The sequence below is a fragment of the Zea mays genome, chromosome 3 (genome assembly GCF_902167145.1).
Source record: "Zea mays cultivar B73 chromosome 3, Zm-B73-REFERENCE-NAM-5.0, whole genome shotgun sequence".
Classification (NCBI taxonomy): domain Eukaryota; kingdom Viridiplantae; phylum Streptophyta; class Magnoliopsida; order Poales; family Poaceae; genus Zea; species Zea mays.
Window position 1 is genome coordinate 125,428,821 of NC_050098.1, and position 72,089 is coordinate 125,500,909.

At 47.7% G+C, this 72,089-nt stretch overlaps 1 protein-coding gene across 1 annotated transcript; it reads right to left on the bottom strand.

The window, feature by feature from the left end:
* Positions 1-17,780: 17,780 nt before the first annotated feature.
* Positions 17,781-22,661, bottom strand: LOC103652157 (protein DWARF AND LOW-TILLERING). Its single transcript, XM_020550886.1, is given in 7 exon segments — positions 17,781-18,451; positions 18,453-18,615; positions 18,618-19,115; positions 19,118-19,516; positions 19,519-19,669; positions 21,334-21,417; positions 22,656-22,661. Coding segments are annotated over 7 exon segments (1,647 nt in total). The 3' UTR covers positions 17,781-18,105.
* Between the last annotated feature and the right edge of the window lie 49,428 nt (positions 22,662-72,089).

Below are 72,089 nucleotides of genomic sequence, written 5' to 3' on the forward strand. Positions count from 1 at the left end.
TCTGGTTTCTCCGAAGATCAGTTCAAGAGGGCTCTGTACCAGCTTCTCTTTGTCATCGTCAACTTTGACATAAAACCATTCTGACTTCCAGCCGGCCGGCCATTTGCTTCGGTAGCTAATCACAGGAAATTTTGTGGTTTTCCGATAGGCAAAATTATAACAACCAAAATTTTCATGCAACCCATCCTTTCTGGCCTTAGTCTGGTAATGCAGCTCATGTACTCGACAGAAGCTGTCAGCAAGTGGCTCCACTGCCTGGCTTCAGAGAGCCCAGATATAAACGCTAAGCCTGACAATGGCGTTAGGAGTCAGTTGGTGAAAATAAATTCCAAACTTTTGCAGCACATCAGAAATCATTCTATTTAAAGGAAATCTCAACCCAGCTTTTAGAAAACTCTTGAAAATAACTATTTCATCCTTTTCTGGCTTCGGGGTAGTTTCTTCTCCCCCGAAGCGAATCAGCTTCTTCTCATCTTCACTGAAATAGCCCGACTTCACCATTTTGGAAAAATCAGCCTTGGAGATAGTCGACTTTCCGAAGTCCAAATGGCTAGGCTTGCTCGGTACTGCGATATGGTAATCACCGTTAGAATCAGCTTCCTCAATATCTCCTTGTTCCGCTTCGGCAGCAGCTTGTTCTGTTTCGGCAGTGGGGATTCTTTCCGAGGTCACTAATCCGGATCGCTGCATTGCTTCGGAGATAGGAACAGTCTCCGCACCTTCGGCTTCGTCTCCCTCACGCTCAACTCTAGCAGTAGAGCGCACTCTGGCCATTTAATTTTGAATTTCTTGAAAGATCTCTTGGGAATTAAATAACCTTTTCTCCCGAAGCTTTTCTTCTGACGAAGTAGGCACCAAACTGGAGCTTCGTCTGAATGCGAGAGTCAAGCTTCGGCTATGGTTAAAATTTTTGGCAGCAAAACAGTGCAATAGCAATGAATGCTGTGGTAACTTCACACCTACCTGTCTGTTTATATAGTGCTGCAGGTAAGAAGGTGGATCGTCAGGATTTTTACACAAGGCAAACAACTGCTCGCACCCGCTGCGGGGTGGGCCGCAAAGACCAAAATAGTGAACCTGCATGGTGGGACCGCTACGCGCTCGGAAACTGTATCGTTTCTCGACAACAAGCTCAGGGAAGGTGTTTTTCGGACCTTCGGCTTCCTGAAACCTAAGAGACTTTTTTCACGGATCAAGCTCGTTACGAAAAACGATCTAGCACCGCGAAGGGGCTACTGTTGGGACCATGCTTCGTCGCCGAAGGTCCTGCGGGAAGAAACAGCTTCGGCTGAAGCTGTCTGTACGTGATGCCGAAGGGTGCCGTTCATGAAGCTTCGGAATTATAAACCGACTTAAAGATAGAATGACCTTTTAGTCCATAAGAGTTTGAGTCGTTGTTGTAAACTTTTATGAGGGGTATGATTGTAATTGCTCACAGGCTGTGTCCTGTGCCTATAAATAGTGAACAATATTCCTTTACTATTCACACATTCTTGTAATTGCAATCACATCACTCGGAAATTATTCCTTGCCAAGGCAGAGGTATAAATGTACCTAAACATTATATTTGAATATCTTAAGTTTATATAATATGTAAATGATGTTGTTTACTTCTAATTTACTTGTCTTTAATGCTTTATGACTCGTGTTATTTTACATTATCTTTGAGAGTTCAATTACGAAGATATAACCTTCGTAATTGTGTCATTATAACCTTCGTCCGAAGTTCATTAAATCCTTGGGGAAATAATGTTTCAGCGGACGAAGGACATTAATATTTAACATTTTATGTTGCCTTGTTCTTAATTCATAGCATTTGAGAACAAGTCCCCAACAACCCCTCAATCAATTGAGGAGTTCTAATTCTAAATCGCTCTATCCACAGTAATGGCGCAAACTGAGAACACACCGACGTGTTCTGGGTTATCCAGGGCGATCTAGTTCAATTCAAAGGGTCTATGAGTACCAGAGAACTTGAGAGAGGCTAGAACATCAATCAAGGATGCTTGAGCTAACATGTAGAGGGCTGGCCACGACACGGTGGTTCATGGCGTGCGGAAAATCGATTTGGGGAGAGAAAGAAATTGGAGCTCTCTGGTGGCTAATTGGAGGCAGGAGCGGGTGCTTTGGCTTCGTGATGACCCAACAGAGCTGATGGCATGCTTAATTATAGGGCCCGAGGGCGATGGCTCTTGAATTTGGAATGGCGCGCTGGCGGCCGGAGAGAGGGGAGAGCATTGGCGCAAGAGATGCGTGGCTTTCACCGTGGCCAGAACACCGGCGATGACCGGACATGCTAAGGCAAGTCACTACGACGTGGTATTGCGCTAAGGCATGTGGCACCCGATCGGCAGGCGGCCAACTCCGGCGAGGTTATCTGGACCGGCCGTAAGACAAGGGGGTACGACGGCCAGGGCAAAATAGTGTCCCGAGCACATCCCCAACACGATATTTCTTACCCCGAGCAGTTATCTGCACTTCACTGAGCACGAATCGCAACGGCGGCGACGATCACGGCGCGGGATCACCGGTGGCGATACACTGAATCTGGCAACCTTCGTCAGGTCACTGTACCATTAGAACACCATTGAGAGCACCTGACAGAGCTTATTTGGGGGCGATTTGCTCCAAATTTCATGTAGCAGCTTGGCCATTCATCTGTATCAAAGTTGTAGCTCTATAAACCAGCTACAAATCGACTATAGAGACCTGGCTCATTTACTTACTCCTTCGAGCTTGAATTGAGTCCAAAGTTTAGGAGAACTCACTGTCAGACCAGTATCAGACTATATGGGTGACTGACAGCAATACTTTGAGTCCATTTAACTCCAACTTTTGTACAACACTCATGTCTTATGACTTAAACAAAGTTATACTCCTTTATTAGCGCTACAAATTTGATGTATTGACCCTAGGCAAATTCCTTGTAGATTTAGAAATATAGAGCTCCAAAGTTAGCCCTATTTCACTGAATATAGAGCTCCAAAGGTGAATAGTAATGGGCTGAAACTAGCCCAAGTCGGCCCACACACAAGCGAAAGCACGGCCGCGCGCGCCCGCGGTGTTCACTTTATGTAGAGGACCCTGCTCTTCTAAATAACTCGTAAAGACTCTTGCGCACTATTCCTATGTGTCACTGACGTTTGCAGATAGCCCCTTCCCTTTTCTATTCTTCACACGTCGAGACCCCCGACCATGGACGGCGGAGCAGTGGCTCCGGTGAGCCTATATTGGTCGGAACACACAACGACTAGCACTCAGGTGTGGCTGACACCTAATTTCACCCTTAACGACCATAACCCCTAAATCAATTGAGGATTTCTAACTCTAAATCGCTCTGTCCACGGTGATGGCGCAAACTGAGAACACACCGACGTGTTCTGGGTTATCTAGGGTGATCTAGTTCAATTCAAAGGGTCTATGAGTACTAGAGAACTTGAGAGAGGCTAGAACATCAATCAAGGATGCTTGAGCTAACCTGTAGAGGGTTGGCCACGATGCGGTGGTTCACGGCGTGCGGAAAATCGATTTGAGGAGAGAAAGAAATTGGAGCTCTCTGGTGGCTAATTGGAGGCAGGAGCGGGTGCTTTGGCTTCATGATGACCCAACGGAGCTGATGGCACGCTTAATTTATAGGGCCCGAGGGCGGTGGCTCTTGAATTTGGAATGGCACACTGGCGGTCGGAGAGAGGGGAGAGCACTGGCGCAAGAGATGCGTGGCTTTCACCGTGGCTAGACCACCGACGATGACCGAACATGCTAAGTCAAGTCACTGCGACGTGGTATTGCGCTTAGGAACGTGGCACCCGATCGGTAGGCGGCCAACTCCGGTGAGGTTAGCTAGACCGACCGTAAGGCAAGGGGGTACGACGGTCAGGGCGAAACAGTGTCCTGAGCACATCCCCAACACGATATTTCTTACCCCGAGCAGTTATCTGCACTTCACTGAGCACGAATCGCAACAGCGGCGACGATCACGGCGTGGGATCACCGGCGGCGATACACTGAATCTGGCGATCTTTGTCAGGTCACTGTACCATTAGAACACCATTTAGAGCACCTGACAGAGCTTATTTGGGGGCGATTTGCTCCAAATTTCATGTAGCAGCTTGGCCATTTATCTGTATCAAAGTTGTAGCTCTATAAACCAGCTACAAATCGATTATAGAGACCTAGCTCATTTACTTACTCCTTCGAGCTTAAATCGAGTCTAAAGTTTAGCAGAACTCACTGTCAGACCAGTATCAGACTATATGGGTGACTGACAGCAATACTTTGAGTCCATTTAACTACAACTTTTGTACAACACACATGTCTTATGACTTAAACAAAGTTATACTCCTTTAGTAGCTCTACAAATTTGATGTATTGACCCTGGGCAAATTCCTTGTAGATTTAGAAATATAGAGCTCCAAAGTTAACCCTATTTCACTGAATTTAGACTTAGGCATATGAAATGCATGGGGTGCTTTTTGCAAATAAGTCCAAATCCCACTATTTGACTTGCAAATCCTCAAATATAGAAAACACATGATTTGTGGTATTCTATCACTTTGGTATTTGCACTTGAGTCCAAAAGTGCACAAAATTTACAACTAACCCCCTAGGGTTTTAATTAGGGTTTCTAGGGTTTGTTTTTGGGGTTTTGGGCACATTAGGGTTTTGGTGCCACTAAAGTCCATAAAATGTGATACCTTGTGATCATTTCTCATATTTTTTGAGGTTTTAACTTACTTGAGCTTCACTTTCACCCATAAGCCCTAAGTTAGGGTTAAGCACTCTGCCCTAGGGTTAATCACATATCAAGTCACATCATTACAACTTGTTTGAAATTTTTACCTTATGAATGCACTCTAGGCGATAGGAACGGGGGTGCCCGATCTTCCGTCAGGTGAAGGTAACTATCGATTTGGTGGAGATGTCACACAGACGATCCGGCTTCCAATCAACACGACTAGAACCCCGCAATCGCAGCACCACTTCTCCTCTGGTTATCAACCGTGCGCTGCGCGATTGACCTCTCCACGAGGGCTAATTCCTGCCTGAGAATCGAAGACACAAGCAAGAACAAGAAAGAACACACTCTAGAATATTGCGGATGGATGATTAAGCTCACAAGTTGGGGTCTCAAACCGATCTACGGCGACTGTTCTTGACAAATCTAAACTTAAGCAAAACCCACCTCTAACAAGGATGTGGCGGCTATTAATAAAGACTCTAGGGTTATGCAAACCCTGGACGCGCCCCTAATGGGCTCAACGAAGATACATGGCCCAAAAGCCCAAAAGACGGCGTCGCAGCGCCGGAACAGATTATGAACGTCAACTTGGGCCTCCATCTTGATCCCGACGTCCTAGGTTGTCCTCCCCTTCATTCCTAAGTACAATTAAATCATTAGGTAGCATGCTACTCTCAAATGCACAAGGATAATTACTTAGGAACGAGATCACCTGTAAATTCAATTGTCAAGCGTGTGCGCGAGTAATTGGGTAGTCAACTTGAGGAGTGTTGTTTGTATCCATGGGAGTGATGTCCTCATCACTAGGTGTAACAAACACATGATATGCCAATTCTCATGATGTTATGCTCAAGTTTTAGCAACAGTAACACCAGAGGTGTTACAACTTTTACCTTCGGCTGTCAATAATTTGCTACACCAATTGCACTTAGCTTTCCATTTACCAAATACACTAACTCTAACAAAATCCTCCCATAGTTTAGACTTCAACTTCCTCTTACACCCAACCTGTGCATCATCATCTATTTCAACAAAATCATTCCTTGTCCCTTGGATTGCTGCATCAGATGGAGTGGGATCTCTAGAGCTTTCAGCATCAGCAGGAGCTGCTCCTATGCCACTGTTGGGGACTTGTTCTCAAATGCTTAAGATTAAGAACAAGGCAACATAAAATGTTAAATGTTAATGTCCTTCGTCTATGAAACATTATTCTCTCGAGAATAATGGATCTTGGACGAAGGTTGATAAAAGCATAATTACGAAGCTCAAATCTTCGTAATAAAATTTCAGTAAAAATTATAAAATGACATAAAACGAAAGGTATAAAAGGAATAAATACATCATAGATGAATTACATTGTATTTACTTAATGTATTGAACTATTGAATACAATAATACCTTTGCCTTGGCAAAGAGTTGGATTCCGAGAGATGCGATTGTAATTAATCGAATGCCTGAACAGTAACGGAATACTGTTCACTATTTATAGGCACAGGACGCAGCCTGTGAGGAATTACAAGTATGCCCCTTATAAAAACTTACAACATTGACTCAGACCTTTATGGACTAAAAGGTCATTCTATCTTTAAGTCGGTTTGTAATGCCGAAGCTTTACGAAGAGGAACCTTCGGCTATCTTATACAAACAGCTTCATCCGAGGACCACTTCTTTCTATAAGACCTTCGGCGACGAAGCATAGACCCAACAGTAGCCCCTTTCGCGGTGCTAGATCGTTTTTCGTAACGAGCTTGATCCGTGAAAAAAGTTTCTTAGGCTTCGGAGCGCCGAAGGTCTCAAAAACACCTTCCCTGAGCTCGTTGTCGAGAAACGATTCAATCTCCCTGCGCGTAGCGGCCCCACCTTGCAGAGTTACTGTTCGGTCTCTGCGGTCCACCGTACAGCGAGTGCGAGCGAGTGTCCGCCTGGTGTAAAACTTCTGGCGCTTCACCTTCTTACCTGCGGCACTATATAAACAGACGAGTAGGTGTGAAGTTACCACAGCATTTACTGCTATTTGCACTGTTTTGCTGCCAAAATTTTTAACCGTCGCCGAAGCTTGTTTGTCGGAATCGAACGAAGCTCCATCTTGAAGCCTGCTTCGGAGGAAAAAAGTATTAAAGTTTCACAAGTTCATAGTTAAATGGCCAGAGTCCGTTCTACCGCTAGGGTTGAGCGTGAGGGGGACGAAACTGAAGCTTCGGAGACTGTCCCTATCTCCAAAGCCATGCAACGATCCGGGCTAGTGACTTCGGAAAAGATTCCTATTGATGATGCAGAACAAGCAATCGCTGAAGCAGAAGGAGAAGATGCTGAGGAAACTGACCCCGAAGATGATTATCACCTTGCCACGCCAAGCAAACCCAGCCATTTGGACTTCGGGAAATCTACTGTTTCGAAGGCTGATCTGTCCAAGATGGTAAAGTCAGGCTATTTTACTGAAAATCAAAAGAAGCTATTACGCTTCGGGGGAGAAGAGACTACCCCAAAGCCGGAGAAAGATGAAATTGTTATTTTTAAGAGCTTCCTAAAGGCTGGATTAAGATTCCCCCTTCATGGGATTATTGCAGAGATATTGAAGAATTTCGGAATCTATTTTCACCAGCTAACCCCTAACGCTATCGTTAGGCTTAGTGTTTATATCTGGGCACTCCGAAGCCAGGCGGTGGAACCGTTTGCGGACAGCTTTTGCCGAGTTCACGAACTGCACTATCAGACAAAGGCTAGAAAGGATGGATTACATGACAATTTTGGTTGCTATAATTTTGCTTATCGGAAAACTACGAAGTATCCTGTGATCAGCTACCGAAGCAAATGGGCAGCAGGGTGGAAATCGGAATGGTTCTATGTCAAGGTTGATGACGATAAGGAAAAGCTTGTGCAAAGTCCACTTGCACTAATCTTCGGAGAAACCCGCCCCCAGTGCCACATGTTACCAGAGGGTCCGACTCAAAAAGCAATGTATGAATTCAAAATAATTGCAGAGCATATCAGTACAAGGGACTTGGTCCAGGAGTTTTTGGCTTTCAAGGTTTTTCCTAGTGTAAAAGAGTGGGAAATGCCGAAGCTGAAGGGGGAGAAGAAAAAAGGTGAACTTGTACGTTTACCTTACTACTTCAAATTTAAGAAATACTTTAAAACTCCTTGCCAAGAGTGGCTGGATACGATTGAAGTGATGTGCAATGAGATACTTGGCAATTATTCCAAAAAAGAAGATCAATTGATGACCGCAGCCTTCGGCACCCGTCCGAAACGAAGGCTAAATCGAGTGTTGGACGCCTTGGGTTTCGAATACCCTGACTATGAAAATCTGAACAAAGGTGCCGGAGGCCAAAAAAGGAAAAGGATAACTGAAGCCTTAGACGAAGGTGAAAAAGAGCCAATAAAGAAGAAAATTCCGAAGAAAAGAAAAGCTCCTTCTCCGAAGCGACAAATACCCGAAGCAGAAGAAACCCCCGCATCACCTTCTGCTGCTATCGTTGAGGAAATTCTGAAGGTAATGACTGAATCCTTACCTGCGAAGCTAAGTCCACTGGGCCCTCAACTGACAAAGTTTTTTCAGAAGGACAAGGAGCCCGAAAAATCAAAGAAGATAATCAAAGCAAAGAAACAAAGAATTATCACTGTGACAGAGGTAATTGACAAGACGCCGCCAAGAGCTTCAGCCCAGAAAACACCGGCGGCTGCAGAGGGGACAGATATTGAAATTGCACCTTCGGAGGCCGCAGCTGCCGAAGCTGCCTCAGCTGAAGATTTGAACCTGGAGAGCACAATTGAACATATTGATCAAATACTGCTAGACATGGCTGCAGAAGAAGCTACCACTGCTGCCGAAGAGGCCGTGACCGCAGCGTCGAAAAAAGGAAAAGAAATTGCTGATGAAACCTCAGAAAACGAAGCCTTCGTGTTCCAGAACTTAGTTGGAGAACATCTATCAAAAGCTGAAATAGAAGAACTTAGAGAATATGCCAAATCCTGTGGATACAAACCTGGGGCACTCCTCTTCGGAGGCGTTGATGATGAGAAATTAGAGTGTATTCGAGATCAAACAGGGGCCAAAATTATCAGTACTCTGTCCAAGAGTATTGGATTCCCGAAGCTAGAAACAGACATCAGCCGCTACCGACGACAACATGTCGTTGGTAGTTTATTTTACTCCAACTTCAAGGTGAATAACTTGTCCCTTAACTTTTATTGTTTCTAATAATAAAAACATGTCTGACGAAGGTTGTGTTCGTGTAGAGTATGCTATTGAGCAAAGCCTTGCAAATGCAGCAAGATTTTGAAGATAAAAAGCACGAAGTTATAATTGAAAATTTGGAAAGCAAAATAAAGGAACAATCAGATGCTTTCGAGAAAAAGAACTTTGAGCTCCAGGCAACCGAAGGTTTATTGGCGGAAGCTGAAGCAAAAATAACAGAACTGAACACGAAGCTTCTCCGCCAGTCTGAGCAGTTCGAACGAGAAAAACAAGATTTTATTGTAAAACTTGAAGCCGAAGCTCAACAAAATTCAGATTTGAGAAAACTACTGACAAGTCTTCAAGAAAAATGCTTGGAATTTAGCAACAAATGCATTCAGCGATTAAGAAAGATTTTTTACTCAGTTGGAGCCAGCAGTGAAAAATTCACCCCCTTAGCTGAAGATCTACCGAAAACCTTCGAACATATTGAGGGGGAGATTGACGAGCTCGACGAAGTCATAGCTGGGCAAGGTGACTTCTGTGCCTGGGTGGCTTCTCGAGGGACTGCTGCAGCCTTCCTGAAGGCTGGCTGTGATCATGGGAAGATTGTCAATAGGCCAAATTTCACTTTATCACCATCAATCCTGGATGACATCCCTGATCTCGCCCGAAGTATCTCGAATCGATTTGTAAAAATGATATGGACAAAAGGTGGTCGAGAGAAGGCTAGAGACGAAGCTCGTAGCCACCTTGATCCAGTAAGAAACCATACCTTGTGCTTACCTTTTCCTGTAAACTTGATTTTGACTTCCAACGACCTTATTCATGTAGGATGACGAAGCCGAAGCTGATGATCAAAAATAACGCCGAAGCCGAAGCTCCTTGGAGATTTAGATAGTAGACTGTAGACAATACTTGAAAAACTTTTGAGATAACTTTTGTAAATGTAGCCAAAACTTGTCTTTAATGAATTCTGTTCGTACCTTGTTATATATCCTTATCCTTCCATTGATGTATGGGAAATGCTTTGATGTGGACGAAATTTTCTTTTGAGCCGAAGGCGAAAAAACACCTTCCCTTCTTTTCGTACGCAGCGAAGCATAGAAAACAACATTTTCCTTTCTTCTTTGTGCACGAAGCTCTTTTTTCCCTTTCTTTTTTCTCTTTTTGCCGAAGCAACCATTTATGTGATGAAGATGATTATCCTACATATGCCTAGATGAATGTTTATGAATGCAAATGCTATGATGTAATGTGATGTGCAAATGAATGGCCAAACACGTATCCGAAGCCATATTCATAGCCATTATTTTCTTAAAAACAATCACACCTCAGCTCTGCATTCCCTTAGGAACGACTTTGGAGCTTCTTCGCCTTTACTTTTGGCGGAATCAGCGTTGACTTTTCGCTGTAAGCTCTGCATTCCCTTAGGAACGACTTTGGAGCTTCTTCGCCTTTACTTTTGGCGGAATCAGCGTTGACTTTTCGCTGTGAGCTCTGCATTCCCTTAGGAACGACTTTGGAGCTTCTTCGCCTTTACTTTTTGGCACTCGATGGTGCGCTGTCAGCTTTTACATTTACATTCTTTGGGGGATTTTGCTCTTATAGAACTAAAAAAGGAAATTACATATGCTGGCCCCATTAAAAACCTTTCTCCCCCTTTGGAAAGGAAAAGGGTGCCATGAAAGAAAAAATAAAAAATATGAAAAATTACATCGAATTATACATAATATCGCCGAAGCTCATCCGCATTCCAAGACCTAGGAATGTCATTGCCGTCCATATCTTTCAATCTGTATGAACCGGGTCTTGACGAAGATGCTACTAAGAAAGGCCCGTCCCATTTCAACTGCAATTTGCCCACTGTTTCTGGGTTGGCCACCCTCCGAAGCACCAAGTGCCCTGGCTCAATATTTTTTAGCCGAACCTTTCTATCCCGCCATTTGACTGTTTCAGCTTGATATTTATTGATATTCTCCACGGCTTGCAGTCTAATCCCTTCTAAAGCATCTTTTTCTATAGAATAAGCAGCTTCGGAATCTGATTCTGCCGAAGCTACTATCCTTATTGATCCGGTTTTAGCTTCCTCTGGAGTTATTGCTTCGTCACCGAATAACAACTTGAATGGAGTGAAGCCTGTAGACCTTGATGTTGTCGTGTTGTGGCTCCACACCACTTTGGTTAACTGATCTGGCCATTTTCCTCTGGGTTGATTGAAGATTAGCTTCATTATTCCTGTCATTATAATGTCGTTGGCTCTTTCAACGAGTCCATTTGACTCCGGGTGCCTGACTGATGCAAAATGGATCTTCGTACCAATTTGGTTACAGAAGTCCCTGAAAGCTTCGGAGTCAAACTGTGTCCCATTGTCCACAGTGATGGCCTTTGGCACCCCGAAACGACAAACAATATTCTGCCAGAAAAACTTTTGGACGGTGGCCGAAGTTATTGTGGCTAAAGGCTTCGCCTCAATCCATTTAGAAAAATATTCCACAGCTACTACAACATATCTCAGGTTCCCTTGGGCCGGTGGTAACGGACCTAACAAGTCAATGCCCCACCTCTGCAATGGCCAAGTGGGTTGTATGAGCTGTGTTAAGGACGAAGGTTGTTTTTGATCTCTTGCACATTTCTGACAACCTTCGCACTTTTGAACCAATTCTGCTGCATCCGAAGCTGCCTTCGGCCAATAAAACCCTTGGCGGAAAATTTTTCCAAGTAACGGCCTAGATCCGATGTGAGATCCACACAGGCCTGCATGTATTTCTTTCATTAACTCTATACCTTCGGTTCTGGATAAACATTTGAGCAGCGGAGCACAAACTCCATGTTTGTACAACTCCCCTTCTATCATGACATATGGACGAGCTCTTGCCTCTATCCTCTTGTTATAAGCTTCGTCATCTGAAAGGAATTTACCCTGAAGGTAAGAGATGATCTCGGTTCTCCAATCTTCGCTAAAAACAGGAGATATATTAAGAACTGCTCTCTCAAGAAGTTCCACCGAAGGTGCTTTTATTGTTTCGAAGAACACATCCGAAGGTAAAGGCAGCCCCTGTGCTGCTGACTTAGCTAGCAGATCAGCATGCTCATTTTGTCCTCGAGGGATATTTTTGACAGAAAACCCTTCGAAGGAAGCTTCAACTCTTCGAACCATAACCAAATATTTTTCAAGCTTCGGATCCTTAGCCTTGCAACTCTTGTCAATATGACCCGAAACAACCTGGGAATCAGTTTTAAGTATGGCCCTTCTGATTCCCATTGCTTTTAACTTCCGAAGACCTAGAATCAATGCTTCGTACTCAGCAATGTTATTTGTGCAATTAAAATCAAGCTTTGCCGCATAACAAGTTTTGACTTTGGAAGGTGAAACCAACACAGCAGCCGCTCCTGCTCCGAAGGTTCCCCAAGATCCATCACAAAACACTGTCCAGGCTTCGTTGTCTTTATTCGTTTCCTCCTCCTGAGCCCCTGGCGTCCAATCAGCAATAAAGTCTGCCAGCGCCTGTGACTGAATCGAAGATCTATGAACATATTCAATACAAAATTCATTGAGCTCTGCAGCCCATTTTCCAATCCTTCCAGTAGCTTCTCGGTTCCTCATAATATCCTTCAGAGGTTGTGATGAAGGAACAATTATGTTGTAAGCTTGGAAATAGTGCCGAAGCTTCCTGGAGGCCATCAAGACAGCATACAATACCTTCTCCAACTCTGTATAATTTTTCTTTGACAAACTAAGAACCTCGGATACAAAATATATTGGGGCCTGCCTCTTGACTTGACCATCAAGCTTCTCCTGGACAAGCGCTGCACTTACCGCTGAGTGCGAAGCTGCCACATATAATAACAAAGGAGCCCCTGGCATTGGTGGAGTCAATGTTGTTAGATCTATTAAATACTGTTTTAGCTCTTCAAAAGCCTTCTGCTGGATTGGTCCCCATTGAAAGACTTCGGCTGACTTCAGCACTTCGAAGAATGGTAAGTTTCTCTCTGCTGATCTGGATATGAATCTATTGAGAGATGCCAATCTTCCTATCAATCTTTGAGCCCCCTTCTTTGTAGTTGGTGGCTCCATCCGAAGTATAGCTTCAATTTTACTTGGATTAGCTTCAATTCCCTTTGTTGAAACCAAGCATCCAAGAAATTTCCCCTTCTTCACCCCGAAGACGCATTTTTCTGGATTTAATTTTAAGCCAGCTTGCCTGAAACTGGCGAAGGTCTCCTGCAGATCAGCAATATGATTCTCCTGCTTCGTGCTTTTGACAATGATGTCATCAACATAAGTTAGCACATTTCTGCCTATTTGAGATTGGAGAACCTTCGCAGTCATTCGGCTGAAACTTCCTCCAGCGTTTTTGAGCCCCTCAGGCATCCGAAGATAGCAATATGTGCCACTTGGAGTTATAAAGCTAGTCTTCGGCTCATCTTCCTTCTTCATCCAAATTTGATGATAGCCTGAATAACAGTCTAACAGACTCATGAGCTCTGAAGAAGCTGCTGCATCAACTAAAGAGTCTATCCTTGGTAGTGGGAATTCATCCTTCGGACAAGCCTTGTTAAGATCTGTAAAATCGATGCACATTCGCCACCTGCCATTGGCCTTTTTTACCATAACAGTGTTAGCTAGCCATTCTGGGTACTTCACTTCTCTGATAACTCCTGCACTGAGGAGTCTTTTGACTTCGTTGCGAGCACCTTCGGCCTTATCATCTGACATTTTCCGAAGCCTTTGCTTTCTGGGTCTGAAGGATGGATCGACATTGAGCGAGTGCTCAATAACATCCCTATTAACTCCGCATAGATCATTGGCTGACCATGCAAAAACATCTTTGTTATTGAACAAAAACCTTATCAAGGTTTTCTCCTGCTCTTCGGATAATTGAGAGCCTAACAGCACCTTCTGCTCTGCTATGTCCTCACATAAGAGCATAGGCTTCGGCTGATCTGCTGAAGCTGCTTTCTCCCTTCTGAATTTGTACTGTTCACAAGCTTCAGCTCCATCTATGTTATGGATTGCTTTTGAGTCAGTCCAATTGCCTTCGGCCCTTCTTGCAGCTTCCTGACTTCCATGGATAGCAATGGGTCCCTGATCCGAAGGTATCTTCATGCAAAGATAGGCAGGATGAAGGATTGCTTCGAAGGCATTGAGAGTACCACGACCAATAATTGCATTGTAAGGGTATTCCATGTCAACAATGTCAAACACAACTTGCTCAGTTCTAGTGTTGTTGATGAACCCGAAGGTCACTGACATGGTGATCTTGCCCAGTGCTACTATCTGTCTTCCTCCGAAGCCACAGAGAGGATGTGTAGCATCATGAATCTTATCTTCTGGCTCTTGCATTTGTCTGAAGGCCTTAGCAAATATGATGTCAGCTGCACTGCCTGTGTCAACCAAGACATTGTGGACCAGAAATCCTTTGATAACACAAGAGATAACCATGGCATCGTTGTGTGGGTAATCTTTGAGCTGAAGGTCCTCTTGGGAGAAGGTAATAGGAATGTGAGACCATCTTGTCTTGATGAAGGGTCCTTGCACCCCAACATGTTGTACCCTTCTCTGTGCTTCCTTCTTCTGTTTCTTGTTAGCTGGCTCTGAGGAGGAGCCACCTGTGATCGGGAGCACCAGCTTCGGGTCCGAAGCAGCTCCAGCTTGGTCGTTGAACGAAGCCATCAGCTCAAAAAGTGGAAGTGAGTTCACCGGAGGTGGGCGCCAATGTTGGGGACTTGTTCTCAAATGCTTAAGATTAAGAACAAGGCAACATAAAATGTTAAATGTTAATGTCCTTCGTCTATGAAACATTATTCTCTTGAGAATAATGGATCTTGGACGAAGGTTGATAAAAGCATAATTACGAAGCTCAAATCTTCGTAATAAAATTTCAGTAAAAATTATAAAATGACATAAAACGAAAGGTATAAAAGGAATAAATACATCATAGATGAATTACATTGTATTTACTTAATGTATTGAACTATTGAATACAATAATACCTTTGCCTTGGCAAAGAGTTGGATTCCGAGAGATGCGATTGTAATTAATCGAATGCCTGAACAGTAACGGAATATTGTTCACTATTTATAGGCACAGGACGCAGCCTGTGAGGAATTACAAGTATGCCCCTTATAAAAACTTACAACATTGACTCAGACCTTTATGGACTAAAAGGTCATTCTATCTTTAAGTCGGTTTGTAATGCCGAAGCTTTACGAAGAGGAACCTTCGGCTATCTTATACAAACAGCTTCATCCGAGGACCACTTCTTTCTATAAGACCTTCGGCGACGAAGCATAGACCCAACAGCCACAGCGACGACTGCTACTGTCTTGAGGAGTTGACATTGGGCTTCTAACTAAGTGCTGACTACTGAGTACCTGAGGGTCTGAGGGGCAGCGTTGATCTGCTGGTCAGCGTTGATCTGCTGGTCGTTGAGGAAGATGGACCTGTGCAGCTGCCCAATTACACCAGCAGCGCCACCGCTTGGTGCTTGGTCGTGCCGGCGTGTTGCGGAACCCCAGGGGCTAGGGCACGAAAGGATCTGTACGCCGCTATCCGTGGTGAAGCCGTCACCTTGCGTGAGCGGCGCGCGACGCGAGGAATGAGAAGGGGAGTGGGAGCCGACGGCGGTGTCCGGATGTTGGGGTGGGCGGGCGGCCGACGGCGCAGTAGCACACTCGGGCAGGAGCGAGGCAGCGGGCGAGCGGCTCTGCAGCTAGCCGCTGGCGCTGGCGGCTGCCTGTCTGGCTGTTGTAGGGAGTCAGGGTTAGCCGGTTAGGGTTAGGAGAATAGGAATAGGACAACCCAATAGCGAGTCCACTGCCTTTGGGCTTTTTTGCTTTGCTTCATGGGCCAAAAACACAACATGTGAAATTGTGAATTAATATTTCGGGTATCCAGTAGATACCCATGGGTGACAATTTATAAATCATTATGTTAGTAATAGAAGGCAGGTCTCCACACCATAAGATAGTAGTAGAAGGTAGGTCTCCATGCCATAGTACAATTCATAAAATCATACCCAACTCAATTGCATTGCCCCCGCAAAAACCACTCCAAAAACCTATATAAAACTCTTTGTTTCTTCACCCGCCCAGCTCCTAATAAACTGAAATGGAGCATCATGTATGTATATTACCAAAAACAAGATGGAAAATAGCACAAACACATGTTGCTCCAATAACACCCGAAAACAAACCAATGCATGCACGGACTTGACTAACAAACAACGTGCGGTAGTAGACCGGATAATGTCCTAAAATAAATCCTCCAAAACAATTCGACCAAGAATGAAATGCAAAGACAATGCAAGTGGATAAAGGAAAAAGAATGCTAGGAAATTAACAACCTACAACCAACATGGACTTGGTCACCCTGATCGATACAAAAATAATCCTCGACAATGTGTTTGAGCTCGCTCTTGCTTACTGGACAGATCCTTCAGGAGTTGGGTCAAAATACCATTACAGAAGGGTAAAATTTTGTCTTCTAGTGCTCTAGAGAGGTCACCAACAATGCCCACGGTAATGGCACACACCTGATACTCCACAAAGTTCTGAAGACCCATCTCCAAATACTGATAAATTGTGACATGTACTTTGCAAAGTATGGACGAGCTGCATATGTCAATGCACCAATAGCAAGCATAACCTCCTAATGCATTGTGGCATTTTGACATTCAAAAGCTCTCAAAACATATTATAGATGCATCGTCTGATCAGCATATTGTAAGAAAGAGTACTTAGTTGACTCCATCCCTTCCAACTTTTGGATAATGGCCTGGAAGCAACCACAAAGGAGACCACACGGGTAAGCATACATTACCATACATCATACACGGGTAAGCATCGCAAGATTTATAAGGATGCCAATAAATGATGAAATAGGATATCTATCTTATATTGCATAGTGGTTCATCATTAATTTCTCTATACAAACTTCAACTTGTCAACTAAGTCAACAGGTTGCATGCCAAATGCTAGAAACAATGACTTAACTCTCAGAAAGTTGTGGTACGAGTACCAAAATTTTGCTGCAGTATAGGTTGAATCATGTGCATTCTAAGAGCTCAAAAATATATTAGAAATAATTTATTTGCATTGAAGTAATAATCTAAAACAACGATACTATCAACTATCATTGACAACTAAGCTACTTAATTGTGTTTGTCAAATTGGAAGGCCTAGTCGCAATGCAGTAAAAAATTAACTCCAAGGTATCTGCAGTGCGAGCGAGCTTGAGACCTGCAGACCTCAAACTGGTAAACAACTATGTAGTAATCATGTAAGGACTAAAAATAGGAATGCAAGTATGTGCTCTTTCAAACCGAACACATGTTATTCAGGTATATGAGATCAGTGACAAAAAGGAACCTACCTCTTTGGATCCTATTGTGCCTTCAAATAAAAAAGATAAAAGATCATAAAAAGTCCCAATATTGTGCTTTCGTACAAAGTGCCGATGGGGATCACGGTCGGGGGCGGCGGGACGGGGGCACGGCCTCGCCCCTGCGGTCTGCGGACACCTCATGTTACCCATTGGTAGGAGTAGAGAACCTACAAGGTGAGCATATCCACATATAGGATCAGTCAACCAAACCGTAATTCCTTAAAAACGTACCCATATGTGACAAATTGAATGCAAAAGATGAAAAAAATTACCTGGAAGTCGGAGAGAAGGCTATTATCCAAAAATCGCCACAATGTTAGGCTACTTGAGAGCTAGCTGAAACAAAAAACAGGAAAACACAAAATCATGAATCCTGATTTATTTGAAACAACAAACTTGCATGGACAAAGCAGTGGATTGACAACGCAAAACACACATGAGGACCAACGCATAGTGGCAAGCCTACCTTAAAACACTGCACACTGAAAGAGCAGTACAGGATTAGGACGCCTGCCCCAGCGTTGGTGCCATAGCTGAGCAGTGCTACAACAGTGCAAAGAGAGCAGTTATAAGCAAGTCTGAGAGCGTATTAGCAAAAAATTGGAAAACAAATAAGAATGGAGGAGGAACGATACAATTCCGTCACCACCCACCCACACAATTCCTGCAAAAAATCATGGTGTCATTAAGATAATACCAATTAAAATGGTTGTCCCTAAATTGGAATAGGATAATTCACATAACTAATGATTAAAAGGGGCAGCGATGTATCCTTCCAGAAACACAACACATTTGAATGCCTTAAAACCTGAAATGGTCTGGTGCATCCACCGGAGCGTGAGTCCCTCGCCGTCGCCCTACACCTTGCATGCTGTAGTTGCCCGGCGCAAACATCCTCGCGATCATGCACCCCTGCAACGCCTCCCGGTCGCCGATGCCGGTGTTTTGGAACCTGCCTTCCTGCATGCGCCACCGCCACCCGGCGAAGGTCTCGTGCCTCTCGAAGCGGTCTGCGGCCTCGAATGCCACCGCATTGCGGATCTCCCGCGCGAACATCTCCTCCGCCTTGGCCCTCGCAGGGCTGGCATCCGCCAGCCCGGCCGCCTCCACGACGTCGAATGCCGCAACATAGTACCGTAGCGCACGTGAACCGCGCCTCCAATCGTCCGGAGTTGAGAGCGTCCTCATGCTCGCCCAGGAGGAGGATGGTGGCACCCGTGCTGCGCATGAGCTCGAGGAAGTCGGCCACCGCGGCGCCGATCTCATCGCGGTGCAGATGGTGCGCCGCGAGGACGTAGTTCACTGCAACCACTCGATGCGCTTCATGTGGAGCATCCACAGGCGGACGTCCTCGAGGCGGTCCACCACGACATGGAACTCGAACGCGAGCCCGAGCGCGATGGCCATGCGCCCCAGCCGCACACCGGTCTCCTGCAACTCCTGTCTTGACTCGCCGACGCCGGTGATCCGCACGTGCGCCTAAGGAGCCGCACACATGGTGAGGATTTGGAGGAGGCTCGGCCACTGCAGCCCCTGCTTGATGTCGAAGTCGATGACGTGGACGCAGTCGTGGCCGTCGAACGCGCAGAGCACCCGCTCGTTGAGGGTGAAGTGCAGGAAGCGCGGGATCGGGGTGACAACGTTGAGCACCCGCAGCGCCATCGCGTCATCAGCGATGGCAACGGCGCCGTTGGTGATCTCACGCGGCAGGCTAATGTTGAACACCTGGGGTCACATGCACACCACGCGCAGTGTGGGCGCCTCCGCGAAGTAGGCGGCCACGCGGTGCATCGGTGTGGGCCCCGCGGGTAGACCATCTCGCCCAGCCGCGCAAGGTAGTAGTTGGTGGCGTCGTGGTTGTAGGCGGCGACGGAGTTGGTGCAGGCGGTGAGCGCAATGACGGGCTCCATGGCCTCCACCCGCGCCGGGGCGCCGTTCTGCGCGTGGAGCTGCTCCGGCCATAGGACAACCGACGAGCCGCCGTCCGTGCCACCCGACGAGGCCATCGAGTTGGATGGCGACTTGCTGAACTCCTTTTTCTTGGCCACGGCCAGCGATAGGCCCGCGGCGGCGGCAGACATGCCGTGGGGGAAGACTGCGGCGCTTGGCACCAGGAAGGCCTTCTCTTCCTCGGCTTTGTCTCCGTCGTCGGACCCGACCGCTTGAGCTGTCCCTGCAATGGATTGATGGAACCATACCTTATCCCCATCCTGCCCATCCTTGTCCACTTGGCACGAATGACAGGGCCGCCGTACTCCTCGCCCGCGTCCTCCTCATGGGCCCGCTTAACGGCCCTGCTCCTCTCCCACACAGCGCCATTGCCACCGAGCTCCGGCTTGGTTCCCCAGGAAATGGCCCGCGTGATCTAGATCTGATGCGCCAGGAGAGAGCAGGGAAGTGGACGTGATTCGCGGATGGAGAGGATTGCGCCAGGAGAGAGCAGGGAAGCGGACGTGATTCGCGGATGGAGAGGATTGCGCCAGGAGAGAGCAGGAAGCAGACGCGATTCGTGGATGGAGAGGATTGAGCTAGGAGGAAGCGGACGCGATTCGCGGATGGAGAGAGCAGGGAATGGGTGGAGGAAGCGACCAATTTCTCGCGGCTGGGATTGTGGAGACTCCATGGACGCAATTCGCGGATGGAGAGAGCAGGAGGAAGCGGACGCGATTCGCGGTAATGGATTGCGGGGAGCGATCTGGGCGGACGCAACTAGGATTGCGGGGAGAGAGGAGTGCGGAGCGAGGAGAGCCGACGGTGGCAGGCTTCACCAAATGGTGTGGACGCCCACTCTAAGAACATATAGAGTAGTAGAGATTACAGATACAAGCCACAGAGTGGTCAATCAAACTACTCAACTCTGCTCTGCTTCAAATTCATCCTTCCTTAGTTCTGCCCCTTTTTGCAACAAGTACCAAAAAACAAAGAGATGCGCAAGACTCAATAGCCACCAGGGTCACTACCACCATAGGGACCCAGAGGAGGAGGATAGGGAGGATAGGGAGGATACACGACAAAGAATGAGTGAACCATCTCTTCTTCATATGAAGAGCCCTGTGGAGGGTTGTCAGATGAAGGAAAAGTGGGCAAAGATTAAGGACCCTGAAAATAAGGTGGAGGAGGAAGGTGACCATAGCCTGAAGGCCTAGGGTCACCAGGGATAGGTCCTGGAGTAGCGTCAGGAGCAGACTGCAAAAATGAGTAATCAAACTCCTCAGCTTCATCCTTAGGAGTTATGAAGGGCACACCATACTCCTGTTGGTTCCATTCATTGAGAGTCTCGGGGTAGGCAGGAGTTGGAGGAGGAGTAGGGCGCTGAGGCATGGGGTGGCCCATGGAAGCTATGAAGCTTCGCATGTCATCATGAAGCGCCTAGGTTTGGTGTTTGTGCACAGCCTCCTCAACAGCACGACTGCGGCACATGGCGAAGACCCCAGCGATCCCCTTAGCTAGGCGCACAAATAGGCCCTCACCATGACCTCTACCTTGACCCTGACCTCTGCCTCGACCTCCACAGTCCATCGGACACGAGGCAGCAGCAACATGAGAGGAGGTCTCGTCGAGTGAAGGCTGAGGTGGCGGCTCATCTGAAGATGCAAGGCCTCCTGACCCAGCTAGAGCCCGCTTGGACCGTGCTTCTGGGTTACTGGAATAAACCTAGTATAGCACGTAGTGAGAATGTTTCACAGGCTTCTAAAATTTTATCTGAGTGACAACTTTGATCATCTTCATGATAAAGGGCACATGGAGACACCCCTTCAATGGAGACCAAGATGCTCGAAGTATATCCTCCCAGATCATATCAAACACATTGACACGAGCAGTGTTGTTGGGAGTCAGAAGTAAAAGGAGAACATGACTCTGCCCAAGGACGTTCATTTGGTTCCCGCCCTTAGGAAGAATGGTCATCCCAGAAATAGAATTTAGGTACCGATACTACCTGTGCATGTTGGAAGTGATCTATAACTCCCTTTCATTTGAAATATGCACAATTTTCTGCTCTTCCCTCCGAGGCAGACGAATGTCATGAACTCTGAGGTTGCTGTCCTTGATATCTTCATCTGAGAAACCCAAAATATGAGCAAAGCGGTGGTAGCTGACCTTGTGCCAAATCCCCTGGAGAAAGAAGTACATAACTAGGTAATCATACACATCAACTTCCTCATCAACCTTTTTAATCCAGAGAGTGGCATAGAATTGGGCAATGACTCCAGGGATATTGCATGGTCATCATGTTCTTCACTCCTTTCTATTCATACATCCTCAGAGCCCGAGATATGTCTTCATCATTCATCCTCTCACATCTTGCCTAGTCAATCACCCTGTGACGAATAGCTGGGTGCTTCTTGGTAAGGATGACAATGTTATAGAAATCTGCCTGAAATAAGTTCTAGGATCTTGGATCAGGAACCCCAGGATGTCTGGGAGGACAGTAGGATTGGTGAATCTGATCTCCTGAAGAGCATCCACTCCCTTCACGGTGAAGTCAGGCTGGGCATCATGAGGGCCCTAAGTCACAGTGGCTTGGTGCATGCTGAGACCCCCAACAAATGGAGCATTAGAATGAGGAGGATCAATGTCTACATCCTGAGCACCGTCTTCCTCCTAACAGGGAAAACTCCCTCTAGAAGAATCTCCCCAGAAAGAACGAGAGGAGGCCACCTTTTGCCTCCCTCTCTTAGGGGACTAAGAGGGCCTAGAAGGTCCCTCCCCCTCAATCCTGTCAGAACCTCTCTGGCAAAACCTCCCAAGTTATTGGGCCCACATGCACCTGTCCTCATCTCAAAGACCTCAGACGACTATGCATGTGCACCGGATAACTTAACACGATCCGTCCGAGTGTCCCAAGGACCACAGATAAACCACTTATAACCAGGATCACAAGACTAAGTAAACACAATTGACACACCAACATTTGCAGCGGATATTCTTTATTACAAAAAGTTACAAGTTACATTCAGATTACATTATACAAGATCAGAGTGATTATAAAGTAAATCCAAAGTTTTTCACTTTGAATGATGTATAATTTTCATAAGTTTGAAATACATGCTAGCTTAAGTGATCATCCTAAATAAGAAGTATAGAAGAGCTACTTAGACCTATAAGAAGGTCGTGCCCACCGACGCTTAGCACCATCCACAGCAGCACAAATCTAGTACCTGCAACAACATGGGTTTGAAAACCCTGACTACGAAGTGTACTTTCCCAAGTCTAAGGAAAAAGACTCAAGGATATGCTGGCTTTTGGGAATCAAGGTAAAGCTTATCAAGATTCAAAGACTTTATTTGTAGAAAATCTTACTATGAGTGGATCCTTAAGAATTCATTTTACTCATCAGGTTAAGTAATTACCTGCATCTAGATTCCTTTCTATTCTTAGATCGAGCACTTGGCCTATACTAGCCATCTTTTATCATCCCTTCAATTCACTTGTCGCTACGTGTAGGGCAATGACCAAGTCTTCATGTCTGAGAAGTAACGGTGATCCGAATCGATTAATACCCAGCTGGGGATCTCCAACCACACGACATATGTAGCACTTAACCCTTGCATATGCCAACTCGCACCCGGGTTTCTCAAGACTAGAATGGGTTCACGCCAACCGAGAGTACAGATACTCCACCGTCCATCCTCTTTGCCACGGAGGGTACACGCTACTCTCGCCATCTCTCCACTCCCATTGCGTGGTAGCCTTTCTAGTATTGGTCCGACTGAGCAAAGCATACCCATGATGAGGCATGTGGCCAGTTAAAAGGTCCTCGATCATCAAGCCTACATTGGCTTGGTCCTTAATTGACTCATACGGAGACACTACACCGAGACTCCTTTCTCGTGCAAGTCACCCGCCCGGTCTCGTCTTTATGACTTAAAACCCCAAAGTTTGGTATCTAGCAGAGGTACTCTTTTTAGATGTTGAACCCATCACGACCGTGATGGATCCACCATCATCAGTCTTTTCTTTGTAAAAATTCACATCCAATGTGAAGCATCATTTCTTTTCAAAACAAAACATTTTGTTTTTCTAGAGCAAGGCTAAGCATCATAACACTTGTTTAAATAAATGCGGAAGATGACTCAAGTCGACCCCAAGCGCGGGCTACTCCGCATGGAGATGCTGATGAACGAACCTGTCTGATCAAGTGTTAGGACAAGGATGATCGTCAAGTGGACGTCGTCTAACAAACACTAACATAGTGTTACCCAAGCAAGCCCCGGTGCATACAACCCCTTCCTTGTGTTTTTAAATTATTTTTACACACTTAAGTCTAGTGAATGTGCATTAGGTTTATAGGAGTTGCTTGGAAACCCTTGGATGCATTGCCTTCCTTGAAATCCATACCTTTATAGATACTTCTGGTGAAGTATCAAAATTATGATTTACAAAAATGCTTAGCCCTGCTCAGATCTTGTGGATAGAGGTTGTCTTTTGCATTAAGGCCTAGCTCAGGGGTTATCCTGAGGAAAGATGACTTCTACCTGCAAGAATACTTTCATTGAGAGCGTGGTGGGATCTTACTGCAAAGTTCCCTTTGATGCTCTTTTCATCCTAAGGAACACAAACTGTGGCGGAACTGCCCGAATTATTCCAACTTAAGTGCCTAAGTCCCGCCTTAGAGGCTAGACCACACTTAAATGGGAATAACCCGTAAGTCCCTCGGATCTAGTCTGACACGGCCACTGACAGGATCAAGTACCACAATCTCACTCGATGGTGAGTCACAGAGCAAATACAATAAAGCATAAAAACATGCATTAAAGAGTATTAAATTATTACATCATCATCGGAGTTTTGCAAAAGTAGTCATCATTGTTCGAAGTGCAGCGGAATAAAACTAACGGTAAATAAACAGAGAGATGGGGAAGCCTGTCCCATCACTCCTCATGCTCTTCCTCAGCCGAGGTAGGGTCCCACTCGACAGTCCAACCCGGTGGCAAGATGGACGGCCAAGTCACTCCAGCAACCATGTCCTCCAGAGAACCTGTAAAATTATGCCACAAGCAAGGCTGAGTATACTAATACTCAGCTAGACTTACCCGGTGTGAGGAGTCTACTTCTCTACCTCTAGACATGCAGCTGTTTGGTTGTGGGGTTTGGTTGCCAAAAGCACTAGCTGAGTTTCTAAGTCAAGTTTTAACTTTGTCAAATTTAAGTGTGACTCTCTTAAGGCTAAAAGTGTACTATCTACTCATACATGGTATCAAACATTTTTAGCAATCAACCTCTTTTGTCAACTCATCACATTTCCACTTGTTACTCAATGTAGCAGCATGGATCAAGCAGTCTCATTAGCTGCGAGAAGCAGACGATTCGAATCGAGTTTTTATCCTTGCAAGGTAAACCTAAACACACGACATGTAGGGGCACTCTGTCCCCACACACATCAACCGTCCCCATCGATTCCCCGTCAGCAGATCAGGGCTCACCGCCTTGGCGTACAATGCCTCACTGACCCCGACTGCCGTCGTGCAGTGACCGCACTTGTACCCACCATAACCGGAATGGGAGACCACGTCTCAGGTCGCGTGAGGGGTAAAGTCTACTGCCAGGTTCAATCAGGTACTAGGCTTACCGATTTACCATATTTCTCGGCATGTGCTTAGTACGTTCAAACGCTTGACTCACGGTACCACACCTTAATCCTTATTCCAATTTTTATCCTGTGGACAACCAATCCTCATGGATTGTTGCCCACAACCCAACATCAATATGATAAGAAAGTGGATACAGCCAATTCCTGACCTCGCGCGAGTGCTAGAAAAATTACTCGACTTCTACCGAGATCCTAATTAATAAAGCAGCTACTCGACTTAGCATACTAGTATTCATCTCAATGGGATTCCTGAGATCATGCAACTAGGGTTTCAAACAACTCCTACACTTAAGTGCACAATCAATCCTACAATTATTAAGTATATTAAAATAGCATAATTAACAGGTTATGCATAAACCGGGGCTTGCCTTCCAAGGCTGTGGCAGGCAGATCCTCTGGTGCAGGCTCGGGTGCTGGATCCAGGGCTACCTCCTGAGCAGCTCCTTGCTCCGGCACGAGGACGTACTCTCCGTCAGCAAGGTTACAGTCTATCGAAATGCAATGAACATGTATGTCATGATTATGCAGGATTTAATAACATTATGCTAAGAGAAGAAAAACTAAGTTAATGAGTAACTTAGGGTTTCTGGGTCATACGTGGCTTTTAGTGGTTTATGCTTATCACTCTAGGTTTAGGTTTTGTTAGGGCTAGGCATAGTGAATTGGTATTGCCTTTATATATTTCAGTGGACAGGTTATAAAGGGTTTTAGGATGACACTAATTCCTGTTATTCATTTTTCCCTTTCTTTATTTTCTATTTATGGTTTCTAGTGTAGGTTTGAACTACAACAGTGGTTTAACTTTTTCCAAAAATTCTGTAAAAATTACAGTGGGTTGCCATTGGTCATTATAGCCTGTTCTAGGAATTTGAGGTTTAAAATAAAAAGGCTATGCTTTAGACAAAAATAACAAAAGTTGTGTAAAATGGGCCACTTTGCACTACATCTCTTAATTAGGGGTGGGTTCTGTCCTAAGGGTTATTTTTGTTGGCATCTAACAGTAATAATAAGCTTCTGTGCCAAAGATCACATAAAGCTAAGGGATGGTTATTTAGTTATGATTTTCTAAAGTTTAATGCCAAAAAGGCACTTTCTACTACATTGTTATTTGAAAAATGTCAAACAGCAGATTTCATATTTTTCCTAAGTTCTTAATAACAAAACATTAATTATCCCAAGGGTTAGGGTGTTTTCACCTTGGGGTCATTTTTGTAGGTTTTTTCTAAGTTTTCCTTATTTTCCTAAAATAAAAAGGATCCTACTCATTTTATATTAAACCAGGGTATAATAGATTTTTCTAGTGAACTACATTGAATACACTACAGGAAACGCATAAATTTTCGTGGGCCGGGTTATTTTCGTCGGCCGGCCCACGAAAATGCAATGTTATTTTCGTCGGCCGTCGTTACCGACGAAAATGTCGCTATTTTCGTGGGCTAGTGAATATTTTCGTGGGCAGGCCCACGAGAATACGAAACTTATTTTCGTCGGCCTCGGGACCGACGAAAATGTGGTGTATTTTCGTCGGTCTCCGCCAGGCCCACGAAAATACGACCATTATTTTCGTCGGCCTCCAGAGGCCGACGAAAATACGTCATTAACCGACCATTATTTTCGTCGGCCTCCGTGAGGCCGACGAAAATAGTGTCCCTTAATCGTCCATCCCTGACTCAGCACGAAATCTCTTCGCTCGCGCCCCGCCTGCCCTAAATCCCGTCGCGCCGCCGCCGCACTCGCGCCCCACCGCCGCCGCGCTCGTGCCCCGCCTCGCTCCGTCGCGCCCCGCCTCGCCGCGCTCGCTTGCGCCCGTGGCCGTCGCGCGCACGCAAGCCCAGCGACCTTCGTCGTGCCCCGCCGCGCTCCGCCTCGCCATCGCGCGCGCCTGCCGGCCCCGCCTCGCTCCGTCGTGCCCTGCCTCGCCGCGCTCGCTTGCACCCGTGGCCGTCGCGCGCACGCAAGCCCGACGACCTCCGTCGTGACCCGCCGCGCCCCGCCTCGCTGTCGCGCGCACGCAAGCTCGGCGAGCTCCATCGTGCCTCGCCGCGCTCGCGCCGTGCCTCGCCGCGCTCGCGCCCCACCTCGTCGTTCTCTGCTCGGCGAGCTTCGTCGCGTGGGCCCGCCGTTCTCTGGCGCCCCGTAGCCGCCGTTCTCTCACGCAAGCTCGGCGAGCTCCGTCGCACGATCACCGAGCTCCGTCGCGCGCGCCCGCTGTCCGTCCACGCCGCCATCGCGACGATCACCGAGCTCCATCGCGCGCGCCCACCGTCCATCCACGCCGCCCTCGTTCCCCGCGGTGAGCCTCCCTGTCTCCCTACTTCCACGCCTGCAATTTTGTGTTCTGAAATTATGTGTTTGGTCCAAATTCAGAGTTCTATCCATAGAGTTTTGGTTAATGATCATTATGCTACTAGAAGAAAAAGTAACCCAATAACTGGGCGGCAGAGGTCTGAATTTTCAGACTAGAAATAGTAACCAGAAGGAACTGAACTTCAGTGTTGGTGCTCAGTGGAGATTTGGCGACAACTGCTACTTTCTTGTGCCCCTATCCTACATGGTGGCCATGCAATAGAAGTGTGGAACATGTAACCTTGTACTTCTTTGTGAGGTTCCCATTTAACCCAGAAACTCCACCCCTTTTTAGCTGCTTGTCATGGTGAGATATGGCACAAAACTGCACTTCCTATGTCATAGTTGATTCCCTGATCATCTCACCGTGTCACACCATTTAAAGCAGTCGTGCGTGCAGTTCAGACTCAGCTAGCTAGACCTACGCTGCTACTACTGCTACTACACTAGTCACTGTTGTACAGCGTACTACTACTACTACTACTACTACTACTACTACTACTACTACTACTACTACTACTACTACTACTACACGATTGTGGAATAAATTGCAGATCTGGCAGGGTGCAGTGCAGATCCACAGTCGGCAACCTCGCTTTTGCAGAGCGCGCACAATGGTTGTACTGTACAAAAACCCATCTCACCATTCCCACGCACCTAGTTTAAGAATAATTGAGTACCGACGAAAATAAGTCATTAATTTATATTAGTCATCTTGTCGTGTTGTGATTAGTTTAACTGTTGATTGCTTTAATTCAAATTCATATTTGTCTCCGAGATATTTTTTAATGTTTAGAGTTTAGTTTTAATCGTTAACCGTAGCGAACCGTATGCGTCACCCGTTCGGGAACGGCGAACGTCACATTGGCTTGTGAGGTTCGCCGTTCCGGAATTGTCCACGTATTTTGGACAGCCTGAGAGTGTAGGCCGATGCTTGTGATTTATGACATGTGCCTTACGATTGACGCGGAATTTCGGTTGTGTAACCCAGTTGTTCTCCAACGCACCATGTTCAGGCGTGTGCTTGGAGAGCAGCGGGGTTATGCTGCCGAAATTTCGCGGCAATCGTAGGCTACACGTCACAAATCACAAGCATCGGCCTACACTCTTGGGTGGGTTTAGGGCCTTTACCTAATAGGGAGTTCACCTAAGCCACAAACGATCGTTGATTTTCTTTGTCTTTTGTTTAGCCTTTGAAATGGACGGTGATCGGAGGGTGATGTATGACGGGTGGAGAAAGGATGGGGCACATTCGAATGAATGGATGGGTGTAACAAAGGCTTTTATTGAGCATGCTTTCAAAGATGCAACGAGTCGTCTAGTGAAGTGTCCTTGCAATCGCTGCGAGAACAAGTGGCCTCAGAAGATAGAAGAAATGGAGAAACACCTTTGCAAAAGTGGGTTTATGCCGAACTACCTTGTATGGTACTGGCATGGAGAGTCTATTAGACACGTTGACGCGGAGGTGGAACTTGATGACGATCATGATAGGATGGACGACATGTTGCATGATCTTGGTAGGGATGCTGAAATAAACGCTGAGGAGCCGGGGCAGCTTCCACGCGATGCTCAGGAATTCTTCCGGCTACTCGCCGCAGGAGAAGAGAGACTGCACGAGCACACTCAGATGTCAGTTCTTGGGACTCTCACAAGACTAATGGCGATAAAGTTGAAGCACAACATTTCAAACAGTGCTTACAACGACATCGTCCAACTGATGGGCGAGGTTCTCCCGGAGAATCATAAGTTGCCAAAGAATATGTACTTCGCAAAGAAGATGTTGGCTGGTCTTGGGATGACATATGAGAAGATCGACGTGTGTCCCAACAGTTGCATGCTATTCTTTGAGGAGGATGACAAGCTGGACCGTTGTAAGCATTGCGAAGCTTCTAGATATGTCGAGGTGACAAATGATGAGGGTGAATTGGTAGTTACGAAGGTCGCAGCTAAGCAACTTCGTCGGTTGCCCATCATTCCTCGGCTTTCAAGGTTGTTCCTCAACAAGGAAATAGCTCTGCATATGACGTGGCCAAAGAATGGTGTACGTCTCGTCACTGATCCAGACATAATGGTCCATCCGTCGGACGGTGATGCGTGGAAGGCATTTGACGAGTTTGATCCCGAATTTGCAAACGACCCTAGGAGTGTACGGCTTGATCTATCGACGGACGGATTCACACCTTTCAATACCAGTGCAAGCCCTTACTCGTGTTGGCCTGTCTTCATTGTGCCATATAATCTTCCTCCTGAGTTGGTCAATAAAGAAGAGTTCATGTTCCTTGCACTAGTCATCCCAGGCCCCGAGCATCCAGGGCCAAAGCTGAATATGTTTGTTCGCCCTTTAATTGAAGAGCTGAAACAATTGTGGAGAGGTGTGAAGGCTTATGACAGCCATACTGAAAAGGAGTTTACCATGCGCGCTGCTTATTTGTGGTCAGTGCATGATCTGCTGGCGTATGGAGATTGGTCTGGATGGTGTGTTCATGGTCGGTTGTGCTGTCCCATATGTATGAATGATACGGATGCATTCAGATTGAAGCATGGTGGGAAAGTGTCATTCTTTGATGCTCATCGACGTTGGACTCCATTCAAGCATGATTTCAGGAATTCGCTTACTGCATTCAGAAGTGGAGCCAAAATCAGAAATGGGCCACCAAAGAGGCAAACTGCACCGCAGATAATGGCATGGCATGCTTGTCTGAAGCAAGGAGAAAATGATAGGTTTCAAGGCTACGGGGAGGACCACAACTGGACCCATATTTCATCAATATGGGAGCTTCCGTATGCAAAAGCCTTGATCATGCCGCACAACATAGACTTGATGCACCAAGAGCGTAACGTTGCTGAAAGCATCATAAGCACATGTTTCGATGTGACTGATAAAACGAAAGATAATATGAAGGCAAGAAAAGACATGGCTGAAATTTGTAAGAGACCGATGCTCGAGTTGAAAGTAAGCGATAAAGGGCATGAGAGTAGGCCGCGAGCTGATTACTGCCTCAAGCCAGATGAAAGGAAAGAAATATTTAAGTGGTTGAAGAATCTGAAATTTCCAGATCGATATGCGGCAAATCTGAAACGGACAGACAATCTGAAGACCGGTAAATTGATCGGTTTGAAAAGCCATGACTACCATATTATTATGGAGAGGCTGATGCCCGTGATGTTTCGAGGCTATTTTAAGGATGAGCTTTGGAGCATATTTGCAGAGCTGAGTTACTTCTATAGGGAAGTATGCGCAAAGACGGTATCGAAGAGGTTGATGCATAAATTTGAGAAAGAAATTCCAATTCTTATTTGTAAATTTGAAAAGGTTTTCCCGCCAGGATTCTTCAATGTGATGCAACATCTAATTGTGCATTTGCCTTGGGAAGCTTTGGTAGGCGGACCAGTGCAATTCAGGTGGATGTATCCTATAGAAAGGGCATTGAAAAAGCTCAGGGCGTCTGTTCGCAACAAGGCTAGAGTCGAAGGGTGTATTGCGGAGGCTTTTGCCCTTAAGGAGGTATCTCAATTCTCAACCAGGTATTTCGCTCGAGCCAACAATGTGTTTGCTCCTTCAGTGCGACTTCATGTCGAAAATGAATCGCCCCAAAGCACCCTTCAAATTTTTGCGAATCCGGGTAAAGCAGTTGGAAAAGGGAGTGTACGTCACATTGAAGGATCAGATTTGAACACACTAATGCTATATATGTATAGCAATATTGACAGCACACAGGAGGCGTTCGAATAAGTTTTCCGCATAGTTACTTCCATTTTCTCATCTCATAATTTCTATAGTGTGTAATCTCCATGTTTCTAATATGTCCAGCATGTTTGATGAAGAATGTTGGAAATCTACTAGTAAACCTACGACCATCCAATTAGAAAATCTTCGGCGTGATGGGTTGAAAGGTGGACCAAACTTCGTGCAGTGGTTTCGTAATTATGTTAGTAATTGTCGTTCTCTCATTGTCCATACTTAATATTTGAATTTTGGACTTGGAAGATATAATGCATATACTAATTCCTTGTATAGGTTTCCAAAAACTCTGTGCACCCGGACTTGCAGCAAATGGCACATACCTCTGTGTCCGTCCGGAACTATACTCGCTATGATGTAAATGGATATCGCTTCCGAACCGCGAAATTGGAGAAGAGTCGACCATTGGCAGCCACCACCAATAGTGGTGTGTTGGCAAGTTCATATGTTGACGATGACAAAGTAGTGGACTATTACGGTGTTCTTCAAAACATTGTAGAGTTGATTTTCGATGGCCCCAAGGAACTTAAAGTCGTGTTTTTCGAGTGCGACTGGTTTGATGCTCATAGTGGGACTCGTGTCGACAAGTATGGTAATGTCGAGGTGAAGCATAGCTCTAGGATTCCGAGCAGTATGAGCGATGTTGTCCTTGCAAATCAGGCAAAACAGGTGTACTACCTGCCATATCCTCACCCAAGCCTTAGGGCTTGGTGGGTTGCAATCAAAGTCAACCCACAAGTCGTCGCTCCAGAGAGTGCTGACTACGTGAATACGAGCAGGGACAACGATGAGGCTGTTTTTCAACCAGAAGCGGCGTCGAATCAAGACATAGCTCACTGATTCCATGTGACCAATGGAGAAGGCCTTGAAAATCTCTGTTGCAATTCAAGCGACTTAATTGAAGAACCTAGGTCAAAGCGCAAACGACCTGTCGTCGTTAGAAGATCAGTAAGGATCCAACGAAATCAAGAGCGTATGAATAAACAACGAGCCGAAGAAGCATCATCGGATGCAGATGACTTTTGATTAGTATGTTTCTTTTAGTTAATCAATTAAGCTATGTATTCCAATTTCCACATTATTAATTTTCATATTATTTGTTTCATATACTGTGGTTTGACATTAATTTATCTACAGTTGAACATGTTCAAGCATAGGAGATCGAGGAGGAGTGGGGGCAGCGCGGCCAGCGAGGACAGCTCGGGCAGTGGCCTTTTTCAGGGCACCTCACAGAGCCGACAGAGGCAGCAGCAACTTCTCGACTGTCTAGACGAAGTGCAGGGTGAGGAGGGTGAGCAGGAGACTCCTCAGCAGGATGCTCATGTGCAGGGTGAGGAGGGTGAGCAGGATGAGGAGGGTGAGCAGGATGAGGAGGTTGACCCCATGGGGGCAGGCAGCGCGGGCGACGCGTCAGATGGTTCTACGTCCTTCAGGTATTATTATGCATATTAGTTTAATTGATATTAGTTTTTAATCATTTCATCATATTGAATTTACTTGTATACTTAGGTATAAGAAGAGCAATGCGCTTGGTCCGAGACCTGCCGAGAGGAGGCTCATCCGGCCGCATGGAGAATGGTGGGGCTTATTTCTGTTGTGTTAATTTTTTAATGTGAACGTGATTGCACTGGTTTACTTGTTTTATTAATGTTTGTAGGTCATGGGAAGACTTGACTTGGGACGGTACAGGCAGACGTCCCAAGGTGAACGCGGTGTTGGGTAGCCTCTGTCGCTTCTACTACCCTGGCATGGTGGAGCTCAATGGCGAGAGGTTCGCGGCTATGCAGTGGGCTGACTGGGGTCTAAAGGACTATGTCCAGCCAGGGGAGTCAGGGGAAAGCAGTAGCGGAGGGGGAAGTTCGGAAAAAAACGAAGGACTTGTCAGGTGGCTGTGTGGGACGAGTTCTGGGTGAGTTTACTTTCGTATATAAGCAATTCACTGAATTATTGCTTCTCCTAATCTTACTTTAACTTAACTTCTCCATTGATATGTAGGGGAGGTTCCAATTGCCGGATGACATCGAGGACGATCAGGCTCAGTGGGCACGTGTGAAGAGGCACTTTCAGAAGTGCGCTGATAAGGTCATCAAGGATGCCATGTACAATGCTCGCATCGCGGCCGTCAACTACTACTACAAGAAGATAAAGGGGCAGAAAATGAGCAAAGCATTAGGGGCCAATGAGATCTACCTCACAGAGGAGCAGTACCTGGAGAGCGTTGTGGATTGGCTGGCGAAGGACATGGAAGCCTGGAGGTGGTTGGCTAAGAGATGGGCGTCGCCTGAGTGGATTGCAGAGTCCAACAAGCACCGTGTCAACCGTGGCACTGAAGGACCGGGGCATAGGTACGGCGCCGATGGACACCTTGGTACCGCACGCCGCATGGTAAGTATATAAATCAAACTTGTATGTTACATCTATGAAAATTATATGGTTTAACTCTTCTTTTTCATGCAGGAAGCTGAAAGTGGAGTTGCTCCAAGTTTTATGGAGGTTTACGTCCGTGGTCACCGTGGCCCTGATCCGACGAACCCTGATGAGCTATGCAGCGAGGCGGCAAGGGAGAAAATGGTAAACAAGTTTGTATTTACGAATTAAATTGCATGTTTTGTGTCTAACTCCAACTCTAACTTTCTTTGCAGAATGCATATGGGGAGGAAATGACTCAACGCCATGGGCCTGATTTCGACTGGATGCATTCAGACTTAGATGCCTCGGCGTTGTACCACAGTGGTGGGGGTAGAAAGCATGGCAGGTGAGGTGTTTGTGTTTGATTCGACGATTTCATTAACAAGAATGTGTCCACTTAATGGCTCAACTATGTGTATCATGCAGGTTTGCCTTTGGCACCGGCGTTGTGGAATATAACAGGACAATAGGTCAAGGGAAGGCATCGTCTTCGGGAGGGAGTTCTCGCTCCTCCAGGTCTGCTCGAGAGGCTCAGCTGGAGGAGGAGACTCGGGCAGCACAGGAGCAGGCTCGAGCAGCACAGGAGCAGGCTCGAGCAGCGCAGGAGCAGGTTGGACAGCTGACGCAATATATGGCTTCATATTTTCAGGTAATTCGTCTATCTCATCACGTGTCGTCATTGAATTCAAAGTATAATGTTGTGATTCTAACGTTGCATCCATTTGCAGGAAATGACTACTCGACTCGGCCCTGATATGAACTTGCCCGCTTTTCGCCCTCCCCAGGTAACACTATCGAAACACTTCAATTCCATAGCAACTTTTTCTTTATTATCAAAAATGGCTCGCAGGCACAAGGATGGGGACAGTGGCCAGGACAAGCTCCAGTGTCGCAGCCATAGTGGACCGGTGTTGGGTGGACGCAGGCACCTCCAGGCACTTGGACGCCTCCACCACCCCAAGGATCGCAACCAGTCCCGGGATGGGTGCCACCGGTCTCCCAGCCACCGGCGGGCTCTCAGCCATATCAAGCGTGGATGGCACCGCCACCGACGGGGTGGGTGCCACCACCTCTGGGGTGGCCACCACAACAGTACCCGTGGATGCATGCACAACCTCCTCCTCACCATGGATCACAGGTGACGTTCCATGTTTAGTTTTACGCAAATATTGACCAAACACAGCAATGTATATGTATACAGCCTTATTTGAATGATTGATGAATTGCAGGGTTCAGCGTCACATGCTCATGGATCGGAGGGTGGTGTCAACGTCCAAGACTTCCTCGTCCATGGTGCTGGAGGGAGTGGCCACCTTCCTGGTGGCGGAGGAGGGAGTGGCCAAAACTCCCACAGCCCGCCGGAGTGATCAGTGAGGAGTGAGTAGTGAGTAGTTAGTAGCTTATGGACTTATGGACTCTAGACTTATGGACTAGAGTTTTGTGAATTGTGTATTTGAATGGACAATGGACTTTTGGACTTATGGATACTCTAGACTTATTTGAATGGACTATTTATGTATATGTGAATGTGTTTTGTGAATTATGTATTAGGCTTGTGAATCTGTATATGTGAATTGTGATATTGTGTATATTGCTGTGAATTATTAATAGGTGCAGAAAAATCTGTTTGGGGGGGGGGAGCATCAATTTTCGTTGGCCTCGGTGGTGGCCGACGAAAATATGTTCCCAGGCTATTTTCGTCAGCCACCACCTAGGCCGACGAAAATATCCTGGCGTATTTTCGTCGGCCAGCACCGGGCCGACGAAAATAGTCTGGCACTTATTTTCGTCGGCCACCACCTGGCCGACGAAAATAGTAAGTCGACCATTTATTTTCGTCGGTCTACGGGAAGCCGACGAAAATAAGTTATTTTCGTCGGTACCGACGAAAATAGGTGTCTATTTTCGTCGAACTTATTTTCGGCGGCTATTTTCGTCGGCCTGCCGACGAAAATACCCTATTTTCGTCGGTTTAGGCTTATTTTCGTGGGTTTTTGGCCCACGAAAATTTAGGTGTTTCCTGTAGTGATAAGTACTCTAACAAAAATAGGAGTGCCCTCTGGTTCATCATTTTAATCACCTTTTCTATTTTTCTAAATCTTAAGCATATTGTAAAATAAATGGCAAAAACTAACTTAATGGGTTGGACAGAGAAGTTTAGCATTTTTAAACAGGTCAGTAGGTGGACATAAGCTTCTCCAAATTTTTCTAACCTTAGTCAAATAGTGCAACCATTTTTAATCCTATTATTTAGATTTTGGTCAAAACAATAATTAAATCAGAACCCTAAAGTTTTCTGTAGTACATAGGGGTTTTATATTTTTCCTAAGCAGTTTACATTATTTAAAGTCTAACAAAATTGGTTTGACTAAATTTGGATGAATAAAACAGAAGTTATGAATTATTCAAGTTCTGTTCAAAATTTAAATCAGATTTAATAAAGGTTTCCTGGAAAACTACTTTGCGCCGAGGACCCTGGGTTTAATCCAAATCAATCCACTCAAATCTACCCCTGCGCCACTATTCATTTGAGTCACTGACATTTCACAAAACCTCCCAGACTTCTTTCCTTCTCCCCTGCGGTCCTTCCCTAGGTTTAAACAGTACCCGCAAGAAAGAAAAGGGTGGCGTGGCTTACCGGCGGCGAGGGAGGTCCGGCGAGGGGCAGAGTTGGCTCGGGGAGGCTCTGGCGGTCACAGTGATGTACGGCTCGACGGCGGGGATGGCCGGAATCGCTCGGTCCACGTGCGCAGGCGGGTGTCCTCGTTGGCGGCGGGTGTGCCGGCCAAATCACGGCGATCTAGTTCAATCCAATGGCACGGTGAGCTTCACGGGGTGATGTAGAGGCTAGCTGTGCCTTGAATCGAAAAATGGCGCAGTGGCTTACCCGGTCTACGTTCGCCGGCGGTCGGAGGGATTCCGGCGACCGTGGACTGGCCTCTCCGGTGAAGCAGACTTCGATTCCTCGCTCGGGGAGCTTCACCGAGGTGTGCTCAGTCGTCTCCGAGGGTCGGACGAGGATGGGAAAGGCTGGGCTGGCCTGTCTACGGCGGCAGTGGCTCGGGTGGCCGCGGACACGCCGTGCACGGGCAAACGACGGTGAGTTTGAGCTCCGGTGAGGTTGAGTGTGCGCGGAAGGGTATGGTCGACGCTTGAGTGGGCTTCATAGGCGCGGGCGCGGGCCATGGCGTCGACTGGCCTTTGGCGCGACGCGGGGCGCGCGCGGGCGTGCTCTGGCGTGCACAGAGCGCGTCGAACACGTGTAGGTTTTCTTCTGCCCATGTTCCACAGCTCGCCCAAGTCGCAAACGTGCGAATCTTAGCAAAAATCCGGCGCGAGTCTTTTCCTAGCACCTAGGGTTGTCTCTCATCCGTGAGTCACCATGGCAGATATGCCCTAGGTAGGGAGATCTTTGGACGCCAAATCAGGTATGTCTCTCTGCCCACCTCGCGACAAAAACAATGCCAAGGCATGTCAAACGTCAAGGTCTCGGGCTCAACTTTTTCCAGTGGGTGCCCTAGGTGGTATGCCACATTTTTGGTATAGAACTTAGGTGGTTTTGATGCCATCTTCAAGGTGAACACAGTTGATCTTTAGATTAGGTGTAGTTTTTGACTTAGAGAGAATTTGAGAGCTCTAGCTCTTTCTCTACTTAAGGAAGGGATTTGGGGTTTCTCAAGGGGTCTTTTTGCAACATTTCCTTCCCATATTTGCTGGTTATAAAGTTACTTAAAGTTTGGTTAAAGATTAACTCATGATTTGCACATTTGCTTATTCTCCCCCCCCTCTCAACCATGCTTTTGGGAGATAGGATTCAAGAGAGGTCTAGGGTTTACTCTCCTCTTGCCCAAGGTAGTAAGTGCACAAAAGCTTGAGTGATGCTCTTAGGTCATTAACAATCTTGATTAACACATGGTCTCCAAGGTTCTTATGTTCTCCTCAAGTTTCTACCACATGTGATCACAGTCATCAGTGCATAGATGTGCTCTAGCCATGGTAACACCTGAGGTGTTACACAAACAATCCTAAGGATGGAAGTACTTAAATCGGGACTTGGGCTAGGAACAGGTGATGTTCTACCCAGGTTGATTAAGGATTGAATGCGTATGTAGGCGTGCTGATCGAGGACCCTTTAACTGGTCACATGCCTCGTCATGGGTAAGCCTTGCCTCAGGCAGACTAAGGCCAGAATAAGATAACACAGAATGGGCGTGGAGCGGTGGCGAGAGTAGCGTGTACCCTCCGTGGCAAGAGGCTGAACGGTGGTGTATCTGTGCTCTCGGTTCGCGTGAACCTGATCTGGTCTTAAGAACCCTGGTGGCGGGTTGACATATGCAAGGGTTAAGTGCTACATATGTCGTGTGATTGGAGATCCTCAGTTGAGTATAATCGATTCGGATCGTCGTACCTTCGTGGTTATGAAGACTTGGTCACTTCCCTACAACCTAAGTCAGGATGTGAACCTCAAGAATAAAAATGATGTTGTATTGATGAGATGGTGAAATTAGACCAGATGCAAACATATTCTATTAATATTTAATCTGGCGTTAAAACATTGAAAGTAAGGATTCACTTTAGTAAGCTATTTTTGCAAAAGTATCTAAGTTGATTCTTGCTAAAGCCTCTCCTTGATTCCCAATTCCAGCATACCCTTGAGAGTCTTTTCTTTAGTCGGGTAAGTCTTGCTGAGTAATTCCATACTCAGGGTTTATTCCCTATTGTTTTTCAGGTTATAGTCTTGTGCTGCTGTTGATGGTGTTAAGTGTTGGTGGGCTCGGCCTTCTTATATAAGTATACCACGTCTTTATCTTCTTATTGAGGATGGTCACTTGAGCTAGCATATATTTCAAAACTATAAATAATTTATAACAGTTCAAAGTTATTTCTTTGAATCACTTTTGTAATCACTCCGATCATGTACAAAGTAAAATTTTTGTAACTTGTAAAATTTGGTAATAAGATTTCCGCTGCAAACTGTTGGTGTGTGTGATTTGTGTTACTTAATCTTGCGATCTTGGTTGTAAGTGGTTTATCCGGGGTCCTTGGGACACTCGGACAGATCCTGTTAAGTTATCTGGTGCACATGCATAGCCGTCTGAGGTCTTTGAGACAAGGACAGGTGCATGTGGGCCCAATAACTTGGGAGGTTCTGCCACAGCTGGTATCAGAGCAGGATTAAGTATATACGGTCACATACGTATTTTAAAAACAAAGTTTTGGTTTTAGAAAACCTATTTTTAACTAAACACATAGTTTGGTTTTGAAAAACAGATTTGAAAAACTATAATGCTAGCGACATCCTCTATTAAGCCCTAAGTTAAGGACTATCAGGTGGCTTAGTTTAAAACACTAACCCACAACCGGGTGGGTATTGCATACATGTGTATTGTTATTTTTGAGGCCATTCAGTTTTGAATGGATTGACGCTAAGGTAAGGTGAGATGTGAGAGCATGACCGAACAACCGTCGGTCTAGGGAAGTGCTTAATTGTGGCGCTTGATTATATACATGTTCCACATATGTATATATGAAAGCTGCGATGTGGAGTATTTAATTTTCTGGGATTCAGTACCCCATGGATGTGTATGGGTATACAGACATGGGAATACTGAGAAGTGTAATTTACTTGTAACGACGCACCTACGCTCAGGTAAGAAGGTGAGTTACCATAATGAGTTGCCCTATGGTTAAAGTGTGGCAACGACGCCTATGCGTGGCTCGACGCTTAATGATGAGCTGGCCTCCATATAGCAATATATGGAGTATAAACTGTGATAAACTGTTATGTGTGAACTGCATCATTGGAAAATTGGGCTGTGATGGATTTTTCTGCAGGTACACTAACCTCGAAAACATATGTGTAGTTGACGACTAGCAAAATACCATGAGAGTCGTAAGTATGCCACCGATATAGAACGTTATTGCCACAGTATGTTGGCAAAACTCGTGAGGACGAATAAGACGAGCATGCATCCTGATTGTTGCATCATGTTTGTCACCTATACACCCAAAATGCTTCTCTCATCTTTATTCCAGTAACCATTGATTGTAGATAATGTGATGTAATGTAGTATTATGGACTTCAATGAAATAGTTGTCCCCCGTTCTTTAGGTAATCTGTTTAGGTGTTATATGTGTTTGCTCGTGAACTTGATGTGCCAATAGAGAGTTGGGACTTGATTGCCTAAACCGAAAATTAGGTCATGTCCTTATTTAGTAAACCATGACCCAAATTTGAATTCTCCATTTTCACTCCATGACCAAACACATAAAAATAAATGCCTAGATAATTTCTTGCTGGACCTAAAGTGTACTCAGGCTTAAAATAAGAATCTTGAGTCATATTTCCATCTTAGACCATGCCCTTGTTCAATTGACACAAGTTGATGTCTCTTATCTAGTTTACCTGTTCTTAAGGATCGCCATGTTGTTTTATCAACCTAACTTAGAAAAGACATGTCTGATCATTTTCTTGAGTTTGATGCCTTTGGTTTTCTCATGTCTATCGAAGGCATATCAACTTAATCCCTGGCCTTGTAATCTCTGCGATGGGCATAGAAATATGCTTGAGGCTGAATTAACAGTCTCCCATCGTACTCCTTTCATCAAGTTTAGGTTATGGCCATGCCTTGTTCATCTCATCGGGCCATGATCTATTGGCTCTCTACTTGTAACTATTCTTACAGGTGGAGTATCTCCTTGTATATTGACATCCTTGCTCAATCCATTGATATCGCGCGAGATTTCTTATTGGTTATATCTGGTAATGGTGTTATGACTACAACCGGTGGTGCCGTGACGAAACCGAGGGCCTTCTGTGTGTGCGCACAGGCGGTTGTGCTGCTCGGCACGCGCTGGTATCACAGTTAGTAGTTATAATCCATTATGAGGTTATATCGATATGTTATCTCTACACAAATTGTTCTTATCACATGTGATTCATTATTGGTGTGAGTTCGGTGATGGTGTCATGGTTAATGACTTATGGTGCCACAGCGAAACTGAGAGCCTCCTGTGAATGCGCACACATGATTGTGCTACTCGTCGGATGCTGGTATCAAGGTCTCTGGTCATGATCCATTATGGAATCGCACTGATGTGTTACCTTCCGTTGATCTTCCCTTGAAACAATTTCTATGTTGTTTGTCGTGTGATCAAGCAACATATATCATCTTTGTTGGATTAAAAAAAGTATACCCCTTACATGTGTAGTCACTTTTCCCTTGACCTTTATAGTGACTGCACGCATAGAAGTTCCCTTTACATCCTTTGTGTAAAGGTGATGCCTTGGAGCTTTTTAGTGTTGAGAAACAACTGATTAGCTCCCAAAATGGAGATTGACTTCTCCTGCTGCTGAGATGCAGGGATTTGTTCATTCGTCCCCTTATTTACTCCATGTACTTCCGAACCAAGTCATTTCATCTCACATGAAGAAACGGATGAACAACATGACCAAATGGATTTCTACCCAAGTGCATAATCTCCTGTTAGCCAATGTGAACTCTCAACCCTTGGCTTACCAATGGTACTGAGAGGATCTGCTCAATGTCAAAAGTAGTTCAACAAGTTGGTTTTACTAACTTGTAACTGCCCAGTGAACAAAGGTTGAGTTTAGAGATTGTTTTATCGATTTGCCTGAACTCACTTTGGTCTAACCCACTCTAAAGAAAGTATTCACAAAAGTTAAGTTAAAATCGACTAATCACCACCTAATCATCGCTCTAGTCATGCCTTGATTGCCTCACGTGTGCTTTTCTAGCATGTGTGATTAAGTCGAGCCATGAATAGTGCTGGATAAAATGGACTAGTTGCAAAGTCCGCATCTACATGTCCCTTCGATGGTGATTCTTTGAATCTATACCATCTTTCGTGGACTTGAATTCTCGGGTTAGCCACATGTTAATCGCGACAGTATTCGACATCCACACCCGTTCCCTGTGCTATGAACTTACCGTAACCACTTGTTGGTAAACCTCCTTTTGTGTGTTTTACCCAAGAGGTTGCATCTGATTCTGTTTGGGTAAGTTCGCATATCTACCGCTCGCCCAACAGACTCAGATAGTACAGTGTCATTAGAGAAAGCAAACTGCACACATGGAACCTTATGTGTTCCTCTGGCAGACATCGTCTCTATTGGTGGACATCTCTAAATTGGCTTAAGGCAATATATCTTATGTCCACTAGAGAAACAACATCCTAAGACACTCGCCTTTAATTGGAAATGTCTCACGATTATCGCTGATATGAACATGGGTTACATGCTTCTCTACTCTTAAAAGTCTTTCGCTCCGAATCTCGGGACGAGATTCTTTTAAGGGGGGAGGGCTGTAACACCCCAGGTGTTTATATTCCGCTCGACCACGAGTGCGGACTTTAACACGTAATATCAGTGGATAAAACGGATGCTAAATTTTAAACATCTTCGCCTATCGCGATTTTAATACTGCATCTGTTTCATCTGTCGCGAGTTCGACATCATTTTTATCTATCCGGGCTATTCCGAAATTTTCGTGTTGTGCGGAACATAGTCGTTCCGAAAATTAGTGCATCCGATAATTATTTAAAATTCATCGCCGCGCGAATCCGAATTCGGAAGCTCGACCTCCTTTTACGCTTTTTATCTCGGACAGATTAATTTGAACTCGACGACTAAAATACTCGGTGCAAATAATCCGAATCGTGCGTCGTCTGAGTGAAATCGTGCGCGAGGATATAATTCAATTTATTCTTCGGCACACTCTGTAAAATAATAAAATCAACTTTGTTTAGACATCAGATAAATTTTTATCCGAGTTCGACTAAACCAGTGTTGTCTCAGAATAATGTATCCGATATCTAGTCCGTTTCCGTGTTGCCCTGTTGGGCCCATGCTTCGTTGCGCCGAAGGTCTTGCGTGAAGAAGCAGCTTCGGCTGAAATCGTCCCCAGGAAATGGCCGAAGGTTCCTTTTTATAGAGCTTCGGCGTTGCAAACCGACATAAAGATAGAATGACCTTTTTATCCATAGAGGTCTAAGATAATGTTGTAAACTTTTGTAAAGGGCATAATTGTAATTCGTCACAGGCTGCGTCCTGTGTCTATAAATAGATGAACAGTACCCCCGTACTGGGGACACGAACTTGGCAGTTGCTTTTGCGTCACGCTTGTACTTTTTATCTTCTCTCAGGACCGAAGGTACATTTGTAATTTGAAATCATTTCTATTTTTCCATGTTAATAAAATAGAAATGATTCTATGATGGTGCTTATATTATATTTCATGCTTTATATGAATCCTTCGTCATTACTTGTTATGTTTACGAAGGTATGTCTCTTATGACCTTCGTCCGAAACTCATTATTTCCCGAAGGGACATAATGCTTCGAAGGACGAAGGACTTTAACACTTAACATTTTTTATGTTGCCTTGTTCTTAACTCTTAGCATTTGAGAACAAGTCCCCAACATTGGCGCCCACCTCCGGTGAACTCACTTCCACTTTTCTGAGCTGATGGCTTCGTTCAACAATCAAGCTGGAGTTGCTTCGGACCCGAAGCTGGTGCTCCCGATCACAGGTGGCTCGTCCTCAGAGCCAGCTAACAAGAAGCAGAAGAAGGAAGCGCAGAGAAGAGTACAGCATGTTGGGGTGCAAGGACCCTTCATCAAATCAAGATGGTCTCACATTCCTATTACCTTCTCTCAAGAGGACCTTCAGCTCAAAGATTACCCACACAACGATGCCATGGTTATCTCTTGTGTTATCAAAGGATTTTTGGTTCACAATGTCTTGGTCGATACAGGCAGTGCAGCTGACATCATATTTGCTAAAGCCTTCAGACAAATGCAAGAGCCAGAAGATAAGATTCATGATGCTACACATCCTCTTTGTGGCTTCGGAGGAAGACAGATTGTAGCACTGGGCAAGATCACCATGTCAGTAACCTTCGGATTCATCAACAACACTAGAACTGAGCAAGTTGTGTTTGACATTGTTGACATGGAATATCCTTACAATGCAATTATTGGTCGTGGTACTCTTAATGCCTTCGAAGCAATCCTTCATCCTGCCTATCTTTGCATGAAGATACCTTCGGACCAAGGGCCTATTGCTATCCATGGAAGCCAGGAAGCTGCTAGAAGGGCCGAAGGAAGCTGGACCGACTCCAAGGCAATCCATAATATAGATGGAACTGAAGCTTGTGAACAGTACAAATTCAGAAGGGAGAAGGCAGCTTCAGCAGATCAGCCGAAGCCCATGCTATTGTGTGAGGACATAGCAGAGCAGAAGGTGCTGTTGGGCTCGCAATTATCTGAAGACCAGGAGAAAACCTTGATAAGGTTTTTATTCAACAACAAAGATGTTTTTGCATGGTCGGCTAATGATCTCTGTGGAGTAAATCGGGATGTTATTGAACATTCGCTCAATGTTGACCCATCCTTCAGACCCCGAAAGCAGAGGCTTCGGAAAATGTCTGATGACAAGGCCGAAGGGGCTCGCAATGAAGTAAAAAGACTCCTCAGTGCAGGAGTTATCAGAGAAGTGAAGTATCCAGAGTGGCTAGCTAACACTGTTATGGTGAAGAAGGCCAATGGCAAGTGGAGAATGTGTATCGATTTCACAGATCTCAACAAGGCTTGTCCAAAGGACGAATTCCCGTTGCCAAGGATAGACTCTCTAGTCGATGCAGCAGCTTCTTCAGAGCTCATGAGTCTCTTGGACTGTTACTCAGGATATCATCAAATCTGGATGAAAAAGGAAGATGAGCCGAAAACTAGCTTCATAACTCCAAGTGGCACGTATTGCTATCTTCGGATGCCTGAGGGGCTCAAAAACGCTGGAGGAAGTTTCAGCAGAATGACTGCGAAGGTTCTTCAGTCTCAAATAGGCAGAAATGTGTTGACCTATGTTGATGATATTATCGTCAAAAGCACGAAGCAGGAAAATCATATTGTTGATCTGCAGGAGACCTTCGTCAGCTTCAGACAAGCTGGTTTGAAGCTGAATCCAGAGAAATGTGTCTTCGGAGTAAAGAAGGGTAAATTTCTTGGATGCTTGGTTTCAACAAAGGGAATCGAAGCTAATCCAAATAAAATCGAAGCTATACTTCGAATGGAGCCACCAACTACAAGAAAAGGGGCCCAAAGATTGACAGGAAGGCTGGCATCTCTCAACAGATTTATATCCAGATCAGCAGAAAGAAACTTACCATTTTTCGAGGTGCTGAAGTCAGCCGAAGTCTTTCAATGGGGCCCAAGTCAACAAAAAGCCTTCGAAGAATTGAAGCAATACTTGATAGATCTCACAACATTAACTCCGCCAACGCCAGGGGCTCCTCTGTTGTTATATGTGGCAGCTTCGCACTCAGCAGTAAGTGCGGCGCTTGTCCAGGAGAAGCTTTATGGCCAGCTCAAGAAGCAAGTTCCAGTGTATTTTGTATCTGAGGTCCTTAGTGTCTCAAAGAAAAATTATACAGAGCTGGAGAAGGTATTATATGCCGTTTTAATGGCATCCAGGAAGCTTCGGCATTATTTTCAGGCATACAATATCATTGTTCCTTCTTCGCAGCCGTTGAAGGATATAATGAGAAATAGAGAAGCTACTGGACGGATTGGGAAATGGGCTGCAGAGCTCAACGAATTTTACATTGATTATGTGCATAGATCTTCGATCCAGTCTCAAGCATTGGCAGATTTCATTGCCGACTGGACGCCAGGGGCTCAGGATGAAGAAGCAAATAAAGATGCCGAAGTGTGGACAGTGTTTTGTGATGGCTCTTGGGGAATCTTCGGAGCAGGTGCAGCTGCTGTGTTGGTTTCACCATCCAAGGTCAAAACTTGTTATGCAGCAAGACTTGATTTCAGCTGCACGAACAATATTGCTGAGTACGAAGCCCTGCTTCTGGGCCTTCGGAAATTAAAGGCAATGGGAATCAGGAGGGCAATTCTTAAAACTGATTCCCAGGTGGTTTCGGGTCATGTTGACAAAAGTTGCAAGGCTAAAGATCCGAAGCTTGAAAAATATCTAGATACGGTCCGAAGGATCGAAGCATCCTTCGAAGGATTCTCTGTCAAGAATATTCCTCGAGGACAAAATGAGCATGCTGATTTGCTAGCTAAGTCTGCGGCACAGGGGCTGCCGTTACCTTCGGATGTCTTCTTCGAAACAATAAAGGCACCTTCAGTGGAGCTCCTTGAAAGAGCAGTCCTCAACATATCTCCTGTTTACAGCGAAGATTGGAGAACTGAAATAATCTCTTACCTTCAGGGTAAGTTCCTTTCAGATGACGAAGCTTACAATAAAAGAATAGAGGCAAGAGCTCGTCCGTATGTCATGATAGAAGGGGAATTATACAAACATGGAGTTTGCGCTCCGCTGCTCAAGTGCTTATCTAGAGCCGAAGGTATAGAGTTGATGAAAGAGATACATGCAGGCCTGTGTGGATCCCACATCGGATCCAGGCCATTACTTGGGAAAGTCTTCCGCCAAGGGTTTTATTGGCCGAAGGCAGCTTCGGATGCGGCGGAGTTAGTGCAAAAGTGCGAAGGTTGTCAGAAATGTGCAAGAGATCAAAAACAACCTTCGTCTTTGACACAGCTGATACAACCCATCTGGCCATTGCAAAGGTGGGGCCTTGACTTGTTGGGTCCATTACCACCGGCTCAAGGGAATCTAAAATATGTTATAGTGGCTGTGGAGTATTTTTCCAAATGGATTGAGGCGAAGCCATTGGCCACAATAACTTCGGCCACTGTCCAAAAGTTTTTCTGGCAGAATATTGTCTGTCGCTTCGGGGTACCGAAGGCAATCACTGTAGATAATGGAACGCAGTTTGACTCCGAAGCTTTCAGAAATTTCTGTGATCAAATTGGAACGAAGATCCATTTTGCATCAGTCAGGCATCCGGAGTCAAATGGGCTCGTTGAAAGGGCCAACGGCATTATAATGACAGGAATAATGAAGTTAATCTTCAATCAACCCAGGGGAAAGTGGCCAGATCAGTTAATCAAAGTGGTGTGGAGCCACAATACAACAACATCAAGGTCTACAGGCTTTACCCCATTCAAATTATTATTCGGTGACGAAGCAATAACTCCGGAGGAAGCAAAAGCTGGATCAATAAGAGTAGTAGCTTCGGCAGAATCAGGTCCCGAAGATGCTTGCCTTGTGGAAAAGGATGCTTTAGAAGGGATCAGGCTTCAGGCCGTGGAGAATATCAATAAATATCAGGCTGAAACAGTTAAATGGCGAGATAGAAAAGTCCGGCTAAAAAATATTGAGCCGGGACACTTGGTGCTTCGGAGAGTGGCTAACCCAGATACAGTGGGTAAGCTACAGTTGAAATGGGAAGGACCATTCTTAGTAGTATCTTCGTCAAGGCCTGGATCGTACAGATTGAAGGACATGGATGGCAACGAAATTCCAAGGTCTTGGAATGCGGATGAGCTTCGGCGATACTATGTATAACATGATGTAATTTTTTATGTTTTTTCTTTTCTTTTTCATGGCACCCTTTTCCTTTCCGAAGGGGGAGAAAGGTTTTTAATGGGGCCATCATGTGTAATTTCCTTTTTTAGTCTTATAAGAGCAAAATCCCCCAAAAAATGTAAATGTAACAGCTGAGAACGCACCATCGAGTGCAGAAACTGAAAAAGAAAAAAGAGAAGAAGCTCCAAAGACGTCCCTAAGGGGATGCAGAGCTCTCAGCGAAAAGTCAACGCTGATACCGTCTAAGTAAAAGACGAAGAAGCTCCAAAGACGTTCCTAAGGGAATGCAGAGCTTATACCGCCTAAGTAAAAGGCGAAGAAACTCCAAAGACGTTCCTAAGGGAATGCAGAGTTTATACCGTCTAAGTAAAAGACGAGGAAGCTCCAAAGTCGTTCCTAAGGGAATGCAGAGCTGATGTGTGGTTGATTCCAAGGAAATAATGGTTGAGTGTGGCTTCGGTTATATGCTTTGGACATTCATTCGCACATTACATCATAGCATTTGCATTCATAAGCATTCATTCATAGCATTTGTGTTCCTAAGTGGTTGCTTCGGCAAAAGAAAGAAGTGGACTTTTATGTTCCGTTATGTACAAAAAAGAAAAAGCTTCGGCAAGAGGAAGAAGCGGTCTTTTATGTTTCGTCATGTACAAAAAAGAAAAAGCTTCGGCAAGAGGAAGAAGCGGTCTTTTATGTTTCGTCATGTACAAAAAAGAAAAGCTTTGGCAAAAAGAAGAAATGGTCTTTTATGCTTCGATGTGTCCGAAAAGAAGGGAAGGTGTTTTTTTCGCCTTCGGCTCAAAATACTGATTTCGTCCACATCAAAGCGTCTCAATAAAAGGGTAAGAATATATTACAAGGTATGAACAAAGTTCCTTGAGAATAGATTAATTGTATTTACAAAAAGTTGTTACAAATTCTCCTGAGTTTTTTCTAGTCTACTCCTATTAATCTTCGTCAGGTTTCTGCTTCGGCGGCATATCCTTTAAGTATCACCTTTAGCTTCGTCATCCTACATGAATCAAGGTATCCCGAGTAAAAATCAAGTGTGAAGGAGAAGGTAAGTACAAAGTATGATTTCTTACTGGTTCAAGATGACTTCGAGCTTCGTCCCCAGCCTTCTCTCGCCCGCCTTTTGTCCATATCATTTTTATGAATCTATTTGAGATGCTCCGGGCGAGGTCAGGAATGTCGTCGAGAATTGATGGAGACAGGGCGAAGTTGGGCCTGTTGACAATCTTTCCATGCTCGCAGCCAGCCTTCAGGAATGCTGCAGCAGTACCCCGAGAAGCTACCCAGGCACAGAAGTCACCGTGCCCAGCTATAACTTCGTCAAGTTCTTCAATTTCAGCTTCGATATGATCGAAGGCTTTTGGTAAATCTTCATCCGAAGGGGTAAATTTCCCGCTGCTGGCTCCAACTGAGTAAAAGATCTTCTTTAGTTGTTGGATGCAATTGTTGCTAAAATTCAAACATTTATCCTGAAGGCTTGTTAATGATTTCTTCAAATTTGAGTTGGCTTGGACTTCGGCTTCAAGTTTAGAATTAAGCTCTAGCTTTTCTTGTTCAAACTGTTTTGATTGACCGATAAGCTTCGAATTCAATTCTGATATTTTAGCTTCGGTCTCTGCCAGCAAGCCTTCGGTTGATTGAAGTTCGAAGTCTTTCTTTTCAATGATGACTGATTGTTCTTTTATTTTGCTCTCCAAATTTCCAATTATAGCTTCGTGTTTTTCGTCCTCTAAATCCTGCTGCATCTTCAGAGCTTTGCTCAGTAGCATGCTCTGCACAAAAACAGTTTTCGTTAGTAACATTTTCATTATCCAAAGCAATAAGGAACAGAGAAAAGATTGTTTACCTTGAAATTGGAATAAAATAAGCTGCCGACGATATGCTGTCGTCGGTAGCGGCTGATATCTATCTCTAGCTTCGGAAAACCGATACTCTTTGACAGAGTACCGATGACCTTAGCTCCGGTTTGGTCTCGAATGCAGCCTAATTTTTCATCGTCCACACCTCCGAATAGAAGAGCTCCTGGCCTGTATCCGCAAGATTTGGCATAGTCTTTTAGCTCTTCTATTTCGTCCTCCGAAAGTTTTTGCCCAATTAAATTTTGAAATGTGTAGGCTTCGTCGTCCGAAGCGACTTCGGCTATTTCTTTCCCCTTCTCAGGCACTGCGGCCATGACTTTTTTAGCAGCAGCGGCAGCTTCTTCTGCAGCCATGTCTTCTAAAATTTTGTCGATATTCTCAATGGTAGTCTCTAAGTTCACATCTTCGGCTGTAGCGGCTTCGGTAGCCGCGACCTCCGAAGGTGCGACTTCGACGTTTGTTGTGTCTTCAGCAGCTGCTGTTTTCTGAATTGATGCTCTCGGTGGCGTCTTGTCAATAACTTCTGTTACGGCAATAATTCTTTGCCTTTTTGCTTTGGTTATCTTCGTTTTTTCCGGCTCCGCCACCTTTTGAAAAAGCTTCGTCAGTCGAGGCCCTAATGGACTTAGCTTCGTGGGCATGGGTTCAGTCATTACCTTTAGAATTTCCTCCACGTCGCTAGTAGAAGGTGGTGTGGGGGTCCCCTCTTCTTCGGATAGTTTTCGCTTTGGAGTTGATATTTTTCTCTTGACAATTTTCTTCTTTTTTGGTGGTTGTTCTTCATCCTTGTTTAAAGCTTCGGCCTCTCTTTTTCTTCTCTGGCCCTCAGCATCCTTGTTCAGCTGCGCATAGTCAGGATATTCGAAGCCCAGTGCATCAAGCACTCGGTTCAGCCTTCGCTTCGGACGGGTACCGAAGGCTGCTGTCATCAGTTGATCTTCTTTTTTCGAATAATTTCCAAGAATTTCATTACACATCACCTCAACTGTGTCCAGCCACTCTTGGCAGGGCTTCTTAAAATATTTCTTGAATTTGAAGTGGTAAGGAAGCCGGACAAGATCCCCTTCCTTCTTCTCCCCCTTTAACTTTGGCATTTCCCATTTTTTCAGAGTAGGGAAGACTTTGAATGCTAAGAATTCTTGAACCAGATCCCTGGTACCAATATGCTCTGCAATGATTCTGAATTCATCCATTGCCCGTTGAGTTTGACCCTCTGGTGTCATGTTGCAGTGGGGTCGGGTTTCTCCGAAAGTTAGCTCGAGTGGACTTTGCACAAGCTTCTCCTTGTCCTCATCAACCTTGACATAGAACCATTCTGATTTCCAGCCTGCCGGCCATTTGCTTCGGTAGCTGATTACAGGAAACTTTGCGGTTTTCCGGTAGGCAAAATTGTAGCAACCGAAGTTTTCATGAAGCCCATCTTTTCTGGCCTTTGTTTGATAATGCAATTCATGAACTCGACAGAAACTGTCAGCAAAAGGCTCCACTGCTTGGCTTCGGAGGGCCCAAATATAAACGCTAAGCCTAACGATAGCGTTAGGAGTTAACTGATGAAGGTAGATGCCAAACCTCTTCAATATCTCCGCAACAATCTCGTGAACAGGGAATCTTAGCCCAGCCTTTAAAAAGCTTTTGAAGATGACAACCTCGTCCTTCTCTGGCTTCGGGGTGGTCTCTTCTCCCCCGAAGCGAAGTAGCTTCTTCTGATCTTCACTGAAAAAACCTGCTTTCACCATCTTGGCGAGATCAACCTTTGAAACAGTCGATTTTCCGAAGTCTAGGTGGCTGGGTTTGCTGGGCATGGCAATACGGTAGTCATCTTCGGAGTCGGTTTCTTCAATGTTCCCTTCTCCTTCGGCAGCTGTCGGGTTTGCTTCGGCAGCAGGCATTTCTTCCGCAGTCACCAGTCCGGAGCGCTGCATCGCTTCGGAGATGGGCACAGTCTCCGAAGCTCCAGTTTCGTCCCCCTCACGCTCAACCCTAGCTGTAGAGCGAACTCTGGCCATTTAATTATGAACTTGTGAAACTTTAATACTTTTTTCTCCGAAGCAGGCTTCAAGATGGAGCTTCGTTCAAACCTGACAAACAAGCTTCGGTGATGGTTAAAAATTTTGGCAGCAAAACAGTGCAAATAGCAGTAAATGCTGTGGTAACTTCACACCTACTCGTCTGTTTATATAGTGCTGCAGGTAAGAAGGCGAAGCGGCAGGGTTTTTACACCAGGCGGGCAGTAACTTGTACTCGCTGCGCAGTGGACCGCAAAGACCAAACAGTGACTCTGCAAGGTGGGACCGACACGATCTCGGGAAATGGATCGTTTCTCGGCAACGAGCTCAGGGAAGGTGTTTTTTGGACCTTCGGCTTCCCGAAGCTTGAGAGGATTTTTTCACGGTTCAAGCTCGTTACGAAAAACGATCTAGCGCCGCGAAAGGGGCTACTGTTGGGCCCATGCTTCGTTGCGCCGAAGGTCTTGCGTGAAGAAGCAGCTTCGGCTGAAATCGTCCCCAGGAAATGGCCGAAGGTTCCTTTTTATAGAGCTTCGGCGTTGCAAACCGACATAAAGATAGAATGACCTTTTTATCCATAGAGGTCTAAGATAATGTTGTAAACTTTTGTAAAGGGCATAATTGTAATTCGTCACAGGCTGCGTCCTGTGTCTATAAATAGATGAACAGTACCCCCGTACTGGGGACACGAACTTGGCAGTTGCTTTTGCGTCACGCTTGTACTTTTTATCTTCTCTCAGGACCGAAGGTACATTTGTAATTTGAAATCATTTCTATTTTTCCATGTTAATAAAATAGAAATGATTCTATGATGGTGCTTATATTATATTTCATGCTTTATATGAATCCTTCGTCATTACTTGTTATGTTTACGAAGGTATGTCTCTTATGACCTTCGTCCGAAACTCATTATTTCCCGAAGGGACATAATGCTTCGAAGGACGAAGGACTTTAACACTTAACACTTTTTATGTTGCCTTGTTCTTAACTCTTAGCATTTGAGAACAAGTCCCCAACATGCCCGAAACAGTCACGAAAATTATCTAAACGAGAGTCACACCGAACCGTCTAAACTGTTATTCTTCTGACTTTTGTTTCGTGATTCGGAAAACTAAAATGTATCCGTATTGTGTATTGAACCACTATACATCACTAAAATCGGGATTCAAAAATATCTCTGATTCTCGGTAAAAAAAAAGAAAGAAAAGAAAATCAAAAAATATCTACTGTTCCTATCCCCAGCCGCTCAGTCGGCCCCTACCCCTTGATTTTTCCATCGCTCGTTCCTATCCCCCATGCGGCAGCCGTAAAGCTTATCCTTTCGTTGATTTTTTTTCATCAGCCGCTCAAGCACTGGGATAAAATCCTGCACGTCGCGCGCTCCTCTCTGCTCGGTTCATCCTGTGTCGCTCAGCCCTGCCATCTCCATGGCCGAGTCCTGTTCGGTCGCCCAGCCCGCAGCTTGCTCTCCTTCCTCCCATGGCGGTCCCCAGCTTCCTCTGCCGGCCGTCGTCGGGCTCTCTGCCCACGCACCCGCGCCTTCCCTGCTCACCGTGGCCGAGTTCTTCCATCAGCCGAGCTTCTCCTGAACCGCGCCCCAGTTCCTGCTCGCCGGCGCCGAGGCCCCTGCTCCCTCTGCCCGTCTTCCTGCACGCGTCCGCCCAGCTCGGTCTCCCTGGCGCTCGACACCTAGTCGCCCAGCCCAGCCGTGCTCCCTCCAGTTCTCAACGCCGCGCGCCCAAGTTCCTGCGTGTTCCTCCCTGCTTAGCTCTCCTGTGCGTGCGTGCCCTGGCGTCCGTGCCGTGGAGCTGTGTCCTGCGCACTCCTCTGCGTCGAGTCTCTGCTCGCCCTCAGTTCCCATGGCTGTCGCGCTCTGCGTCTCCAGCGCTCGCTCGGCGCTCCCTGCTAGCCGCAAGCTCCGGCCACCTGCTTCTCTCCGCTGCTCGTCGCGCCCTGTTTTCCCTGCGTCGCGCGCGAGTTCGGCGCTCATCTCCCTGTTTATCCATGGCGCACGCCTGACTCCCGGTTCTCGGTGCCCTGTCAGGCCGTCCTGGATTTCGCGAGCTCCTTTCGGTTGCCGTCGCTCGCCGTCGTCTCTTCGTGCTGGCAGACTAGTTTGCCGTGATCGGGCGTAGTTCCCTGCTCGGCCGGGATAGTCGCGCCGTCGATTCCGCTTGAGCCCCTTCGCGTTCGTCGATGCCCCCTGGCTCGACTCTTCCAAGTTCGCGTCCTGCTTGTCTTTGCGTCGCGCGCGTAGCGTTCCGTTGTTCCTGTGCGTGCTGTCACGAAGCTCCCTGTTCAGTTCTCCTTCGTCGCGTGTCGTGCGCGCAAAACTACTCGCAGTCGACATCGAGTCCGTAACGCGCGCGGGACACGATGAAATGCTGCGTGTGCTTGTGTCCGCGCCATAGAATTCGTCCGACCGCGAAATTGCTTTACTCCTCGCGTCGTCGCTCGCCAAGTCCTTTCTCAGTTCGCGCCATAAAATTCACTTGGACACGATCTCGTCGTCGTTCCGCGTGTCGTCAAGAAATCTCAAGAATCGGGTGAAGACGGAGTAAGCAGCGCGATATTCCCCAAGCGCTCGACAAATTGCCTGGATCGGAAAATCGCTACCGATCTCGCGGATTCGTGTCAGCTGTGGAAACGGTAAGCTGATAAATTATTCAGAATAGTTCGACCGGTGAATAAATTAATGTGCTAGTGCGATGCTCATTTAGGTGCTCAATAAATTGCGCAAGTCACGAAACTCTCGTCGACTTCGCAGTTCTTGTGATTATTGAGCCAGGTTCAGTTATAGTGAGCCATTTCGCTATTCCGGTCAATTAGTTGAATTAGTGTCCCGAGTAGAATTTTAGTAGACATGTGTGCTGATGAAATATTTTAATCACTTATAAAGATGTAGTACAGTTTATAAAACGAGGGATAATTTTAGAATTTAATTAATTAGCTGATGAGTTGAGTAGGCTAATTGTGTTTCATGTGTATAATTTGTTGCTCGTGATGTTTGCGTTAGGTTCGTTTAACTTAGAGAAGTGTATTTATAGCGTGTAGTCGTATATTAATAACTAGTGTTTCCGTGTAAGATTGTACAACGCCTCGCCACTAGGTGTTTAATACACTATCGTATAACACTATTTAGATTTATGATATTCATGTCTATATGCATTCATATGCATAATGCATTTCATTCAGGTGCGATAATTAATCACGTGATGCGGAAGATGACTCAAGTCGACCCCAAGCGCGGGCTACTCCGTATGGAGATGCTGATGAACGAACCTGCCTGATCAAGTGTTAGGACAAGGATGATCGTCAAGTGGAAGTCGTCTAACAAACACTAACATAGTGTTACCCAGGCAAGCCCCGGTGCATGCAACCCCTTCCTTGTGTTTTTAAATTATTTTTACACACTTAAGTCTAGTGAATGTGCATTAGGTTTATAGGAGTTGCTTGGAAACCCTTGGATGCATTGCCTTCCTTGAAATCCATACCTTTATAGATACTTCTGGTGAAGTATCAAAATTATGATTTACAAAAATGCTTAGCCCTGCTCAGATCTTGTGGATAGAGGTTGTCTTTTGCATTAAGGCCTAGCTCAGGGGTTATCCCGAGGAAAGATGACTTCTACCTGCAAGAATACTTTCATTGAGAGTGTGGTGTGATCTTACTGCAAAGTTCCCTTTGATGCTCTTTTCATCCTAAGGAACACAAACAATCCTAAGGATGGAAGTACTTAAATCGGGACTCGGGCTAGGAACAGGTGATGTTCTACCTAGGTTGATTAAGGATTGAATGCGTATGTAGGCGTGCTGATCGAGGACCCTTTAACTGGTCACATGCCTCGTCATGGGTAAGCCTTGCCTCAGGCAGACTAAGGCCAGAATAAGATAACACGGAATGGGCGTGGAGCGGTGGCGAGAGTAGCGTGTACCCTCCGTGGCAAGAGGCTGGACGGTGATGTATCTGTGCTCTCAGTTCGCGTGAACCTGATTTGGTCTTAAGAACCCCAGTGGCGGGTTGACATATGCAAGGGTTAAGTGCTACATATGTCGTGTGATTGGAGATCCTCAGCTGAGTATAATCGATTCGGATCGCCGTACCTTCGCGGTTATGAAGACTTGGTCACTTCCCTACAACCTAAGTCAGGATGTGAACCTCAAGAATAAAAATGATGTTGTATTGATGAGATGGTGAAATTAGACCAGATGCAAACAGAGTCTATTAATATTTAATCTGGCGTTAAAACATTGAAAGTAAGGATTCACTTTAGTAAGCTATTTCTGCAAAAGTATCTAAGTTGATTCTTGCTAAAGCCTCTCCTTGATTCCCAATTCCAGCATACCCTTGAGAGTCTTTTCTTTAGTCGGGTAAGTCTTATTGAGTAATTCCATACTCAGGGTTTATTCCCTATTGTTTTTCAGGTTATAGTCTTGTGATGTTGTTGATGGTGTTAAGTGCCGGTGGGCTCGGCCTTCTTATATAAGTATACCCCGTCTTTATCTTCTTATTGAGGATGGTCACTTGACCTAGCATATATTTCAAAACTATAAATAATTTATAATAGTTCAAAGTTATTTCTTTGAATCACTTTTGTAATCACTTCGATCATGTACAAAGTAAAATTTTTGTAACTTGTAAAATTTGGTAATAAGATTTCCGATGCAAACTGTTGGTGTGTGTGATTTGTGTTACTTAATCTTGCGATCTTGGTTGTAAGTGGTTTATCCGGGGTCCTTGGGACACTCGGACAGATCCTGTTAAGTTATCTGGTGCACATGCATAGCCGTCTGAGGTCTTTGAGACAAGGACAAGTGCATGTGGGCCCAATAACTTGGGAGGTTCTGCCACAAACTTGGTCAAACCAAAATGACATTGTCGACTGCATAGGAGATTTCTCTTGATATAGCTAAGACCAGATAAACTCATCTGTTATCTGAATGCTCAGATTAGAGCAAAAAACAACTCACCAGACCATGTCATTATCTTTGATGTCTTAGACTGTACTAGATTTGATTCGATTTGAAACTGGAAAATTTTATCCGCGGTCTGAACACCTGATTCCACAGCCACAGATAATTTGCTAAAAGCAAAGCGCAATTGTAAACTCTCAGACACGGTTTCTTCGTTAATGTTCAGGGTCTCGATTATAAAAGTCAAGTGTTTTATAATTCACCATCGCTTGACCAAACGATCCGAATAGCACAAAATTCATCGTCAAATTATAATAAATTTATTTGGGACACAGATCGCAACTGTGGATCGAGTTTCCAAATTCGTATTTGTTTAACATATTAATTTTATACAGGAGCAAGACTCGATAGCTCATATAATAAATAGGTTCTGAATTTCGCAAACCATTTATATTAATCCAAATGGGTAGAGATGAGGACGATATCAAAATTGTGATAGGCGAAAATGATCAGGATATTGAGATTACTATTCTCATCGACATCATGTGCTTAAGTCCATATTCACAGTCAACATACAGTAACACCTGGGGTGTTACAACCTTGGCCCCTCTTGGAGAGGAACAACGAGGTGGAGGAGAAGGAAATGGATATTCCTCCTGAATCTCATCTTCATCACTGCAGAAATCAATCACAGACGTGTTTCGGCGATGAACCATCTTGAAGGAATGAATAAACAAAGTATGAGATGGGTTCGTGCAAGGTAGGAAACAACAAATGCTAAGAGAGGGTGTGAGTGGCATGAACAGTTCAACCATTCATATGAACAGTTCAACTGGCCATGAACATCATACACACTCTACCACAACAAATGTGAAAACAAGGCTAAACTTCTTAACGAAAGTGTTCCATATGCATAGATTAGCCTACTCCACTAAAGGATTCACAAGAAAATGTCTAGAAATGTAGATCAGGGCAAAATAGTGAAAAACAAGGAAGTACCTCAATCTATGAATCCACCTGATGAAACGCCACCAAACTTGAGGAAATGGAGGAGGATCCCCTAAGGAGCAATCTCCTAAAATTTCAACTGATTTGGATGGACGAATTAGCAGGATTTGGAAGAGAAAATGAGAGGTTTCTCTTGGCTGGATAGCGGCTGGCTGCTTTGGAATGAGTTGAAGTGAGGGAGATAAAGAGAGAGGTGCGGGTCAAAAAGCCCTAGAATGCGTTGCTCAAAACCGATTGAACTGGTGTCCTTGGCCGGTTAAACCAGCCCCGGTCAGACCTGCCTGACTATCAGTCAGACAGTCAGAGCAGACTCGCAGGGCCAGACCACAGCGCCAGAAGTGGTCAGACTGTTCAAAACGATCAGGTTTGACTGTTCATCTATTTATAGGCACGGGACGCAGCCCGGGTGAAATTACATCCATACCCTTGAATGTTTATTTACAAGCAACTAAAGCTAATAAGGTCTTTTTAGTCTTTTCCTTCTTTGCTTGGTCTGAGCCGAAGTTACTGAGCTTCGGCATTCTGCAGCGTTGCTTGTACACAAGGTCTTCGTCTTGAAAAGCTGAACCGAGGTTAATGATAGCTTCGGCGGGCCTTTGTAATATTTTGCCGAAGGTGTTTTTGTCTTTAGGACCTTCAGTGGAGAAGAAGACCCCCAACAGTAGCCCCTTCGCGGTGCTAGATCATTTTTTCGTAATGAGCTCGATCCGTGAAAAACACAAAGGCTTCGGAACGTCGAAGGTCCGAAAAACACCTTCCTGGAGCATGTTGTCGAAAAACGATGAAAATATTCCGAGCGTCGGCCGGTCCACCACTCAGTCAGTGTAGACGGTCTGGCGGTTCGCCTTCTTCCCCTGCAGCACTATATAAGCAGACAGGTTAGTGAGGAGTTACCACAACATTCATTGCCATCGCACTGTTGTGCTGTTAAAATTTTTAACCAAAGTTGAAGCTTTCTGGATTGCGCTTTCCAAACAGGCTCTTCGTCATTTGAAAGTAGCTTTGTCTTAAGGAACCAAAACACTTGAAATGGCCCGAGTAAGATCCACTGCTAGGGTGTCCCGCGAGGGAGATGAGGCTGGAGTGACAGAAACAGCGCCAATATCGGAAGTGATGAGACAGTTAGGTCTAATTGTGTCGGAAGGAACTGTTGCCGAAGGTGGAACTATCGAAGCTGGGCAGGCTGTAGTTGAAGACAGAAGTGATGATGAAGTCGAAGAAGACAACAATATTCTAAGCCCAACCAAACCTAGTCACATTGAATTTGGGAGGTCCACCGTAACAGCAGAGGACTTGATTGTGATGCAGAAGCTAGGCTATTTTGGGGAAAATGAAGATGGTTTGATTCGCTTTGCTGGGGAAGAAGTAATTCCAGAGCCAAAGAATGATGAGGTTGTTGTGTTTAAAAGCTTCTTTAGGGCAGGGCTTCGGTTCCCCCTATATGATATAATAGAAGTTTTGAGAAGATTTGAAATATATCTTCATCAGCTCACGTCGAATGCCATTGTCACGCTTAGTGTCTACATGTGGGCTCTCCGAAGCCAGGGTAAAAGCACAAATGTCGAAGGGTTCTTCCGAGTGCATGAGCTGCACTACCAGACGAAGGCTAGAGCCGATGGGCTACACAAAAACTTTGGATGTTATAATTTTGCATACCGGAAGGACACCAACGCCCCGGTGATCGGCTACCATACTAAGTGGCCGACCGGGTGGACAAGAGAATGATTCTATGTGAAGGCTGATGAGAAGAGGAGGGAAAAACTCATGACCATCGTAATGAGTCCTTTGAGATTGAGCTTCGAGATGACAAGGCCATTGTGCAATATGCAACTCGGCTCCCCATGCCAGCTGGTCGAAGTTGAATTCAGAGTGGTGCTGCTGAAATTAGCACTAGGGACTTAGTGCAGGAATACCTGGCGAATAAAACTTTTCCAACCTCTAGCGGTTGAGGGATGCCGAAGAAGAAGGAAGGAGGAAAGAAATACGAACTTGTTCGACTCCCCTTTCGTTTCAAATTTGAGAAACAATTCAAGAAACCATGTACTGAATGGTTAGAAATGATAGAAACCATGTGTAATGAAATTCTTGGAAATTACACAAAGAAAGAATATCAGTTAATGACTGCTGCCTTCGGCACCTGGCCGAAACGAAGGTTAAATCGGGTAATGGATGCTCTGAACTTTGAGTACCCAGATTATGACAGACTTGACGAAGGGGCCGGGGGAGCAAAAAGAAAAAGAGTTGTCAGCATTTTGAGCAAGCAAGTTGTCCGACCTGTGAAGGAAGACCAAGAGGCTTTGAAGAAGATGAAAACAGCGACGGAGCCAAAGACACTGACTCCTAAGAAACGGAAGCCTGCTGCGGAATCCTTAGAGAAGACGAAGACACAAGATGTGCTGAAACCAACTGCAAGCCCTTCGTATTCTGCTGCTGAGTTATCAGAAATATTGAAGGTAATGACTGAGTCCTTCCCATTCACACCGCTAAGGCCTCTGGGATTGGAACTGACCAGCCTCTTACAAAAAAGGAGGTATCTTTGGCTGCAGAAGGAAGAGACGGGGACCAAAAGAAACGACGCATTGTGAACATATTACAAGCGATTGAACAAACCCCCCCTTCAGCTTCGGCAAGCAAAGCTGCCAAACCAACTGATGTCGAAGCCACTGTTACAGCCAAAGATGAAAAACTTGCGACCACTCTGTCCGAGATTGACAAGCTGATATCAGATGTGGCTGTAGAGAAGGAAGTGGTCGCAACCATATTAGACAAGGGAAAAGAGATTGATGAAACCTCTTCAGAGGGAGTGAATTTCGACCTACGGCACCTGGGTGGCCAACAACTCTCTGAAGAGGACAAATTAGAGTTGAGGGAATTTGCTATCTCGTGCGGTTACCAGCCTGGGTCGGTACTCTTTGGCGGGGTTGACGAAGAAATCCTGGGATGCATCCACGATTGTGCTGGTGCAAAAATTATAGGCACCCTGTTGAAGAGTGTCGGATTCCCAAAGCTTGAGAAGGATATCAGCTGCTACAGGCGTCAACACGTCATAGGCAGCCTGTTTTATTCTAACTTCAAAGTAAGAACCCTTCTACAAGTTACCTCTGATGTGTTTGTATTAGCTTAAATATTTTAATTTCGAATTCGTTTTTGCAGACCATGTTGCTGAGCAAAGCTTTAAAAATGCAACAAGATGATGAAGATAGAAAAAACCGAATCTATTATCAAAGGTTTAGAGGATAAAATCATTAAACTTGAGGATTCTCTAACACAAAAGTATGGGTTGTTGCGCTCAGCCGAAGGATCCCTTGCCGAAGCACAAGTTCGAAATAAGGAACTGAGCGAGGAGCTGATGAAGGCGCAGATACTTTAGAAGAAGCTTCCAACCGATTCAAGTGAGAGTCTGAAACTTTGAAAATGTCACTTAAGGTTGAGGCTGAGAAGAATTCGAAGCTCAGTGAAGCATTGAGGGCTCTTAAGGAGAGGTGCTTTAACTTTGCAAGCCAATGCACCACTCGATTGAAAAACATATTCAATTCAGTTGGAGCTGCATCTGAAGAAATTAACTTCTCTGCCGAAGATATCGTCGGGGCCCTTGAATGCGTAGAGAAGGAAGTCAATGTCCTCGACGAAGTTATCACCGGCCATGGAGATTTCTGTGCGTTGGTGGCTTCTCGTGGTACAGCCGCTGCTTTCATACTGGCCAGGTGCAATCACACAAAGGCTGTCAATAGACCAAACTTTAGCCTTTCCTCATCGGACCTGGTTGACATTCTAGTCGAAGCCCAAAGCATAGGGAACATGTTTATTACTCAAATTTGGGCTAAGGGTGGATGCGAGTTGGCTAGAGACGAAGCCCGAAATCTACTTAACAAAGTATGGCTCTTTTACCTTTATTCTTGTACATGATTCCTTACCAGGTTTCTGATTACCCTGTTCCTTGTCATCCTTCAGGGTGATGATGTAGAAGGCCGATGAACCGAAGCTACATTTGAAGCCTTGGAGTAGTCTTCTTAGGATCGTGCCTGATTTCTGTAAAAATACTTTGGAAATTCTTTTGCACAAGAAATGTAATATTTGTAACCATAATGAAAAAATTGTGAATACTTGTAAATGCTTTGTAATATTATTTACCTTTCGTTTGTACATCATCTGCTTTGTTGTGGACGAAACCGACACTTGCATCTTTTGAGCCGAAGGCGAAAAACACCTTCCCTTCTTTTCGTTCACATCGAAGCACATTTTGTATAAAACGAAGTTTCCTTTGAAATGAAGCACCTTCTTAAAAAACGAATGTTTCCTTTGAACCGAAGCACCTTCGTATAGAACGAGATGCCTTCTCATCGAAGACAGAAATTCCCGCTTTTCCTGTTAATGCTTCATGGTTTATGTGATGATGATGATCCTACGAATGCGTAATGCATGGTTATGAATGCAAAAGATGGTGTGATGAAGTGCAATTGTATGTCGAAGATAAAAAAATTCACACGAATACACACCCAGACTTTGCATCCCCTTAGGGACGACTTTGGAGTCTCTTCACATTTTACTTAGGTGGTGTTTCAGCTCTGCATTCCCTTAGGAACGACTTTGGAGCTAAGCTCTGCATCCCCTTAGGAACGACTTTGGAGATTCTTCACCTTTGACTTAGGTGTCATTTAAGCTATGCATTCCCTTAGGAACGACTTTGTAGCTTCTTCACCTTTGACTTAGGTGGCATGTTAGATCTGCATCCCCTTAGGGACGTATTTTGAGCTTCTTCATATGCTTCTACACTCGATGGTGTAGTCCCAGATTTTACATTTTACATGTGGGGGAATTTGGCCCTTGCATTGCATAGGGCTGCACAAGAAAAAAAAATGAAAATTACAACCTATGGCCCCATTAAAAACCTTTCTCCCCTCTTGAAAGGAAAAGGGTGCCATAGGGAAGAAAGAAGAAAATTACATGATTTACACATAGTATCTCTGAAGCTCGTCCGCATTCCAAGACATTGGAATGTAATTACCATCCAAATCTTTCAACCTGTACGATCCATGCCTTGATGAAGATACCACCAAAAAGGGACCTTCCCACTTGAGCTGAAGCTTCCCCACTGTATCTGGATTGGCTACCCTCTGAAGCACCAGGTGCCCTGGCCTGATGTTCTTCAGTTTTACCTTCCGGTCGTGCCATTTGATTGTTTTAGTCTGGTATTTATTGATGTGGTCTACTGCTTGGAGCCTGGTCCCTTCTATGGTGTATTTTGTTATTTTGTAACCCTCTTCATCTTCTGCCGAAGCCAAGGTCCTTATTGAGCCCCTTCTTGCTTCTTCCGGTGTTATTGCTTCGTCACCAAACAGAAGCTTGAATGGAGTAAAACCTATTGACCTTGAAATGGCAGTGTTGTGGTTCCACACCACCTTTATTAATTTGTCGGGGACCATAATTAGGGGTACCCTCAAGACTCCTAATTCTCAGCTGGTAACCCCCATCAGCACAAAGCTGCAAAGGCCTGATGGGTGCGACTAAGTCAGGGACCGGTCCATTCGACGGACTCGATCACGCCTCGCCCGAGCCCAGCCTCGGGCAAGGGCAGCCGACCCCGGAGGATCTCCGTCTCGCCCGAGGCCCAGTCTTTGCCAAGAAGCAACCCTGGCCAAATCGCCACGCCAACCGACCAAAATCGCAGAGGCATTTAATGCAAAGGTGGCCTGACACCTTTATCCTGGCGCGCGTCCTCCAGTCGACAGAGCCGAAGTGACCGCAGTCACTTCGCCGCTCCACTGACCGGCCTGACAGAAGGACAGCGTCGCCTGCGCCGCTCCGACTGCTGTGCCGCTCGACAGAGTGAGGCTGACAGGCAGTCAGGCCCGGCCTCAGGCACCATAGGAAACTCCGCTCCGCCCGACCTAGGGCCCGGACTCGGGCTCAGCCCCGGAAGACGGCAAACTCCGCTCCGCCCGACCTAGGGCTCGGACTCGGGCTCAGTCCCGGAAGACGGTGAACTCCACTCCGCCCGACCCAGGGCTCGGACTCGGGCTCAGTCCCGGAAGACGGCGAACTCCGCTCCGCCCGACCCAGGGCTCGGACTCGGGCTCAGTCCCGGAAGACGGCGAACTCCGCTCTGCCCGACCCCAGGGCTCGGACTCGGGCTCAGTCCCGGAAGACGACGAACTCCGCTCCGCCCGACCCAGGGTTCGGACTCGGGCTCAGCCCCGGAAGACGACGAACTCCGCTTCGCCCGACCCCAGGGCTCGGACTCAGCCCTGGCCTCAGCCGACAGTCTCCGCCTCGCCCGACCCAGGGGCTCGGACTCGACCTCAGCCTCGGAAGACAGACTCGACCTTGACCTCGGAGGAGCCTCCACATCGCCCAACCTAGGGCGCGGACCGACCACGTCAATAGGAGGCGCCATCATTTCCCTACCCCAAGCTGACTCAGGCTACGGGAAACAAGACCAGCGCCCCATCTGGCTCGCTCCGCTAGACAAGCAATGATGGCGCCCCGCACGCTCTATGAAGACGGCGGCTCTCAGCCCCCTTACGGAAGCAAGAGGACGTCAGCAAGGACTCAACAGCTCCGACAGCTGTCCTTCCGCCAGGCTCCAGCGCTCCTCCGACGGCCACGACACCACATGAACCGGGTGCCAAAACCTCTCCGGCTGCCACGATGGCATGTACTTAGGGCGCTAGCTCTCCTCCGCTAGACACGTTAGCACTCTGCTACACCCCCATTGTACACCTGGATCCTCTCCTTGCGCCTATAAAAGGAAGGACCAGGGCCCTCTTAGAGAGGGTTGGCCGCGCGGGGAAGAGGGCCGCTCGCTCCCTCTCCCGCGTGGACGCTTGTAACCCCCTACTGCAAGCGCACCCGACCTGGGCGCGGGACGAACACGAAGGCTGCGGGATTTCCACCTCTCTCACGCCCGTCTCTGGCCACCTTTTCCCCCCTTCGCGCTCGGCCTCGCGCTGACCCATCTGGGCTGGGGCACGCGGCGACATTTCACTCGTCGGCCCAGGGACCCCCCGGTCTCGAAACGCCGACAGTTGGCGCGCCAGGTAGGGGCCTGCTGCGTGTTGACGAACAGCTTCCCATCAAGCTCCAGATGGGCAGTCTCCAGCAACCTTTCCAGCCCGGGACGGTGCTCCGTTTCGGGAGTCTTGAGTTCATGTCCCTCGACGGCAGCTATGACATGATACTCCTTCCCCCGTTGTGCGACAGCGACAATGGCGGCCGACAGCCCGCCCGCCGGCGGCGAAATCGACGACGCCTTCCCCGCGTGGTGGAAGAACAACATTCGAGCTCACCCCGCCCTCTCCCCCGCCGACGGAGGAGGAGGCGGGGCAACCAAGGCCAAGCAGGAGGCGGCACCTCGTCGGCTGTCGAGCGAGTCGACGGCGCCGACGCCCCAACGCGGGGCGCGTCGGGCATCGACCTCGCGTTTGAGACGAAGACGAGCGCCGTCTCCCCGCAACACTCCAATTCCGAGCAAACGGACGACGCCAGCACGCTTGCGAAAGGCTTGCTGGGCGTCACCCTCGTACCTGAGACGACGGTACAGTCAGTCCCTGACGTGACTTCATCACCGCCCGTCGACCAAGAGGTACCGACCGATTCCCATCTCACGCCCCTTGGATTCAGCCTCGACCCGCCAAGCGGCTTCGCTTTGGCGGACGCTCTCGTAGAGGCGAGTCCAAATCCTCTGGGGTATCGTATGCGGTCACCCTGGGACCGGCTGACGGACATCTCAACCTACGGGCCCTCGGGGTCCGAGGAAGATGACGAGCCCGACTTCTATTGGGATTTCTCCGGACTTGGTAACCCCAGTGCCATGCGGGACTTCATGACCGCATGCGACTACTGCCTTTCCAATTGTTCCGACGGTAGCCGCAGCCTCGGCGACGAGGACTGCGGCCCAAGTCGTGAATGTTTCCACGTCAATCTAGGGGGTCCCTCCGAAGGCAACCATCTCGGTATGCCGGAGAACGGTGATCTCCCTAGGCATGTGCCTCACATTGACATCCTACGGGAGCTAGCTGTGGTCCCCGTTCAGGCGGGGGTCATGACCCATAGCTCGAGCAAATCCGTGGGGTGCAGGCCAGGCTCGACGAGGGAGCAGGAGCGCTTGAGCCGATCCGCCAGGACGTCGGGCAGGAATGGGCGGGCCAACCTCTGGCCGGAGAAGTGCGCAATCTACCCCAGGGTATCCAGCACCGCATCGCCGACGATGTCAGGGTGAGGTCGCCACCCGCTTCCTGTGGGGTCGGCCAGAACCTAGCTGCAGCAGCAATGCTTCTCCGCGCGATGCTGGAGCCATCAACCACCGAGGGGTGGCGAATCTAGGGAGAGCTCAAGAATCTCCTGGAGGGCGCCACGGTCCGACGGGCCGAAAGCTCCGCCTCCCGAAGGCAGGGGTACCCCTCGGAACATCGCGCCGCAACTTCCCGATTCATGCGGGAAGCCTCGGTCCACACCGGGCGCACGCGCAACACAGCGCCTGCGGCCCCGGGTCGCCTCGGCAACAAGCACCATCACCGCGACCGTCGGGCCCACCTCTACGAGAGGGTGCGCCGAGGCTACCACCCCAGCCGTGGGGGACGCTACGACAGCGGGGAGGATCGGAGTCCCTCGCCCGAACCACCCGGTCCGCAGGCTTTCAGCCGCGCCATACGACGGGCGTCGTTCTCGACCCGGTTCCGACCCCCGACTACTATCACAAAGTACTCGGGGGAGACGAGACCGGAACTGTGGCTCATAGACTACCGGCTGGCCTGCCAACTGGGTGGAACGGACGATGACAACCTCATCATCCGCAACCTCCCCCTGTTTCTCTCCGACACCGCTCGCGCCTGGTTGGAGCACCTGCCTCCGGGGTAGATCTCCAACTGGGACGACCTGGTCCAAGCCTTTGCCGGCAATTTCTAGGGCACGTACGTACGCCCTGGAAACTCCTGGGACCTCCGAAGCTGCCGGCAGCAGCCGGGAGAGTCTCTCCGGGACTACATCCGGCGATTCTCGAAGCAGCGCACCGAGCTGCCCAACATCACCGATTCGGATGTCATCGGCGCGTTCCTCGCCGGCACCACTTGCCGCGACCTGGTGAGCAAGCTGGGTCGCAAGACCCCCACCAGGGCGAGCGAGCTGATGGACATCACCACCAAGTTCGCCTCTGGCCAGGAGGCGGTTGAGGCTATCTTCCGGAAGGACAAGCAGGCCTAGGGCCGCCCACCGGAAGATGCCCCCGAGGCGTCAACTCAGCACGGCGCCAAGAAGAAGGGCAAGAAGAAGTCGCAAGCGAAACGCGACGCCGCCGACGTGGACCTTGTCGCCGCCGCCGAGTACAAGAACCCTTGGAAACCCCCCGGAGGTGCCAACCTCTTCGACAAGATGCTCAAGGAGTCGTGCCCCTATCATCAGGGGCCCGTCAAGCACACCCTTGAGGAGTGCGCCATGCTTCGGCGCCACTTCCACAGGGCCGGGCCACCTGCGGATGGTGGCAGGGCTCGCGACGACGACAAGAAGGAAGATCACCAGGCAGGAGAGTTCCCCGAGGTCCGCGACTGCTTCATGATCTACAGTGGGCAAGCGGCGAACGCCTCGGCTCGGCACCGCAAGCAAGAGCGTCGGGAGGTCTGTTCGGTGAAGGTGGCGGCGCCAGTCTACCTAGACTGGTCCGACAAGCCCATCACCTTCGACCAAGCCGACCACCCCGACCACGTGCCGAGCCCGGGGAAATACCCGCTCATCGTCGACCCCGTCATCGACGACGTCAGGCTCACCAAGGTCCTCATGGACGGAGGCAGCAGCCTCAACATCATCTACGCCGAAACCCTCGGGCTCCTGCGTGTTGATCTATCCTCGGTCCGGGCAGGCGCTGCGCCTTTCCATGGGATCATCCCCGGGAAGCGCGTCCAGCCCCTCGGACAACTCGACCTTCCCGTCTGCTTCGGAACGCCCTCCAACTTCCGAAGGGAGACCCTCACGTTCGAGGTGGTCGGGTTCCGAGGAACCTACCACGCGGTACTGGGGAGGCCATGCTACGCGAAGTTCATGGCCGTCCCCAACTACACCTACCTCAAGCTCAAGATATCGGGCCCCAACGGGGTCATCACCGTCGGCCCCACGTACAAACACGCGTTCGAATGCGACGTGGAGTGCGTGGAGTACGCCGAGGCCCTCGTCGAATCCGAGGCCCTCATTGCCGACCTGGAGAGCCTCTCTAAGGAGGTGCCAGACGTGAAGCGTCACGCCGGCAACTTCGAGCCAGCGGAGACGGTTAAGTCCGTCCCCCTCGACCCCAGCAGCGACGCCTCCAAGCAGATCCGGATCGGCTCCGAGCTCGATCCCAAATAGGAAGCAATGCTCGTCGACTTTCTCCGCGCGAACGCCGACATTTTCGCGTGGAGTCCCTCGGACATGCCTGGCATACCGAGGGATGTCGCCGAGCACTCGCTGGATATCCGAGCCGGAGCCCGACCCGTCAAGCAGCCTCTGCGCCGATTCGACGAAGAAAAGCGCAGAGCCATAGGCGAGGAGATCCACAAGCTAATGGCGGCAGGGTTCATCAAAGAGGTATTCCATCCCGAATGGCTTGCCAACCCTGTGCTTGTGAGAAAGAAAGGAGGGAAATGGCGGATGTGTGTAGACTACACTGGTCTAAACAAAGCATGTCCAAAGGTTCCCTACCCTCTGCCTCGCATCGATCAAATCGTGGATTCCACTGCTGGGTGCGAAACCCTGTCTTTCCTCGATGCCTACTCAGGGTATCACCAAATCAGGATGAAGGAGTCCGACCAGCTCGCGACTTCTTTCATCACGCCCTTCGGCATGTACTGATATGTCACCATGCCGTTCGGTTTGAGGAATGCGGATGCGACGTACCAGCGGTGCATGAACCATGTGTTCGGCCAACACATTGGCCGGACGGTCGAGGCCTACGTCGATGACATCGTAGTCAAGATGAGGAAAGCCTCCGACCTCCTTTCCGACCTTGAAGTGACATTCCGATGTCTCAAGGCGAAAGGCGTGAAGCTCAATCCTGAAAAGTGTGTCTTCGGGGTGCCCCGAGGCATGCTCTTGGGGTTCATCGTCTCCGAGTGGGGCATCGAAGCCAACCCGGAGAAGATCGCAGCCATCACCAGCATGGGGCCCATCAAGGACTTGAAAGGCGTACAGAGAGTCATGGGATGTCTTGCGGCTCTGAGCCGCTTCATCTCACGCCTCGGCGAAAGAGGCCTGCCTCTGTACCGCCTCTTAAGGAAGGCCGAGTGCTTCACTTGGACCCCTGAGGCCGAGGAAGCCCTCGGGAACCTGAAGGCGCTCCTCACGAACGCGCCCATCTTGGTGCCCCCCGCTGCCGGAGAAGCCCTCTTGATCTACGTCGCTGCGACCACTCAGGTGGTTAGCGCCGCGATTGTGGTTGAGAGACGAGAAGAGGGGCATGCATTGCCCGTTCAGAGGCCAGTCTACTTCATCAGCGAGGTACTGTCCGAAACCAAGATCCGCTACCCACAAATTCAAAAGCTGCTGTACGCGGTGATCCTGACGCGGCGGAAGTTACGACACTACTTCGAGTCTCATCTGGTAACTGTGGTGTCATCCTTCCCCCTGGGGGAGATCATCCAGTGCCGAGAGGCCTCGGGTAGAATCGCAAAGTGGGCGGTGGAAATCATGGGCGAAGCGATCTCGTTCGCCCCTCGGAAGGCCATCAAGTCCCAGGTCTTGGCGGACTTCGTGGCTGAATGGGTCGACACCCGGCTCCCAACGGTTCCGATCCAGCCGGAACTCTGGACCATGTTCTTCGACGGGTCGCTGATGAAGACAGGGGCCGGCGCAGGCCTACTCTTCATCTCGCCCCTCAGAAAGCATCTACGCTACGTGCTACGCCTCCACTTCCCGGCGTCCAACAATGTGGCTGAGTACGAGGCTCTGGTCAACGGGTTGCGCATCGCCATCGAGCTAGGGGTCTGACGCCTCGACGCTCGCGGTGACTCGCAGCTCGTCATCGACCAAGTCATGAAGAACTCCCACTGCCACGACCCGAAGATGGAAGCCTACTGCGATGAGGTTCGGCGCCTGGAAGACAAGTTCTACGGGCTCGAGCTCAACCACATCGCCCGACACTACAACGAGACTGCGGACGAGCTGGCTAAAATAGCCTCGGGGCGAACAACGGTTCTCCCGGACGTCTTCTCTCGAGACCTGCATCAACCCTCCGTCAAGATCGACGACACGCCCGAGCCCGAGGCACCCTCGGCCCAGCCCGAGGAACCCTCGGCTCAGTCCGAGGCACCCTCGGCTCGGCCCGAGGCACCCTCAGCTCGACCCGAGGCACCCTCGGTTCAGCCCGAGGTACCCTCGGCCCCCGAGGGTGAGGCACTGCGCGTCGAGGAGGAGCGAAGCGGGGTCACGCCTAATCGAAACTGGCAGACCCCGTACCTGCAATATCTCCACCGAGGAGAGCTACCCCTCGACCGAGCCGAAGCTCGACGGTTGGCGCGGCGCGCCAAGTCGTTTGTCTTGGTGGGGGACGGGAAGGAGCTCTACCACCGCAGCCCCTCAGGCATCCTCCAGCGATGCATTTCCATCGCCGAAGGCCAGGAGCTCCTACGAGAGATACACTCGGGAGCTTGCGGCCATCATGCAGCACCTCGAGCCCTCGTTGGAAACGCCTTCCGACAAGGTTTCTACTGGCCGACGGCGGTGGCCGACGCCACTAGAATTGTCCGCACCTGCGAAAGGTGTCAGTTCTACGCGGGGCAGACCCGCCTGCCCGCTCAGGCTCTGCAGACGAAACCCATCACCTGGCTTTTCGCTGTGTGGGGTCTGGACCTCGTCGGCCCCTTGCAGAAGGCACCCGGGGGCTACACCCACCATTGGGAAGGGCTGTTCGTCATCGCCAAAGTTCTGAAGCCCGGAACGAACAAGCTGGCCGACAGTCAAGGCGAGGTCTGCACCAACACTTGGAACATCCAATAGCTACATCGCTTCTACCCTTAAGACGTTTTCAAGTTGTTCGTATACCTCGTTCCCACGCAAAATTTGGTCATCAAGGAAGGGTCAGCCTTGCCTCGGCAAAGCCCGACCCTCCCTCGGGGGCTAAAAAGGGGGGAACCCCCTCCACGTCAAAATTTTCAATCAAAAAGGCTTCCACATTCCCCCGGCTATGTCGGTAGCAGGACCCCAAGAAGCGAACGCGGGTGCATGTAAGTGGCAAGGTTGACTGAGCCGAGGGACTCCTACGCCTCTGGGTTATGGATACCTCACTTGTCACCTACCATGAAAAATGACTCTACTTGGGCGAGCCACCCTGCTACTGACGAGCGGAGCCGGACACGCAAAATGAAAAGGAAAAGGGGCACGACTTTATACTACGATAATAAAGTGTTCAAGCCTCAGCGGCCGCAAAAGACACACGTGCATTCAAAGGAAACTGCCCCGACAGAGTTAGGCGTCGCCCGGGGAAGGAGCTGCGCCTTCAGCTTCGTCCCCACCCTCGGCAAAGTCCACCCCGGCTTCGGACGACGGCGCAGGCGGGAGGATCTCTGCCTCAAAGGTGGTCGCCAGCACCGCGCTCGGGCCCGCGGCGGCCACGTAGAGCCTCTGGACTTCAGCCAGGGCGGCTTCATCTTCGTCAGGAAGGCAATATCCCTCGCTGACCCGCTCCAGATCCATGACGTAGTGGGAAGCAAGCACGGCGAAGGCCCGCCTGATGCCGTGGTGTAGCGGCTCGCGGAGTCTGCCGCGCACGTGATCGCCCAAGGCCTGCAGGCGACTTTGAGGGGAGCTCCCTGAGGGGACGTCACCGAAGCCAAAGACCCGGCAGAAGTCCGAGACGGCCTCGGACATGGCCGCATGGTCGGCCTCCCTCTGCTCGGCCGCCCCGGCAAGCACCCTGGTGGACTCATCAAGGGCGGACTCGAGCTCTGCGAATAGCCAGAACGCAAGGCCTCAAACACAAGCGGAGGAAACAAGCTGAAACGAAAATCGAAAATGGCTAGGACATACCTCCGGCTCGGGCACGCTGCTCCGAGGCTGCGGCCTGGGCTACGACTAGGTCTGCTGCAAAGGCTCCAACCCGGCTTTCGGCCTCGGCAGCCCGGCCCCGAGATTGGTCTCGCTCATTGGCGACCTGATCGAACTCCGACTGTCGTCGTTGCACCTCTGCGCGTGCCGCTGCCGCCTCTGCTCTCAGATCGGCGCAGAGCAACCGAAGGTCCGCCACCTCGGCGCCCTGCTGAGAGAGGCGCGTAGTAGCCCCGGCGAGCGAGGTCCTCAGGGATCGCAGCGAGCCCCAGATGTCGACCTCGTGGCGGATGAACGACGACTTGGCGGCGCTCAGATCCGTCAGATCCTGAGGGAGGGAAGCGGAGCGTCACAAAAGACGCCTTGGTCACAAAAAAAGGTATGCCTGAAACCATTACCTGGAGGATTTTGGGGACGTCCCTGCAGAAGACCTCCAGCGACGACCGGAGCGACCCCACCGTTGCTTCGACACACTCATGGAGCTCGTCCCAAGACTGCTCCTCCCGCTCATCGTCAAGAACGAAGAAGGGATCCGAAGCCTCACGGGTCCGGAACCGGAGCAACTGGCGCCGCCCCTCGGAGCTCCGTCGCGCAGGGACAAGGCTGCCGCTCGGCGGGACGGATCGCGTTTCCACGCCCCCTCCTCCGAGGCACCGAGCGCCGACGCCTCGGCCATCTCAGCGTCGACAGCAACAGGTCGCTCCCCGACTGGGACGGCAGCGGCTTCAGCAGCAACAGGTGCCAGCACCGGCGGCATGTCCGGTGGGCCCGAGGTCACGTCCGCGCCAGCCGCCTCCTCCAGCACGATGGCCGCCTCGGCAGAAGAGCCGGCCTCGGGAACTCGCTCCACGGCGACTGGTGCCGCCTGAGCCCCCCGATGTGGAGCGCCTTGCGAGAAGGTCAGCTGAACAGCGAGGCCCGGCGCGGCACCGGCTGCGGAAGCCGACGCCGTCTTAAGGGCCTTCCGGGGAGCCAGATCGGTCAGGCCATGGCTTCGCTTACTGAGGAGGAAAGAAAAGTCACGGTCGGGACATACGAATGAGAAGCCAAGACGAAGACGTTCCAAGATACTTACCCGCTCCAGGCCATGATCAACCGTGCCTGAGGAGAGGTCTCTCGGATCTCGACCCTCGAAGGCACCGTCGAGGTCCGCCTCTCCGCCAGCTTCGGCACCACCCTCGCCTTGGTGTCACACCCGGAATTTAAGGACAAAGCCGGGTGCATCTCATACATGCGCCAAAGAAGACAACATATATAATAACAGAGTGTATAGAGATAAATGTCATAAAACATCAGAGTATTTATTACATAGCGGAAGACTTAATACAAAATAAAAGAATAAACATAAAACAAACTAAGGATCGTCGGCGCCAATGTCAACTGAGAAACGCCACCTAGATCAGATCATACTCCTCGCCTTGTGGCTCCTCCTG